This window comes from Salmo salar, chromosome 13 (assembly GCF_965601325.2).
Source record: "Salmo salar chromosome 13, fSalSal1, whole genome shotgun sequence".
In the NCBI taxonomy this organism is placed as follows: domain Eukaryota; kingdom Metazoa; phylum Chordata; class Actinopteri; order Salmoniformes; family Salmonidae; genus Salmo; species Salmo salar.
In genome coordinates, this window is record NC_138303.1 from 99,402,573 (window position 1) to 99,472,850 (window position 70,278).

General features: G+C 43.7%; 6 protein-coding genes across 11 annotated transcripts; 3 read left to right on the plus strand and 3 right to left on the minus strand.

Annotated features, from left to right (window-relative positions):
* Window positions 1–4,052: 4,052 nt before the first annotated feature.
* Window positions 4,053–6,736, minus strand: LOC106568334 (spliceosome-associated protein CWC27 homolog). The gene is made up of 6 exons (XM_082960510.1): window positions 6,298–6,736; window positions 5,684–5,765; window positions 5,354–5,497; window positions 5,110–5,208; window positions 4,732–5,010; window positions 4,053–4,606 (listed from the first exon to the last, which is right to left on the minus strand). The coding sequence occupies exons 1-5, from the start codon at window positions 6,303–6,305 to the stop codon at window positions 4,966–4,968; spliced, it is 378 nt and encodes a 125-aa protein (XP_082816636.1). The 5' UTR covers window positions 6,306–6,736; the 3' UTR covers window positions 4,053–4,606; window positions 4,732–4,965.
* Window positions 6,737–6,775: 39 nt separating this feature from the next.
* LOC106568318 (protein SREK1IP1) lies at window positions 6,776–10,140 on the plus strand. Its single transcript, XM_014138551.3, has 5 exons — window positions 6,776–7,065; window positions 7,458–7,502; window positions 8,853–9,011; window positions 9,435–9,507; window positions 9,612–10,140. The coding sequence occupies exons 1-5, from the start codon at window positions 7,053–7,055 to the stop codon at window positions 9,775–9,777; spliced, it is 456 nt and encodes a 151-aa protein (XP_013994026.3). The 5' UTR covers window positions 6,776–7,052; the 3' UTR covers window positions 9,778–10,140.
* Window positions 10,141–10,308: 168 nt separating this feature from the next.
* On the plus strand, window positions 10,309–14,832 carry ppwd1 (peptidylprolyl isomerase domain and WD repeat containing 1). Its single transcript, XM_014138550.3, has 11 exons — window positions 10,309–10,508; window positions 10,716–10,818; window positions 11,226–11,329; window positions 11,454–11,574; window positions 11,726–12,173; window positions 12,374–12,564; window positions 13,112–13,301; window positions 13,743–13,924; window positions 14,080–14,161; window positions 14,266–14,448; window positions 14,609–14,832. Exons 1-11 carry the CDS (start codon window positions 10,376–10,378, stop codon window positions 14,750–14,752), a joined length of 1,881 nt encoding a protein of 626 aa, XP_013994025.1. The 5' UTR covers window positions 10,309–10,375; the 3' UTR covers window positions 14,753–14,832.
* A 578-nt stretch (window positions 14,833–15,410) lies between these two features.
* On the minus strand, window positions 15,411–22,595 carry LOC106568315 (E3 ubiquitin-protein ligase TRIM23). 4 transcript variants are annotated; one of them, XM_014138545.3, is made up of 11 exons: window positions 22,447–22,595; window positions 21,475–21,637; window positions 21,161–21,282; window positions 20,681–20,959; window positions 20,007–20,189; window positions 19,499–19,714; window positions 19,147–19,281; window positions 18,915–19,044; window positions 18,723–18,833; window positions 17,915–18,039; window positions 15,411–17,166 (listed from the first exon to the last, which is right to left on the minus strand). In XM_014138545.3, exons 1-11 carry the CDS (start codon window positions 22,591–22,593, stop codon window positions 16,987–16,989), a joined length of 1,791 nt encoding a protein of 596 aa, XP_013994020.2. In that variant the 5' UTR covers window positions 22,594–22,595; the 3' UTR covers window positions 15,411–16,986. The 4 variants fall into 4 exon arrangements, with proteins under 4 accessions (XP_013994020.2, XP_013994018.2, XP_013994019.2 ...); XM_014138543.3 differs by having other exon boundaries at window positions 18,915–19,068; XM_014138544.3 differs by having other exon boundaries at window positions 19,499–19,735.
* Window positions 22,596–22,818: 223 nt separating this feature from the next.
* On the plus strand, window positions 22,819–27,406 carry mzt2b (mitotic spindle organizing protein 2B). 3 transcript variants are annotated; one of them, XM_082960509.1, is made up of 5 exons: window positions 22,819–23,001; window positions 23,330–23,542; window positions 23,971–24,128; window positions 25,199–25,342; window positions 26,342–27,406. In XM_082960509.1, the coding sequence occupies exons 2-5, from the start codon at window positions 23,349–23,351 to the stop codon at window positions 26,497–26,499; spliced, it is 654 nt and encodes a 217-aa protein (XP_082816635.1). In that variant the 5' UTR covers window positions 22,819–23,001; window positions 23,330–23,348; the 3' UTR covers window positions 26,500–27,406. The 3 variants fall into 3 exon arrangements, with proteins under 3 accessions (XP_082816635.1, XP_013994021.1, XP_013994024.1); XM_014138546.3 differs by having other exon boundaries at window positions 22,820–23,001; window positions 25,196–25,342; XM_014138549.3 differs by lacking the exon at window positions 25,199–25,342 and having other exon boundaries at window positions 22,831–23,001.
* A 5,715-nt stretch (window positions 27,407–33,121) lies between these two features.
* LOC106568314 (LIM/homeobox protein Lhx5) lies at window positions 33,122–57,109 on the minus strand. The gene is made up of 5 exons (XM_014138540.3): window positions 56,381–57,109; window positions 52,794–53,017; window positions 50,505–50,782; window positions 38,510–38,675; window positions 33,122–34,189 (listed from the first exon to the last, which is right to left on the minus strand). The coding sequence occupies exons 1-5, from the start codon at window positions 56,551–56,553 to the stop codon at window positions 33,846–33,848; spliced, it is 1,185 nt and encodes a 394-aa protein (XP_013994015.1). The 5' UTR covers window positions 56,554–57,109; the 3' UTR covers window positions 33,122–33,845.
* Between the last annotated feature and the right edge of the window lie 13,169 nt (window positions 57,110–70,278).

Below are 70,278 nucleotides of genomic sequence, written 5' to 3' on the forward strand. Positions count from 1 at the left end.
TTTGTTGAAGCACCTTTGGCAGTGATTACAGCCTCCAGTCTTCTTGGGTATGACTCTACAAGCTTGGCACACCTGTATTTGGTGAGTTTCTCCCATTCTTCTCTGCAGATCCTCTATAGCTCTGTCCGGTTGGATGGGGAGCATTTTCAGGTCTCTCCAGAAATGTTCCATCGGGTTCAAGTCCGGCCTCTGGCTGGGCCGCTCAAGGACATTGAGATTTGTTCCGAAGCCACTCCTCCGTTGTCTTGGCCAAATACAGGTCTGCCAACCTTGTAGCGTCATACCCAAGAAAACAAGGCAATAATCACTGACAAAGATGCTTCAACAAAGTACTGAGTAAAGGGTCTGAATACTTATGTAAATGTGATATTTCCATTTTTTATTTGTAATAGATTTGCAAAAACCTGTTTTTGCTTTGTCATTATGCGGTATTGTGAGTAGATTGATGAGGGGGAAAAAATATTTTATACATTTTAGAATAAGGCTGTAACATAACAAAATGTCAGGTGGTCAATACTTTCCAAATGCACTGTATATAGCTGTATCATGAGGTTGATATACAGTTAAGCAATAAGGCAAGAGGGGGTGTGGTATATGGCCAATATACCATGGCTAAGGGCTGTTCTTATGCAGAACGCATCGCAGAGTGCCTGGACACAGCCCTTAGCCGTGGTATATTGGCCATATACCAAAAAAACCCAGGTGCCTTATAGCTATTATAAACTGGTTACCAATGCAATTAAAGCAGTAAAATGTTGTCATACTTGTGGTATACGGTCTGATATACCACAGCTGTCAGCCAATCAGCAATCAGGGCTCGAACCACCCAGTTTATAATAATGGATAATGATGTGATAAGTATATACCTGTGTTGTAAGTTTGATAAAGGCTCTTTAAGTTCACATTAAATACTGTCTGCACCCCACCAGAGTATATCTAGAGAGGTTTGCAGGTTTTTCATCTTTCCTGTAACGTACAGGACCAAATTGAGGTTTCCTCTTCAATTCCAATCCGGGCATTGGAAATATATACTGTATTATGATGACCTCTCTTGTGAAAATAGCACACACCTCAGACTGATTACGTCACTTGATGAGGTAAATGGAATGTTGTCTGGTCACTTGGCAACTATGGGAAGCAATTGCCTGGTAATATGGTAAAGACGTTTTGTGCAGATGTGAAAAATATTTTTGTTTTTCAGCGAGATTCCTAATTTTCACGCCATACACACACACACGTGCAGCACAACTGTCCTTCAGTTTTATCCCCTGCAATTGAACATAAAGGAATAACTCAGTGGACAAAACAATAAAATAAACCCTTGTGGTCTAAAACAATATCTCAGAGAAAAGAGACAGGAGAGGAGATCTGCTCTACAACAATTGCCCCTTTGTCCCAGGCCCAACACTGTACCGACCAGCCTCCTCTTTGATTCTGTGCCAACACAAACCACAGTGCTGGGGTACAGGTCTACAGTCAAACAATATACACTAGTGTTTAATATACTATAGTCTGTTAGCGTTGGCCTACCTGTCAGTCACACGCACACACACACACAGCTGACTGGCAGGGCCGAATCCTTATCCCATTGGGGTTAAGAGGCAAAACAACCCGCAGCTAGATAACAGAGTTTCTGATAAAGCTGCTGTTGTATGGCAATCAGCACAGTGGCATTGTGAGATTACGACATGGATTACAGGATTCTCTCAGTAACTGATTTTAGACAATGAACTCGAGGTCTGTGATGTATCTTTTCAATCTAGATTACAAAAACTATCCCAACGGTTCTCTACCCGACTCTCACTCCCTTCTCTCTCTCTCCTCGTCGGGGCTTCTCTCGGTCTCGTGCTCCCTTTCGGGGTCCTGTCTGCCATCCTCTCTACTACAGCAGGGTAAGTCATGTAGTGTGGGTGCCAGCATTTCTCTTCCACCTAGCAGGAACTGGCTGCAGTGGACAGGCCGGGTTCATTGATGTGGGGCCAGTGGACCGAGGTGTGTGTGTTAGCAGCAGCAGCGGGGGAGGTGGGGGTTCTGCTTGGCTGACAGGGTGTCACTAGTCCTCATCAACACCCTAGCATCAGTACCGCCAACCCTCTGATTCATTCATTCATTCAAGGTCACCAAAAAGCCACTGTCTTGAAAATGTTAGTGTGTACTTTTACAACAGATAGTGTTCAATCAATCAGATATGGTGTTTGTCATTGTAATTATCTTGAACTTTGCTACATTAGTGTAGCTAAGTGTAAAGGCTCGCACACATCGCACCAAATGTGGATCTAGAGTTTGTCTGCCGATCATTCAGCACAGTGTTTTAGGGATCACCCGCTGTAGACGTCTTACAGCCGACATTTTTCACAGATTTTCGATTTAAAAGTCGGTGCGCACTCGGTTGGCAAAATGACAGACGCACTCTGTTCAGAGGTGCTCAGTACTCTCGGCCAGCAAACGCTACTGGAGTGTCTGAGCCCTGAGACGCTCTGCATAAGAGCATCTGCTTAATGACAAAAATGTTAAATGTGGAGAGTGAAGAGTCATTGTTGAGTTATCAGTGTCGGCATGCAGCCTGTCCATCGGATTAATGATGCCCAATGCCATTACCGCAAAGCTGCTGAACCACACTGTTGTATTTCTATGAAGAGGACCTCTGGTATTTTCAGTCATAGAATGAATAGAACAGGCTTCCCCATTCAAGTCTATTATTAGTTCTATTCAATCTATTTCTGTGTGTTCAGTAATACTGCGTCATAATGTTTATCACAAGATTCCTTTGAAGGACACCTATTTTTGTTAGAAAAGAGCAAATGAAATGATCTGTCTTTCATCGCTGATTTCCTTGTGAACTGAACCAACCTGTCAGACTGGGCTCCGTTGTCTACGCCATAGGCCTACGCAGTACAACAGCACCTCTGCATGGCTAGTCTACAGAATTACAACTACCTCGTACCACTGATTTGACATCACTTTCTCTTGTACAATAGCGCCACTTGTTGGACACCTAGTCAGCTCTCTTATAAGAAATGTAGCAGTTATTGTATAAGAGTTGATGAAACTAAAACTGGAAAAGTGTGAAAAAAAATGTGATCAGTGTTATTTCCTGAGTTGCTGACCAATAACAAAAAGTTCAAAACTTTTGCCCATGACAGCTAGTTTTCCATTTTCCTTTTCCCACAGAACTCTCTCAGACAGTCCTAGCAAAATTCTTGCCTGAGAAATAGTTCTCTGCTAAAAAACTATTTTTGCCCATTTTAATGGAAATCTATTACACAACCTTTTTATATGAGCAAATTACATGTTGAGCAAAAGCTAAAAGAAATTTGTCCTCAGAAGAGGGGGGTGGTGGTGAAAGAACTAAACATTTCTTTGACAAATAAAGTACATGTTGAATATTTTTTTTTTTTAACAACAGGCCTAATAGAAACAGAAAACGTTTCGGTAAACTTTCCAAATGTCGACAAAACACGCTAGAGAAGGTGGGATCTTTTTTAGTCTAAAATTAATATGCGAGAAATGTCGGTTGAAACGCTTTTATGTGCAAATATTGATATAATAACCATTGTATCGAAGTAAACTTGGAGTCACGCAATGACGTGAGGTCCTCCCACAACGACTCAGGAAAGCCTGCAGTTTATTCGGCTACAGATGAAGTCAGTAATGAACTTCACAGGGTGGTGAAAGTGCATGGTGATGAGCTTGATGCTCCTTTCCAATAAATATTGAGGGTTTTATTCTGGTGACATGACCATCGATGCTTGGCTGCCGTTTGACCAATAAAAATAATCTTGCTCCTTCGTCCATAATAATATCATACAGGCTATACAGGTAGAGTATTTGTGAGCTGTTGGCTAGAGTGCACATGCCAATACCAGAGTGGGCATACTCACTCTATAACACAGCATATTCTGAGAAAATCCATCAGTAGCGTTGAAAATGCAATAGAAATTTTATTTTTTTCCGGGTAAATGGAAATTTAACCGCAAAGGGTATTTTTATGTGCACTACATCATCACGCTCAGCCTTTTATCTGCAACAAGTCAATTTGACGGAAACACATCTCTGGTGGGAAAATATTGTTTTTATGCAACAAAAATAATAGAATATTTGCATAAAAATCTGTCGACAATTGGATGGACACCTAGCTAGTAAGGTACTTAACTGTTATCCAGAAATTATTTTATAATAAATATAAAAACAGCTGCATTGGGCGTTTAAGAAAAAGTGGCATAAACTCTGAACACTGATGAACAAGTAACGTAAACAACGCTATTATAGCGTAACATGTGAGAAAACATTCCCCAAATTAAAAAAAGGTGTGTAAACGGCATTTAGGCTATGCTGTGGATGGTATATCATTTTTGTGTAATCTACCTGCGGTTGGCCCTCTTCCCTCTGTCCTCATCGCTGGGGTCTGTACTCTTCTTCTCCTCCTCCATCTTCTTCAGCTTAACTCATGAATTTAATTCATTGTCAAAACAATATAAGTTGAGGCAGCAGAAAATGCTGTCTGTACTACGTCTTAGTGTACTGACTTGTTGACTGTGGGGACAGAGCTAAGCAGTGGATCATCCTTTAGCAGGTCATGACTGCTTTTGCTTTTCCTCTTCAGTGTCTGGATGAAAAGAAACAAGGTGGGTGTATATATCTGACAGACACAGATGGGGTGACACAATACATAAGACGGCGAGCTTGATTTGAAGTGCAGAATAAGAATAACACAGGTCATGTTCTAATTACCTGGTTGACTTGAGTTACCATTTCCTCTTCAGCTTCCTCTCCGAATGACAACAGACTAAAGTTCCTGACAAAACAAGTATGGTCGACCGTTCATAACTACAGTGCCACGCTTCCAAGTCAGCAACAGATTGAGAGTGAGGAGCAGAGAAAGTGTGTATAATAGTAAATTAAACACTTTGTTGCTTTGGACTGAGATTTCTTGCCCTATTTTTGTCTTCATCCTTTTGGGATGTTTTATGTTTCACGTGGAATGATGTCATCGAAAGGAGAATGTAACACCTGCAGAGAAGATTTAAGGAAACAGAGTCTGGCGGAATTGGAACAAATGAATGGTCAAAGTGCTAAAATACTATTGTGTGATGTAAACCCAACCCATACCTCAGTGGTTCGTAACTTGTGTGGATTTAAAGGTCTTTTCTCCTGATCACATTTCACTTCTGCTAACCTGAGCATGTTGTACATTGTATCACCCGTCACCTGCATTGAGGAAAGGAAGATTCATTTACAGGAAAAGATGGCTTCTAGAATCTGTTTGCTGCAATTACAACTGAGTTGGCTCAGATTACAAATGCTGCATACTAAAAGATTTACAACATGCATGGATCTTCTTTTGGCGTTTTACCTTTCCAAAGATGGTGTGTTTGTTGTTGAGCTCATCTGCCCGGCCCAGGGTGAAGAAGAACTGGCTGCCATTGTCATGGGGCCCTGCGTTGGCCATGGCAACCAGGCCTCGTCTGTTGAAGTGCAGTCTGGAGTGGAACTCATCCTGAGAACATGGGAAAGAACCAACAGAAAAACAAGAATCAGCCCCACTGTTTCATCATTAGTAGCAGTAGTATGGGTGCGTTGGCAAAGGTTCCAAGTAGATGAGTTCCGTTTATGTCTAGTCTATCTTTTGGGGGGATTGAACATGATCTGAGATAATGAGGTGATGGAGACAGTGAAAGTTAACCTTGAACTGCTGTCCATAGATGGGCTCTCCACCGTCCAGGTGCCTGTGGGATCTCCTCCTTGGACAATGAACTCTGGCACCACTATATGGAATAATATTTTAACTTACTTAACCTGTTGTCCATACGGTTGGTCCTTTTGGTAGTGATGTGAGACATCACAGGAAAGTATAATTACATCAACTTTTCAAAGTGCTAGTTCAGATTTCTAGCAGAACCATGTAAACAGGTGCACGAGTTAGGCAAGTACGCATGCATCTCGTGCATTTTATATTGTGCATATAATTCAGATGATAGAAATCTGAACGTACTACCAGCGCTTTGAACATTTGATGTAATTATACCTTCCTGTGATATATTGTCTCAAATCCCTACCGCCAAAAGGCCGAACCGCACCGACAACGGGTATTTAACAACCTGGCTTGTAGAGGTCGTAAGAGTAAACTTTCCTGATACAAACGCTCATTTCTGCCCCACGTAGAATTCAATGCAATTCAATGTCGGGTTTCTAGACAAAGATAAACTATGATCATACAGAACAAATTATCATGCAAGCCATTGTAGTGACAGTGAGATATTATTAAGGGTCGTCAGGGGAACAAATGCTTGCGCTCACCTTTCCATTTGATGGAGGCTCTTGAATGTAGATGTTGCTCATTCTGTCGTTGAGATTAACGAACAACTAGAAACCGGAAATCCGTTGTATTTTTTCAGCAGTAGAATAGATAGCTAATTTACTTTTTTTCGAGAATTCAGCACTCAGTGGTTTGCAAAGATGTAGAGATAAATGTCTACATTTGTTGCTAACCCAGATTACTGTCAACCGCCATGTTGTTTAAACATGGGTGTTTTATTTACCCCAAATCAATGGGAGGTGAAGGGTATTTGCCAAGTCAATGCTTGGAAGCATTTTCCCCAAATATTAGTTCGAGGGTGATATTTTTCAAATAGTAACGAACTATTATTACATATTTGTAGGAAAATGACGTAATTACACAAATCTGTTAAAATATAGATGAATCATTATGTTCATATTCATCTCAAAAATTGGTCCGTGTGTTACATTGTAAACAATCCCACTAAAACATCGCACAGAACATAAGTTAGCTTGAAGGAGGCTTGCACATTTATATCAAGAAAACCCTCATTATGAAAGATGTATGAAAAAGAAGAGAGTCAAAAATACTAGTAAATTAGAATTATTTCTCAAGTTGTGAGTGAAATCCGCTCAAAATGCGGTTTTACCAAAGACGGTAGAGGGAACGAACCAGTTGATATTTCCTACCGGAGCTATTTTGTAGAGGACCCACTGGGAACTTTGTGGTTTGAAATTTATGAACGCAACAAGGTTTTTGTCGATAAAGTGTGATAATGGCTGCATCAGGTATGTTTGATCCAACTTAAAACTAATCGGATGTCATATTATAATGGCAATTGGAGTTAGCTAGCTATAGCCTAACTGTCGAATACTTGCCTTTTTTTATGGACTGCTAGGTTAGCTTGCCTTGCACCTCCGATTAGCTAGCATGATTGTGCTCAATGTTTAGATAGCTAGCTAAAGTTATTTCGACAATAGTTTGTGTATGGTAGTTTAGCTTCCCTATTCATTTGATAATAGTTGTGTTATGTTATAGCTAGTCTCAATGTGATTCATAGAAGTAATCCAATTATTTTAGGCGTGGAATATAACGTTACAGGCCTACGTTTTTGCTACACATCAACAAAGCAAGAAGTTGTGACATTTCTAAATGATTTGATTTCTCACTTAATTTGTAGGTCCCAATAAGGACATCAGAGCTGGGTGTAAGAAATGTGGTTATCGTAAGTAATCTTTATTGCTTATGTCATGTCTCTAACTCTACATATTCAAGCCTTGTGAATACAGTTACACCATATTCTTTGCTGTCCCCTGACCCCTGAGTGTGTCAAATCAAATTTTATTGGTCACATACACATGGTTATCAGATGTTATTGCGAGTGAAGCGAAATGCTTGTGTTCTATTTCCGACAGTGCGCTAATATCTAACAATTCCACAACTACCTAATACACACAAATCTAAGTAAAGGGATGGAATAAAAATATATACATATACATTTATGGATGAGCGATGACCGAGCGGCATAGACAAGATGCAATAGATGGTATAAAATACAGTATATACATATGAGATGAGTAATACAATATATGTAAACATTATTAAAGTGACTAGTGATCCATTTATTAAAGTGGCCAATGATTTCAAGTCTGTATGTAGGCAGCAGCCTCTCTGTGTTAGTGATGGCTCTTTAACAGTCTGATGGCCTTGAGATAGAAGCTGTTTTTCAGTCTCGCGGTCTCAGCTTTGTTGCACCTGTACTGACTTCGCCTTCTGGACGGTAGCGGGGTGAACAGGCAGTGGCTCGGTTGGTTGTTGTCCTTGATGATCCTTTTGGCCTTCCTGTAACATCGGGTGCTGTAGGTGTCCAGGAGGGCAGGTAGTTTGCCCCCAGCGATGCGTTGTGCAGACCACTCTACCCTCTGGAGAGCCTTGCTGTTGTGGGTGGTGCAATTGCCGTACAGGTGGTGATACAGCCCAACAGGATGCTCTCAATTGTGCATCTGTAAAAGTTTGAGGGTTTTATGTGACAAGACAAATTTCTTCAGCCTCCTGGGGTTGAAGAGGTGCTGTTGTGCCTTCTTCACCACACTGTCTGTGTGTGTGGACCATTTCAGTTTGTCCATGATGTGTACGCCAAGGAACTTAAAACTTTCCACATTCTCCACTGCTGTCTCGTCGATGTGGATAGGGGGGTGCTCCCTCTGCTGTTTCCTGAAGTCCACAATCATCTCCATTGTTTTGTTGATGTTGAGTGAGAGGTTGTTTTCCTGACACCATACTCCGAGTGCCCTCACCTCCTCCCTGTAGGCTGTCTCGTCGTTGTTGGTAATCAAGCCCACTACTGTTGTGTCGTCTGCAAACTTGATGATTGAGTTGGAGGCGTGCATGGCCACGCAGTCATGGGTGAGCAGGGAGTACAGGCGGGGGCTGAGCACGCACCCTTGTGGGGCCCCAGTGTTGAGGATCAGTGAAGTGGAGATGTTGTTTGTCACAATCATACTGTGCTAGATACAGCTGCTCTCTAAAGTACTTCCCTTCATTACTCTCTTCTGTACCCTTGTCATTTCATCAGCGGGCCACCTGACGTTCGAGTGCCGTAACTTTGTGCGTGTGGACCCCCGGAAAGACATTGTCCTGGACGTGAGCAGTACAAGCAGCGAAGAGAGTACTGAGGACGAGCAGGAGGATCTGCCTAACGACAAGCTGGGCCGGGGAGGAAAAGACTCAAAAGGTCAATACAGTACAACAGACAATTTTTTATTTTATTTTTATTTAACCTTTATTTTCTCAGGGAGTCGTACTGAGACCACGGTCTCTTTTGCAGATGAGCCCTGAATTACAGAAAATACACACATCAAAATGCAAGCAGAAGGAAAAACACGGTCATAAACAATAAACACATTCATCAGTAATAAGATTTCTGAATTGTCTTAGAGGCACCAAAACATCACATTTAAGAACATTTTGAAGCTTGTTCCACAAATAACAGAACAATAGTTATGTTATAACAGACTTAGCACTGCTGTATTACTCTGTTATAACATACACAGTTATATGACCTAGTCTTGGCTTCATCACCTGTGTTGCGCTCACTTTTATTCAAGTGTTTTTTTTTTGTCTGAATGGTTTTGTGTATTTGTCCTGGTTGCTGTAGGTTCCCTGGAGGACGCCAGGAAAATTAAACACAAGAGGAGGAAAAGTAAAGTCAGAAAGTCTGAAAGGAAGAGGTACGTCACATTGTCTTCTTATTCCAGTATCTATGAGAAATAATTATGTCTAGTCTCAGTGGTGTTGTATGTTTAATAACTGTGGATGTTGTAATTTTTTGCAGGTCCTTTTCATCAAGTGACGAAGAGGAGAGCAAGAAGAGAAAGAAGCACAAAAGCCACAAGAAAAATGGCAAGAAGGAAAAGAAGGAACGTCACAAGAAGAAGCAGAAGAAGAAACATGATTCTTCCTCATCTGACAGCTCCAGCAGGTCCTCTGACACTGATTGAGAAGATGGAACATTTAGGGACAGATTTACTGAGTATTTGCACCTGTCATTTAACAGAGGAATCAAACTAAGACATGAAAATGTATTTAGACACACTTTACCATAAAATATTATAGTTTTTTGAAACTTTAATTTGATATTTTGTTCTATGATTTATGTCCTATGGAAAATAATAGGTGCAGACACTGAGTGTATCTGGCCCTCGTGTTTCACAGATTCAAGGTCTGGTCAATATAGCCTCTGCTACAATTGAAATAATGGACCCACATTTACTGTTACTTGTTTGACTTTGGTGAATGCTGAAAGTATTTTATTTTTTGTTATTGATGGAATTTGTATATTAAAGGTTTTCTATACATAGAAAGCTTGTAGATTATCTGATTTATTAGCAAACCGTTTGAACTTTTTATTTTCAAGTATTGATCTTTCAAGTAAGTTACCAGAATGGAAAAGGCAGATGAAAGAAAGGATAGATGCAGAGCCATGTACTTTAATTCCACGTCAGTACTGCAGGGAGCGGTATTAAGCTATTGAGTTTTTCTCCAAGCCCGCGGTGAACGGATACGGAAACCGAGGGGAAAACAGTGAATTCGGCAGCTATGGCGGCCACCACAGAGAACGCAGATCTGAAACGAAAACTAGACGATAATCAGGATGAAGGAGAAGCCGGAGAAGAGGAGGAATGGGTTGGACCCATGCCAAGCGAGGCGACACAGACCAAGAAGAGAAAAGGTTTATGATGGAAAAGCTAACCAGCGAGTTAAAACAACTTGAGCTAGCGAGCTATGTTGCATTGCTGGATGTGTGCTAACTTCTGTGCTCCTCGCTATTAAGCTAGCTAGAGTGCCTATTGTTAAAACAATGTCCCAGAACAAAGCTGAAAATCGTGTTGCTCTCATTGTGCTTGCTTTTAACAATAGTGTTTTTGTTTTTGTACAGTGCTGGAGTATGAACGTGTGTATTTGGACAACTTGCCATCGGCAGCCATGTACGAGAGGAGCTACATGCATAGGGATGTTATAACGCACATTGTCTGTTCCAAGTAAGTATTGTAACATTAGATAACTAGCTATTGCAGTTTTCTAGCTACAGGTATATGGCTCTTTGTCGATCATCACTAGTTATCACAGCCATAGTCATAAACCCTGCCTATATCTACAATTTATCTTCTTAACATCGGATTTTGAACCTAACCTTAACAGTAACCTTAACCACACAGGTAATCTTATGCTTAACCTTTAAATTAGGGTTTTCATGAATATTTACGATATTGCCAATTTTGACTGAGGCTGTGGTTCCGTCTTGGTCCTGCATGAGACACTTTCACGTGCTGATTTGTTTACTTCCTGGTACATTGATTTGTGTTTTCCTGGATGCCAAATGTTACACACACACACACCAATGTTGATCAGTCTGCCTCATAAACTCTTGTATTATTTTCATTTCCAGGACAGATTTCATCATCACAGCCAGTCAGGACGGCCATGTGAAGTTCTGGAAAAAGAAAGAAGATGAGGGGGTAGAGTTTGTCAAACACTTCCGCAGTCATCTGGGTACGAATAATGCCTCTGTATGAATTAACATGTATCTTTATGCAACCTCAGATTGGGCTTTAGACTGACTGAAATGTAATTTCAGGGCTATAATTCACTGTTCTTCTTGTTCTATGTGTTACAGGAGTTATAGAGTGTATTTCTGTCAGTGCCGATGGAGCTCTCTTCTGTTCTGTTGGGGACGACCAGGCCATGAAAGTCTTTGATGTGGTCAACTTTGACATGATCAACATGCTGAAGCTGGGGTGAGTTTGCATCTTTTGCTTATTGTTTTTTCAGGTGAAACGTTTAGCAATTTAGCTTGTTTCCTTAAAGCCAAAAGATATCCCTTCTCCCACTTCAAAAACACCATACGAGTTTATGATCTGCCATTCCTCTGCTCTGTGTGTTGTGTAGTTTCCACCCTGGCCAGTGTGAGTGGATCTACAACCCAGGCGATGCCATCTGCTGCGTGGCCTGCTCAGAGAAATCCACTGGGAAGATCTTCGTCTATGATGGACGGGGAAGCAACGAGAAGCTCCACACCTTTGACAAGATGCACTCCTCTCCACTGTCCCAGATCCGCCTCAACCCTAGATACAGGGTTATCGTCTCCGCAGACAAGGCTGGAATGCTGGAGTATTGGACCGGCCTCCCCAGCGAGTTCAAATTCCCCAGGCACGTGGACTGGCAGTATAAGACTGACACAGACCTTTATGAGTTTGCCAAAAACAAAACCTACCCCACCAGCCTGGCCTTCTCCCACGACGGGAAGAAGATGGCTACCATCGCAACCGACAGGAAAGTCAGGATCTTCCGCTTCCTGACGGGAAAACTGATGAGGGTGTTTGATGAGTCGTTATCGGTAAGTGTCCAACTTTCAGAATCGGGACTTTACTTTATTTCATATTGCTATTAATAAACTGTGCTACATCTTGTTATAATTTATCACAAGATACTGACATTGGTAGCGTAGTATTCACCGTTTCCCACATTTCCCCAGTGCATTTATCTGAACTGTGCTCATTTCTCTCATCATGACCCATCTCTGACCTGATCCTGTAGAAGTTCACAGAGCTGCAGCAAATGAAGCAACAGCTGCCAGACATGGAGTTTGGCCGGAGGATGGCGGTGGAGAGGGAACTGGAGAAAGTGGATGGCATCAGGCTGACCAACATCATCTTTGATGAGACGGGTCACTTTGTCCTCTACGGAACCATGCTGGGCATCAAGGTCATCAATGTGGAGACCAACAGGTAGCGTTTAAATGGTCAAAATGGACTTCAGACAGTAATATCCTCTAAAAACACAGTGGTTGTCAGCCACGGAGAGCTACAGGGAGAGCAGGCTTTTTGCACCAAAAAAACACAAATTCAACTTATCAAGTTCTTACATTTACATTTACATTTGTCATTTAGCAGACGCTCTTATCCAGAGCGACTTACAGTAGTGATTTCATACATTTCATTTCATGCATTTAAAAAAAAAATGTTGTACTGACCCCCGTGGGAATCGAACCCACAACCCTGGCGTTGCACACACCATGCTGGCGTTGCAAACACCATGGTCTACCAACTGAGCCACAGGGAAGACCTGTGGCTTCTTGATGATAAATTAAATTAATCAGATGTTTTAAGTCTGGATGGAAACATTTTGCACACACTGTTGCTCTCTAGGGCCAGGGTTGTGGACTGCCTCTAACCCTTGCACCAACAATGTTTTCATGAAACCCCTTTATTGTCTTGTGAAAGTGACAAGAGCATTAGTCTAACATGTTTTTATTTCCCACCCGTGTGTGTTCAGGTGTGTACGTATCCTGGGGAAGCTGGAGAACATTCGTGTGGTGAAGCTGAGCCTGTTCCAGGGGGTTGCCAAGGCATGCAACACAGCTCCCACCATCGAGATGAAGGCATCAGACAACCCGGCCCTGCAGAGCACAATGCCAGACCCCACCATCTTCTGTACTGCTTTCAAGAAGAACCGCTTCTACATGGTAATCAACTTTATTTGTCCCTGCAGTGCAATTGTAGCCCGTCCAAAAGAGAAATGGTCTATTACTGTTGTTCCCTTGCAGTGCTATTTATTTGCTATTATCAACTGGGTGGTTCAAGCCCTGAATGCTGATTGGTTGAAAGCCGTGGTATATCGTATACCACGGGTATGACAAAACATTTCTTTTTACTGCTCTAATTACGTTGGTAACTGGTTTATAATAGCAATACGGCTCCTCGTGGGTTTGTGGTATATGGCCAATATACCATGGCTAAGGGCTGTGTCCAGGCACTCCGCGATGCGTCGTGCATAAGTACAGCCCTTATACCAGCCATATACCACACCCCCTCGTGCCTTATCGCTTCATTCTTTGCCATATTTTCACCCGCATTACATAATTTCCTCAGCATTTTTGTCACGATCCCTTCTTTTGTCTTGGTAGTTCTCCAAGAGGGAGCCGGAGGACACTAAAAGTGCCGAGTCAGACAGAGACGTGTTCAACGAGAAGCCGTCTAAGGAGGAGGTGATGGCTGCTACCCAGGCAGAGGGGCCCAAGAGAGTGTCAGACAGCGCTATCATCCACACCACCATGGGAGACATCCACATCAAACTGTTCCCTGTCGAGTAGGTCACCCTCTGTTGTTTTAGAGGGCTTCCTTTCCATTTGCAATGCCATGGGTTCTGTCTGTTAACTTTCCTCAGAACCTATACAGTTTTGCAATTATGATATTTTATTGGACAATTTTACTTATGTTTATAGACTACTTTGTGTATCTCAGGTGTCCCAAAACAGTGGAGAACTTCTGTGTTCACAGCAGGAATGGTTATTTCAATGGCCACATATTCCACCGCGTCATCAAGGTAGGACATTTTAATCACTGCTCATTGTTTTGACTTTGTAGTAGTCCGTCACATCTTGTGATTAAGTTCCTATGTTTTGACTGTTGTCTTTCCTCTCCACCCAGGGCTTCATGATCCAGACAGGGGACCCTACAGGGACGGGCATGGGAGGGGAGAGTATCTGGGGAGGGGAGTTTGAGGATGAGTTCCATGCCACGCTGAGACACGACCGGCCCTACACACTCAGTATGGCCAACGGAGGCCCCGGCACCAACGGATCACAGTTCTTCATCACCGTCGTGCCAACGGTAACTAAGGGGCTCATTTTCTGTGAAGTCTGATATTTTACTTTCTCTGCATTCCTTCAGTTGAAGTAATATCTTTATCCTTGTTTCATCAAGTATTGTACATTTCTGCATTATGTACAAAGAAACCTAAGTGAACACCTCTCCCTACTTGTCTTTAAAGCCCTGGCTAGACAACAAACACACCGTGTTTGGAAGGAGTGCCAAAGGAATGGAGGTGGTTCAGCGGATCTCCAACCTCAAAGTCAACCCTAAAACAGACAAACCTTACGAAGACATCAGCATCATTAACATCACCATCAAGTAATCATGTTTCCATCTCACCAGTATGTTGTGTACTATTACGTTCCATTTTTAAAGTAAAGTGTTGGATTATTCAAGAATGCATCTTGCCGCCTGTTGCATTTTTTTCTCTTGGATGTGAGAAATTAAGAATTTGTTGGTTGCTTAGTAACATAGTTGTCAACAGAGCTGTACTTTGAATAAACCAGTGTCTTATTAACATTCATTACAGAACGTTCAGATAGAAATGTCCATGTTACTGGCAATGGAGTCTGACAGGATATAGAATCATTTTAGTTATCTAGCTGCAACTTTTCTGAATGGGTTGGACCATATAAGCTCCCAAATGGCACAGCATCTCAGTGCAAGAGGCTTCACTACAGTCCCTGGTTCGAATCCAGGCTGTATCACATGCGGCCGTGATTGGGAGTCCCATAGGGTGGCACACAATTGGCCCAGCGTCATCCTGGTTTAGCCGTCCATTGTAAATAAGAATTTGTTCTTAACTGACTTGCCTAGTTAAATTTAAAAAAGCAACATCCAGACAGTTTATTTAATAGCATCACATTAATTATGATTTACAAAAGCCTTTATCAAATCCACGAGTAACGTGTGGATTTGCACTGCGCTTCTAAATGTTTCAAAAACTAATGTCAGAATCTGAGAGATCCTTTAACAGAGGGAAGGTTCTTCACACATGCATTTTATTTTTACATAGAAGTAGTAACAACATAGCAATGAGGAAAGTGAATTCAAACCAAAGGATAGTTCCTCCATACAATAACAGGAGTTGAAAGGTGTTTGGTTAATGTTTTGACTAAGTTTCACATCTACATGTGGGTAACGTTAATGTAGAATGTAACAATCAGCACTCCAGACAGATGGGCTAAAACAGAAGACCATCACAGGTTGTGATGAAAAAATTTAAACCAGGAGTCCTGGTTTCAAAAGAAGCCAGTATCACATTCTGTAGGGCACAACATTCTGGAACATTCAGAAATATAGTGTGTAGATCATCCTCTGTCAATTAGATGAAGGAATCATGTCTAGTCTATACATCTGCAACATGAGTCAAACATTGCACCCTCATGAGCACAACCCAGATGTATTAAAGCGGCAGAAAAGTGCATCCAATGAATTCTGCATGCAAGACACTCCACAAAACAGGTGGGAGAAAGGTTTCATATAACACTTTAGACGTTTCCCACCACAGCTACTACAATGTCCCCTACCTACCCAACATAAATAGATTTTTCACTCAACTGCACTATTTAACCAACGTCAATAATAGCTGAACTCAGCTCACTACCGGTGTCATTTCAAGACCTGATGCTGAATTACATGAAATCATCACAAGTCAAGTACATTGGTACCAACGGAAAAAAATCTACAACATGGAGTTTCGCCATGAAATTAATCTCATCTGCATTGAGGCAATATGGGAATGTGTAGTCTTATAAGCAGGTTAGTTTAGTAAGCTTGAGGGAATCCCTGTTAGCATACCCACGGCAGAGCAGAGTACAAAGCATTACGACTAATGATGGATTCACTGGCTGTGGGTTAGGGGTGAGAAGGGTAGAACGGCTATAGAATATAGGGCTAAGGCCTTAGTATGGGGTGAAAGGTATGGGATTTAGGGTTTGGTAGGACTGGGTATACCATAAGCCAATCATCAGGTAAAAGGTTTAGGTAGATGTGACTGGTGCAGGTCTATGGTGGACAGGTCTTTATGGTGTGGATGGTTTAAGAAGATCGTTCTGGGATCTATGGTAAGAGGGTTTTACTTGGTAACAGAAGTCAGTCATCAGGGGAGGTCTAGGCCACGTCCAGCCCCCCTGCAGCATGGGGAGGTCTAGGCCACGTCCAGCCCCCCTGCAGCAAGGGGAGGTCTAGGCCACGTCCAGCCCCCCTGCAGCAAGGGGAGGTCTAGGCCACGTCCAGCCCCCCTGCAGCAAGGGGAGGTCTAGGCCACATCCAGCCCCCCTGCAACATGGGGAGGTCTAGGCCACGTCCAGCCCCCCTGCAGCATGGGGAGGTCTAGGCCACGTCCAGCCCCCCTGCAGCAAGGGGAGGTCTAGGTCACGTCCAGCCCCCCTGCAGCAAGGGGAGGTCTAGGTCACGTCCAGCCCCCCTGCAGCAAGGGGAGGTCTAGGTCACGTCCAGCCCCCCTGCAGCAAGGGGAGGTCTAGGTCACGTCCAGCCCCCCTGCAGCAAGGGGAGGTCTAGGCCACGTCCAGCCCCCCTGCTGCAAGGGGAGGTCTAGGCCACATCCAGTACACCTGCAGCCACCAGCTGTCGGGACAGCCAGTCCAGGCCCTCGTGGAGCCCCATGCCACTGCGGGCGTCACATCCCTGGATGTGCCAGCTCCTCCCACAGCACAACTTGTGGAGACTCAGCAGCTCCGTCATCTCCTCCACCGACACAGCCCCAGGGACGTCCTGCAGGTGATAGACGAATCAATGAGCTAATCAGTCAATCAACATTTGAGTCATTTAGCAGACACTCTTATCCAGAGCTACTTACAGGAGCAGTTAGGGTTAAGTACCAGCTCGGATACTTACCCCCTGGGCTAATTAATCAATGTGCGCGCGTACCTGTTTGTTGGACCAAGGGGTTGTGTGCGCGTACCTGTTTGTTGGACCAAGGGGTTGTGTGCGCGTACCTGTTTGTTGGACCAAGGGGTTGTGTGCGCGCGTACCTGTTTGTTGGACCAAGGGGTTGTGTGCGCGTACCTGTTTGTTGGACCAAGGGGTTGTGTGCGCGCGTACCTGTTTGTTGGACCAAGGGGTTGTGTGCGCGCGTACCTGTTTGTTGGACCAAGGGGTTGTGTGTGCGTACCTGTTTGTTGGACCAAGGGGTTGTGTGCGCGTACCTGTTTGTTGGACCAAGGGATTGTGTGCGCGTACCTGTTTGTTGGACCAAGGGGTTGTGTGCGCGTACCTGTTTGTTGGACCAAGGGGTTGTGTGCGTGCGTACCTGTTTGTTGGACCAAGGGGTTGTGCGCGCGTACCTGTTTGTTGGACCAAGGGGTTGTGTGTGCGCGTACCTGTTTGTTGGACCAAGGGGTTGTGTGCGCGCGTACCTGTTTGTTGGACCAAGGGGTTGTGTGCGCGTACCTGTTTGTTGGACCAAGGGATTGTGTGCGCGCGTACCTGTTTGTTGGACCAAGGGGTTGTGTGCGCGTACCTGTTTGTTGGCGAAGATGAGGAGCAGGGCGTCTCTCAGCTCCTTCTCTGTCAGAAGCTTGGCCAGTTCACTGTGGGCCTCCATCAGCCTATCCCTGTGACAGCTGTCAATCACAAACACCACCGCTGGAGAGCGAAAGGAGACAGAAAAAAACAAGTCAGGGCCCTCTTCACTCAAATCATCCTTACAATTCTCTTTTCAAAATCAGTACATTTGTCATAGTTATTGATATACGAGTGTATAAAACATTAGGAACACCTGCTCTTTCCATGAGAGACTAACCAGGTGAATCCAGGGGGAAAGCTATGATCCCTTATTGATGTCACTTGTTAAATCCAATAAATTCAGTGTAGATAAAGGGGAGGAGACAGGTTAAAGAAGGATTTTTAAGCCTTGAGAGAGTTGAGACATGGATTGTTTGTGTGTGTCATTCAGAGGGTGAATGGGCAAGACAAAAAAAAAAAAGTAAAGCGCCTTTGAACGGGGTATGGTAGTACGTGCCAGGCGCTCCGGTTTGTGTCAAGAACTGCAACGCTGCTGGGTTTTTCACACTCAACAGTTTCCCATGTGTATCAACAATGGTCCACCACCCAAAGGACATCCAGCCAACTTGAAACACCTGTGGGAAGCATTGGAGTCAACATGGGCCAGCATCCCTGTGGAACACTGTCGACACCTTGTAGTCCAATCCCCTTATGAATTGAGGCTGTTCTGAGGGCAATTCAATAGTAGGAAGGTGTTCCTAACGTTTAGTATACAGTACATGTTAGGGAACCATGTAATATGAAAGAAAGAGGTAAACAGATACCTTGTGTGTTCAGGTAATAGTGCTTCCAGAGAGGCCGTAGCTTATGTTTCCCACCAACGTCCCAGATGGTGAACTTGAGATTCTTATACTCCACTGTCTCCACATTAAAACCTACAGATGACAAGGACGAGGAGTGGCTAGTGGCAATACAATTAAGGTACATTTTAATGACAGACACTGTTGTGGGTTTACCTATGGTAGGGATGGGCTGCATAAATTCGTCCTGTTTCAGCTTGAAAAGGATGGTGGTTTTCCCGGCACTATCCAATCCCAGGGTCACCACCCGGATCTCCATCTTAGGGCCGATGTGGACCCGGTTGTCCTGGAACAGAGAAAACAATGTAGTCTAAATGAAGTTACTAATTATTTTTCAATGGAGTGTATGACATTTTGTATTCCTACAGAGTAGAGCAGAGTGCTGTACCTTGGTGAATGTGACGGGGATACCAGCGTCTAGCTGGATGTGGTCAGCCAGCTCAGTGAACTGCTGCTGCTGTTTCTGTAGAGTCTCCAACAGTCTGTTGATCTCCTGCTTGGCCAGGACCACTCTGCAGTCATCCTACAGAGAGACACAGGGAAGACATCAGTCATGACTTAGGAAAATCACATTTGCAAATGTGATTTTCATATCTGATTTCAGACCATAAAAAGGTCCTTAGGAAGACCTTGGTGGTTCTTATTGAAAATGAGGGCACCATCCAGTGCAAGCAGAGATTGCATTCCTACAGTGTGCTCTAGAGATGTTATGCCCACCAGTGGCCCATTTTGGCTCCTACCTGCTGCAGTGTCTTCTCGCAGTGCAGGCAGGCTGTGGAGACCTGGGACAGTAGGATGGTCATGTCTTCCTGCTGTTGCCGGAGCCAAATGAGCCTTTCCCTGACATGTGCGTCCACTACACTGAGCGCCATCTCCTCCTGTCTGCACAGCGTTTCGTGGAGGTCGGCGAAGTAGGCCCGTACGCAGGACCGGGCGCTCTCTGCCGTGCCTGGGACCTGGGGAACACCCACAGACGACTGAGTCCATCAGGAATACACAGATTACACACCGCATCATGAAATATACACTATGATAAACCATAAGCAATGTTATGACTTTTTGGAAGGAAATACAATGATGTTTCCCAGGACTTTGAGATGTAGCTACCATAATTTGTAAATACAGTAACAGCTTTACAGCGATTATACCTCAATTACATTTGAATAGCCTATCTATCCACTTTGAAATCTAAAGTTAATCTGTTGTTTAGTATGCAAAAAGTTGTTATCCACAGCCAGCTGTTTTTACATGTTCAGTGTGTGCCATGCCGATGCCATCCTCCACTATCCGTTCTCCTCCCTCAATCTGCTGTACGATCCCAACCAGCTTCCTGGAATATTCCGACACCTCCTCTGTGAACGTCCGGATACAGTGGGCCATGTCCAGGATAGACGCACGGATCTGATTGGCTTCTGCCTCCAGAACTGCATGCTACAGGAAAGAAGCAATCAGCAAGGAGAAATGAACACAATCATAGTAGGGCCAGGACAATCCTCATTAGTATCGTGGCAAGGAAACAAAACACGAAGCGGATTCAACTTCTTTAGGAAAACATTCCTAATGTTGAAAACAAACATAATTATGTTGTCATCCAGAGTCACATTTATTTATTTAGCTACAGTATATCACACAATATTTTACATACAGCAGGTTTTTAAAGCACCAAAGAGTTTGGTCTGCTTTGTACTATCATTTTCGCCATGGACAAAATATTGCGATACTGGGATCGTCACAGCCCTAAATCACACCACCTGAACTACCAACCAGTACAACGACAAGTGACCATTCATTTAGCTATTCTGATTTGCTTGTTGTCTCTAGTGTTGCTAGGAACGTTGCTTCAGAGATTGACCTGTCAGTCAATAAATACAACAACCAGTGAGGCTACTCCCAGCTGACTCGTCCTCCTCCACCTTCCGTACCTTGTGTCCCTGGTGCTTGCCGTACTCTTTGCACACGCAGCACATGAGCGGCCCAGGCTGGCAGAGCTCCTCCTGACAGACGAACTCGATGGCGTGGACCTGGTGCTGCGGGCATAGTGTCTTCTCGTGGGGCTTGTCTGCCAGGGGTACCTGCCGGTGCTTGGCCAGGGTGCGGGTGGAGTGGGTGAGCTGGGAGCAGTCGGCACACAGGTGGGTGGCACACACCGTGCAGTACATAGACGCCGTGTGGCTCTCGTCCTCGTCACAGCGGATTATAGACTGGAGGGGAGGACATACGATAGTGTTACATTTCATGTGTCGTTGTCATTAAGTAAGTGTCCTTGAGAATTGGATGGATGGATGTGAAAGAACTAGGCAGATCAAAGCCAATTCCCATATAGCTTTCACCTATCATTTCTGTGTTTTCAGATAATTGCAGATGAAAGATGGGAACCCAGGGTGGGGCTAACTACTGCCTACCTCTCCCATGCCTGTTAGTGCATCCTCTGCCATGCTCAACTGGCTGGATGCTCCATTCTGCAGCCTCTCCAGAAGCTCCAGCAGGGCAAAGTTCTTCTTCAGACCCCACACACCAGAGTCCCCTGAGAGAGACAGTCAATAAAACGCATTCATTCATCATCAAATCATTCACACATTTCCCAGAGGCGATGGACTAAAAGCTTTCAAGTAAACAAGTGAGACGTTAGACCTTATATTGTGATGGATGTTACATCACGCTCACTGACACAGGAACACAAAAGGCCTGTATAGAAACTAAACCCTACGGAACTCACCCAGCTCTGTAACCTGTCTGTCGAAGGGGCAGCGGATGGCTCTACCATGCAGGGGCAGCCGGGTCAGACAGTCATGACAGACTGTGTGACCACAGAGCAACAGCCGGGGGACCTTGTCCCCCTGGAGAGAGAAGACATCTTCACACACCCCACACTCCAACACCTGGGGACAACAACACACATGCAGGTCGCGTCAACCGCACACATAGGTTGAGTTTACTTAGATGGACCCCTTGTCATTGCATATCAATTCAAAATTGACTTATTTCTGCATAGACTGAGATGGTGTCTGTGTCATGTTTCCCGTTGGTAAATTCATCTGGCTTCTCATGGAACTCATTTGGTTAGTGTAGTGTTGACGAAAAGACACACAGCTAACTACACAATGGTGGTTTGTTATTAAAGTGCGTAGCTAGCTAGTGCGACAACACTAGCCTGCCTGCGAAATCTCCATTTCATTGAAGTTGTCATGCAAAACCGCACAATTTTATGAAGGTGTTAAATGTTATTTTGAGGGTGATTCCTGAATCAACTGCACCCAGCTAGTGACTTTTCAGATGGCACACAATGTTCTACACAAAGAAGTAGCAAGTTAACAAAATGTTAGACTGGGTATCAGCAGTAGTTAGCTATAGCTAGCGGCTTAGCGCCTTAACGTTAGCATGCTATGCTGCTAATGAGAGGTGAAGTTAGCTGATGCAGTTGCATGGTTGATACAAAAAGCTGTGATCATGGCACTTAACCCAGATGGTGATTCTGTCTGTAATCTTGTGGATTGCATGTCTATTGTCTACGCATACACACAAAAAAATCCAGGCCGATCGTTTGACAATGCGTTTACGGCCCGGCCGCAAAACAGCAGAATTGAAAGTTCCCCCGATCCGAGCGCCCTTGTCGGTAATTTGAGCAAACGACGTATCGCCTTCAAACGTTGTTTATATGCTTATTTAGACGTGCAAGTATTCAACCAACCTTCACCGTGCTGCTTGTGGCCCCCCTGACGTGCCGAACACAGACGTCCATCGTTGCTGCGGTCCCCTGCTTGTTTACACCCACAGCAGCGGCCATCCTAGACCTAGGACTAAACCATTTACAGTTAGTGTGGATTCGAAAATGCATATACGGAATATCTGTAGGCCACAAAGTTAATTTGACAAAATGGAACTATAAAATGTAACTTTGGTGCTTATTTTGTGTTGGATCGATAAGAATTAGAAAATACGTTTCGGTTATATATATATATTTTAAAGGTACAATGAAACTGGCGACTATCCATAACCCCTTATATGGACATGGAAGAGTCCGTTATCTGTTCGCGTCGGTTCCAGGGTTTTTAGATTTTAACGTCCTCTTGCGTTTTTTCTGCAACACTTACGCACTTTCCTTTTTTCTATAACCGTGACGTGATTATTCCGCGCCTATGTTTTGAACAATACGAATGACAACCGTCAACGCAAACAGGCTGATCATTCCCCCTAAATAAGTACTACACTAATTCAATAACGTCTACCCCCACTTAGCGCTGAGGTAAGAAGCTTTTCATTGCAATAATGTTATCAGAGTTGAGGTATTGGCAAGCGGACGCCGCGCCGAATAGGGCCAAGTTAGTTAGATAGCGACTTTAGCTACGTTTCGTAGCCATATTCACAATTCTTGCCAAACAAACATAGATTGCTAGCTAGCTGACGAAGTTGCTAAAATTACATTTAAATGTTGTATGATACTAGAGGCGTGCCCCCGAGGGGCTCTCAAAAAAAATGAACAATGGAGCAAATGCATGACATTCTTTTGTTGTTGATTGAATTGCTAATGAGATTCCTTCATACTGATCTCTTCCCGCTCTCTTGGCCCCCAGGTAACTGAGGTGACCTGTCATGTCTCACTCTCAGCAGCAGACCGCCCCCGGGCCCCTCCCCACGGCCCCAGACTCCCCTGCCATGGGCGTGACGGTCAGCGGCAACGTCACCAAGTATGCCATGAAGAAGAAGAAGATCCTCAACGCCGAGGAGAGTGAGCTATTTGAGCTGACGCAGGCCGCAGGCATCGCCATGGACCAGGAGGTCTTCAAGTACGTCTGAGATGGGGCATCTCAATAGTCTAACTTGGCTTCCTTTCCTCATCAATCCTCTCCTTTTCCTCTGATCTGAATACACAATCCCCTGTCTTTCTGTCTGGCCAATAACATTATTCTGAGCTATTTTTAACCCATCTTATACTACAGACCTAGACTCTGACTAATGCATTGATCAGGCCAGTACACTGACTGATTTTTGTGTGTGTGTGTGCGAGTGTGTGTGTGTGAGCGAGTGTGTGTGTGTGTGAGCGAGTGTGTGTGTGTGTGGCGAGGGTGGGCGGTGTGTGAGAGCGAGTGTGTGTGAGAGCGAGTGTGTGTGAGAGCGAGGGGGGGGGGGGGGGGTGTGTGTGTGTGTGTGTGTGTGTGTGTGAGAGCGAGTCTGTACACTGTATTCTTAGTTTAATCCTTGTCCTCTCCTGTAGGATCATTGTGGACCTGTTGAAGATGAACGTGGCTCCACTGGCTGTGTTCCAGACACTGAAGGCCATGTGTGCTGGCCAGAGGATAGCTGAAACCTCCATGGGAGACTCCTCCACCACCTCCTACCCCAACACCACCACAGCCCCTACAGAACCCAGAGGTCAGTAGGGTCTGGATCAGGTGGTGAGAGAGCTAAAGCGGGGTTGTGGTTTCCCGTTCTGCAACAATACTGCTTTCTCACTGGTAGTCCAGCCAGAGTATATAGCTCATTGTTTCCTCTACATAACAGTACATGTCTGTCGGGTAGGGACAGACAGGGAAGAGCGTTAATGTTTCTATAGCCTCAGAAGTTATGTTAGAAAGCCTTGGGAATTTCCCTTTATGAAGATGATAAAAAAGGGTGGAATGTGGTGGAGTCAAGATAGAAACTAGTGTCGCGTTTTCCTGTTATCAAACCAATTAAATATTTAGCGTGGATGGTGCTCCAAACAGAAGTTGTGTTTCTGAAACATTTTCAGACTTGCAACCTACATGCATAAGATTGAAAACTAACGTCGTATAGCTTACTAAAACGTTGGCTGACGAAGTAGGAAAACCGAGACACAACGAAATACCTCTCCTGAGGGGAAATGTAATTTCTACTCAAAGCCAATCAAATGTGAGCGTTGAATGCTAGCACTCCCATTGTAATGCAAAAACCAATACTAAAGTTCTCCAGACTTCCACAAGTTTAGTCAACAAGATTTGGAAGGAGAGCCACGGGAGACTCTACCATACCATAACGGTACCTGTATGTCTGTCTGTCGGATAGTTATTGTTTTTATTATTTAGGTGGAATAGAAAATATAGATCTCTTTCTGTTGCTTTGCAGCTTTCTGCTTAAACCCTTGTATCCTGCTCAGACAAGATATACCCCCCTTTCACTTCCCCAGCTGAGTCTCTACACCTAATCTTCCAATGTCTCCTATTCCCCTCACTAACTAATACATTGCTGCTATTCTCTTCTCCACTTCACTCCACTGTGGTCTTGGCCAGCCAGCTGAATAGAAATGAATGGAGAAGAGAATAGGATACATTGGTCTCCAGTCAAACAGTAACTTTACAATGTTACCTGTATATTTCAGTTTGCACTCTAACTCCTCTCCAATTCTTCTCTATGTGTGTTTCTGTGTACTTGTGGTGTGTATGCACAAACACTCTGTGTGCGTATCTATCTCGCTGCTGAAGAAGAGGACTCTGTTGTGTCTGGCCCTAAAAGCTTTAAGCCCCCTGCACCTCCCCCCACCACCTCCTCCACCACCTCCTCTGCTGGCCCCAGGCCCACCAGGGTCAACTCTAAGATGGTCTACGACACCTCCTCTCCTCATTCTCAAGGTCCCCTTTTCACTCACTCTCCTTTTCTTCCCTCTATCCCTCCATCTCTCTCCAGAAACTCTTCAACCTCTCAGTTTCTTTTGCCCGTCTGGCTCCAGTACTTCAATGTCTTCACCTTGTGCACTGAGTTTACTTGTAGAGTGTGTAGGAGCTTCACAGTGTGTGTGCGCGTGTGGACTCAGGTATACTCAGTGTATTAGGTACACCACCCTGTTCATGAAAATGGGTTGCTCTTACAGACAGTGAGTCACATGGCTGTGGCTTGCTATATAAAGCAGGCAGACAGGCATCGAGACATTCAGTTACTGTTCGATTGAATGTTAAAGTGGAAAAGCATTGCCTGGTCCGACGAATCCTGGCTCCTGTTGCGTCATGCTGATGGCAGAGTCAGGATTTGGTGTAAACAGCATGAGTCCATGGCCTCATCCAGCCTGGTGTCAAGGATACATGCTGGTGGTGGTGGTGTAATGGTGTGGGGAATGTTTTCCTGGCACACGTTAGGTCCCCTGATACCAATTGAGCAACATTTCCATGCTCCAAAGAATTCCGGCTGTTCTGGAGGCAAAGGGGGGTCCGACCCGGTACTAAATAGGTGTACCTAATAAACTGGACTCTGAGTGTATGTGCGTTTGTTCGTTAACCTCATCTTGCTGTTTTTGTGTTTTCTCTACTCATGTCGACTGCAGCCCTATATTTGACAAAAAGTTTTTGACTGCATGGTTTTGAATTTGATTCACCTGCCTGAGGGGGAGGCATTTTCCCCATAGGGCGATTTAGGAAGAGTCGAGACTGAATAAAGTGTTCCATCTTCATTGCTGTCTGTCATGCTCTCATAAGTGTCTCATTGGTCTCTCATCTGAACATGCTCATCTGCATGTTCTTATTGCACCCCAAACACAGCCATTTTGGCTTGCATGACAGCTCACACACACACACACACACACACACACACACACACAACGCTAACCATCCCTCTTGCCCTTCTCTTTGTTTTTGCAGTGCGTAGTAAAGCGGGTGCGGGCCACGGGGAGAAGAGCAGAGAGGGCTCCAGCCAGAGGGTGCCACGCCAGCCCAGCGCCACCAGGGGGCAGAAGACCACCAAGAGCTCTGGAAGCAGCAGCTCCTCCTCACAGATCACCCCAACTACCACCAACTAGACCCCATAGGAAGGAGGGATGACTGATGGGGCACCTCACAAGTCTTAAGTTGCTTCCTCTCCTCATCTTCTTTCCTTCATCTACGTTAACGGCTAATTAATCTCCTCTCCTCCGTGGTTGAATTAAGATAAATGAATATAAGACAGTTTTTTTTAGTGAAGGTATGAACCTAGTCCACCATGTTGCTTTCACCTTTCATATGCTTCCACGTCAGATGAGTAGAGGAGGAACCTTGTTTCAGATACAGTATTGAAAGTCAGAATCCGTTTGACCTCTAATGCTTACCTCTTGATCACCAGTGCTGATTTTCGACCTGCCAAAAGGCTGGGAGAAGTGCCTCTTTGGGTCCAGAGTCCATTGGGATATGTTGGCGTATAATGGTTGGGTTGAGGATATGGGTTGACAGAAACGTTTTCTGGTACAGTACCATGGGCTCATACTTTAGATAGGATATAAACCGTTCTGTCTTATAAGAGGGGTGCCATCTGAAAATACTGTTTTATAATGATATGTTTTGTGATTGTTGTTGTTTTTATACCATTAACATACATAGAAGAGTTGTCTAAATTGCTCACCGTTACAGCACTTGTGGAACCAAACATTTTCATACCATCTTGTCACAATAAAAAAAAGAACACTTTTGGGGACCTCTATACAAGGTGTGTTGGTTGTCTTTGTCTACCATGCTGAAATCCAACACAATACTGGGGCTCTTGTTGTAATTTCCATTCGCTTAGCGAGAGTTACTAGAGTACAGCCAATTCTGTTGCCTCTCTTGTCCAACACAACAGACTGCTGTTGTATTCTGCCTGATACCCACCAGGAGAAGGTGAGTGAAGAGGCAGCAGTTAATGCTGCACATGCTGGTCCCAAAATGTTGTCAAAATAAAAAAGAAACCTTTTACGAGCTACTGCGTGTTCTTTTCTCTGTCCACCATAATGAAACCCATCACAATACAGTCTACTGTATCATGTGTGTACCTAGGAGATGGTGAGTAAAATGTGGTGGGCTTTGTAATGTTCGGTCTCTTGTGATGCTACAGCTGGGAAGAGACAGAACAAAGCACTGCACAGATCACCTCTCTAGGACTTAACAATGCCTCATCGTATAGCATTGGTTCAATTCAATAATGTTCTTATTCATACCACTGATATTCTAAAGGTGTCCTCTTCCTTTATCTCTCCCTGTCTGTAAATACTGAATAGATAAGTTATATGCACTATATCTATTCAGGTTCATGGTTCTGACATCCTCCAGTGAATCTTGTATACAGGACAACGATTATTACTGTTTGAAATGTGTACTGTTCATCGTCTATTTGACTCTAATAAAGACTTTTCGCCAGTGCAACATTGTCTGTTGAATGAGTTGGGCCTGTAAGGTATGTGGTGACCTTATGGTCTCTCCCTAAACGGCTGGTGTGATGTGGCAATGGAAGACACTGTATTGTCTTCACTCAGGGACAGACTCAAACATTTACTGAGATGTGTCTCTGGTTTCTTTGGCCTCTAGGGGGAACTGAAGGCACATGGGGTGTGCCTGCCAGGAATCTCACACCAAATCCCGAGTGGCACAGCGGTTTACGGCACAGCATCTCAGTGCTAGAGGCGTCACTACAGACCCTGGTTTGATCCTAGGCTGATTCACAACCGGCAGTGATTGGAAGTCCCATAGGGCGATGCACAATTGGCCCAGTGTCGTCTGGGTTAGGGTTTGGCTGGGTTAGGCCATCATTGTAATAAGAATTTGTTCTTAATTGACTTGCCTAATTAAATAAAGGTTTAAAAAAATATAATCCAAAATGTAAACCCCCACACACACACCCTAAGCATATTATGTAGCTCTAGGTTGTATTCAATGAGATGAAACATTCATAACATTGCAGATGTGGTGGCCCAATGTGTGGCCAACACGATTCCATATTTTACATGACAATTATATTCTACGTTCTGTAGCATTTGCCTTTTATCTGACTTTACAGTGACCATTACTTTGAATCTACATTTTGTCTGTGTATAAGGAAGTAGTGTTTGTTTGTTTGTTTAGACATATTTGTGTTTCAGGGACACTTGTGTGCACATTCGTAAAAGTGTGTGTGTGTGTGTGTGTGTGTGTGTGTGTGTGTGTGTGTGTGTGTGTGTGTGTGTGTGTGTGTGTGTGTGTGTGTGTGTGTGTGTGTGTGTGTGTGTGTGTGTGTGTGTGTGTGTGTGTAAGACCCCTAGAGTCGATGTTTGCGCACCTGCGGAAATCTAAATATCATAATAAAAAATCCCCATAAAAATCTGTTTGTTTAAACTAGAGATAGATATCTGGTGTTAATCCACCGCATACAGCCATAAAACCTAGAGATCAAACAGGGAAATGGTTCCAATCTTTTTTCCACCATACATTTTACCCCATAGGGGATTTAAGAAACATTTAAAATAAGGGCAGTGTTTCGTGTAGGCTTACCCTGTTTTGAATACTGTGTAAATCTCTTTAGGACAAGGTGACTTTTATCAATATATTCGCATACTAATTAGCTGCTAATGTGGCTATCATAAAGAACTACAAATGCCATGATGATCTGGCCCAGACTGACGAATTGAGGCAAAGGTAAGAACCTCTGGATTAACTCTCTAATGTTAGCTAAATGTAGAAATTAAAAGATAGGCTACATTCGGTGAACTGTCTTGTGCAAGTTTTAAATTGCCACAATACCTGTTAGCAAAGGTATCAGCTAGAGATGACGTGCAGGAGCTTGCAGGGATTTGTAGTTTTGCATGATGTCTACTTTGATGCTAATTAGCATTTTCGAATCTGAGAGTAAATAGAGACGAATATATTGATAAAAGTCCCTTTGTCTGAGAGAGATTTACATGGTTATCAAAATGCCATGCCAGGCTGAGCCTATACGAAACACAGACATTATTTTAAGTGTCTCTAAAAATCCCCTCTCGGAAAAATTAATTGTGGAAAAACTATTGGAACCATTTCCTTGTTTGACCGCTAGGTTTTATGGGTATTATGGCACCTCCACTGTGGGGCTCTTTGGCATGTCTCAGATTTATGCTACGTACAGAATAATACAAAATGCTCTGAGACCATGTTGCAGCATCTGAAGGTAGCAGGTACCAGTTAAAACGTTTTATTGAAGTGTATATGGAAGTAGTTTAGCGCCGCAAAAAAGTGTTTTTCCATGTATGAATCTGTTATTCAATGTGTTTCTATGGGCTAATAGCAGTAAGGGCTAATTCAATGTTTTATCAAATAATTGTTTTTTGTCTATTTTTTTTTTATATACCTAAAATGGGTCTTAAAATTCAAAATAAAATACCCCCCCCCCCCCCCCCCCCACCAGGATTAGACTCTTAATGTGTCTTCTTCATAGGGTGAAACGATTTCCCCGCCCAGCCGGCAATGACGAGGGGGAGTAGGATAGGGGTACATCCATCAGTATGTGATGAAGAGAGGGGGGTTTAGGGCCTGGGAACCAAGAAGAGGCTGGCGCAGAGGAGGCTTGTGGGAGGAGCTGTAGGAGGAGGGGCTCATTGTAATGGCTGGAATGGAATATTTGGAAAGTTATCAAACACATCAGACATATGGAAACCACATGTTTGACTCATTTCCATCCATTCCATTCCAGCCATTACAATGAGCCTGTCCTCATGTAGCTCCTCCCACCAGCCGCCACTGGAATGGGGATGGGTTGGATGGAAAGTTGGGGGGGAACAAGCAGGTGATTTATTGCAGTTCCACGAGGGCTCCTCCTCTACTCTGCTCTCTCCCACAACAGCAAAGAAATAAATTAAAAAGGACCAGTGTTCTTTTTTTTTTGCACAGCGCACATGGTAAACAAGGAATGTTTGGTGAAAAGAAGGTGGAAGTTATTCGAGGTGTTTGTTGCCACGCTGCAGCAGGTCAGTCGCTGAGCCCCCGGCCTGTGTGTGTGTGTGTTTATATACAGCACTGTTTGTGTTGGTGCTCCTATAGAATCAGCTGCTTCCTTCTCTTCTTGCTCCCTCTCTCTCTCTCTCTCTCTCTCTCTCTCTCTCTCTCTCTCTCTCTCTCTCTCTCTCTCTCTCTCTCTCTCTCTCTCTCTCTCTCTCTCTCTCTCTCTTGCTCTCTCACACTTTCTCTCCCTCACTCTCTCTGAGAGATGGAGTGATACAGGCCTCTGTTCTGGGTGGAGGAGAGGAGAGGCTCAGGGGAGTAAACAGGAGTGAAGGAGGAATAAATAAAGGGGATGGAGGGACGCTGGTAATGACCCAGCGGTGGGTGAGGACCATGTCCACTGCTGTGGTGTGTGTGTGTGTGTGTGTGTGTGTGTGTGTGTGTGTGTGTGTGTGTGTGTGTGTGTGTGTGCAGACCGCGGCTTGCTCCAGACTCCTGCAGGGGGGAGGTGTGCGTCTGCGTGTGTGCGGAGCCTGTCTCCTCTCACATTACCCCTTACATTAAAACCAGTCGGGGGGAAAATTACTGCAGACCTAAGCCACCGTGAGTCCACCTGGGCCCACGGAGAGAAGGATGCAGCCGGAGGAGGGGATAAAGGGGTGAAAGAGAGGGAGGAGGATAAGGCTGGTGCCCCACTACGAGTGGGATGAAATAGCCTCTAGATGCTGATCTAAAGTCAAGTTTGTGGTTTTCCTCGTAATGGTTCAGGTTAGGGTAAGCTGATCCAAGACCTGTACCTTAGGGACAAATTCTACCCTGAGCAGGTGGAAGAGAAGTATGCCCCGTCCACAAACTACCCCCTAGCCCCTACCCCCTAGGCACTAGTGTTGATCTGAAATGATTGGCTAGGTGTTAGTAATAAAGGAAAAGGTTGAGCTTTTATTATTGCTTGCCCAAATAGCATAGAATCCTCTCCTACCAGCAAGTAAGTGTTGGGTGACTCCATTCCTTGTATCAAACAGAGGCTTGAGAAAGCCAGAGCCAATGTAGTGCAAGAGGAGATGTTTTATAATCAGTACTATTTACACTGAAACAATACCCCCCCACCCATTTTCCTTCAGCCGCTCGAACGCACACACACACTCTCACACACACACACTCTCTCTCTCTCACACACACTCTCTCTCTCACACACAGACACATGCACATGCACACGCACACGCACACGCACACACACACACACACACACACACACACACACACACACACACACACACACACACACACACACACACACACACACACACACTCTCTCTCTCTTGTTCTCTCTCATTTACATTGTGGAGATATACCTCAATAAATGTTCGTTTTGATCCCATACAGAGACCAACTAAGTTATTATTTCAATAATAGGATAGATATAATAACTCATAGGGAACAGATAGTATGCATTACATTGCTTGAAATCCAAACGCTGTGTATGCGGTTGGTATTTTCTTTGTCACTTGCCCAGACAGAGTACTTGTCATTTTGTGGCTAATTTGTCGTCCTTCAGTTTGGATGTGTGTGTGTGTCTGTGTGTGTCCCTGCATGCCTAAATATGCGTCCCTGAAGCCTAGTCCTAAGGCACACATACATCACACACACACACAGTCACGCACACATCACAAACACTCCTCGACTAACTTGTACCCCCGCACATTGACTCAATACCGGTACCCCCTGTATATAACCTCATTATTGTTATGTTATTGTGTTACTTTTACATTTTTTATGTTTTACTTTAGTTTATTTCAAAAATATTTTGTTAACTCTCTTTTCTTAAAACTGCATTGTTAGTTAAGGGCTTGTAAATAAGCATTTCACTGTAAGGGCTACACCTGTTGTATTCGGCGCATGTGACAAATACAATTTGATTTGATTTGACACACGGCTGATGGAAAGCCTTCTCTTTAGTTGTCTTATCTGACCACTAGGTGGCGATGGTTGCCAGGCTGCTAGGCAGACAGATGGGTAGCAAGTCACAGATGTTGTCTGGCTCCTCCTTTAGTTTTCTGTCTATTGAAGAAGGAGACCTCAGCTGCTGAAGGACGTTCTCCATTATGGCTTCAATGTTCTTTTGAAAATCATTTCCATTAAAACATGCTTTTTTTTAAAGGGACACTAACAAAGGGAAGATCAGGAGAAGTGGAGAAGGAGAGGAGGAGAGGAAAAGAGAGGGACTGACAGGGGTGCCTGGATGGGCGTGAGGGATATGTGTGTGGAGGGGGCCTTGATTAGAGAGGGGTGGGTGTGGGTGTGTGTGTATGCGCGGCTTATGCATGTGTGTGTTCTGAATAACCATATAGAGATCCTATACGAGAACAGTGAGACCATCTATCAGGAACACCTCACTAGAATTGATGGTCAACATGGTGAGGAATGTATGTGCATGTATATTGTATAGAATTCCAGAAGAATTCATGTATGTCACTATGAGCCTTTATGAAAGCTGCAGTAGAGTTGTTCAAAGGCTATCAAAGGGATCACATAAATGTTGTCAATGAGAATGTCTTTGGTATCTAACATGTTTATCTGGCTACCGCAAATGACTCTCCTGCCTTCACACTAAACTGACTGTTGTCATCTCTGTCATCAAGCAGATATCTGCTCTGCACTATAGCCCCCTGAAGGGTTTATCTTGTTGGTGTTGAAGCTAAAATCAAAGGTGGTTGTGCTTAGAAACAGTTAAAACACCGAACAAGTGTATTTGTCTGTATTTGAGCTTTGTATTGGAAGCAATATTACAATAGGAGACTGGTGTACCAGTAAAACATCTGTTATGCAGAAGAGGAACTGACCAGTTAGGCCTACAACACTGTGCCTTTAAGAAACAGTAGGCTAGAATAAAAAACCAAGACAGTTTTGAAACCAAAAAATTAAATACATAAATCGTCCCTTTTGGCTTGTATTCTTTCTTTATCTCTCTCTGCAATATCAAGTGTTCTTATCAAGTGTCCTTAGTCTCCATCATTGGATACCTCGATCGCTTCTCAGGGTGTGGGGTGATACGGGGGCAAGAGCAACCGCTGAAGCGTCTTTCTTTCTCCAATCCCAGTTCATTTTTCCCAGAGGTGGTGGGAGTGTATTTCTACTAACGGGGCTGAACAGGGCAGCGAATAGCACAACAAAGTTCAGATATGTCCAGCGAAGCCACCACATCTTCCATCCTCAGTCCTTCACGTGAAGGATAAGAGTCAGGGGGAACAATTCCATTTCAACTCCATCAATTCAGCAAGTCAATTCAAAAATAGCAATCCGTGAATAGAAAAATCCCCATTAACAAATACATAAACGCCATTTTTAATTCATAACTACTTATTCATAATGTCTTCAAATTCATCTCCCGTGTTGATTGAATCGAAAATGGGAAGTTCACCCTCCCCCCAACGAAACCCTCATCCCTTTCGCAGACCCAGACCCAGGCTCTAGTCTACCAGACGGTGGTCTCTCCCATCTCCTGTCCAGGGTGGGACATGGGGGTGCTGTAGCTGGAGTTACTAGCCAGGGAGAATGGTGGGCTGGGCCCCCCTCCATATGCCTCACCAGGGACAGGATGCAGGGAGCTGGGCAGGCCGGGCTCTGGGCTGGGAGTGTCTGCGTGGGAGATCATGTCCGTGAACCTCTGGTCGTCAGAGGGGTGGTGGGCTGACACAGAGCCCTCCATGGCCCCTCCATGGATGTAGGGGGATTCTGCTGGAGACTGAGCCTGAGAGGAGGGAGGGCCGTGGGGGAAGAATTCGTAGTTTCCCCCTCCGTAGTAGTCACCCTGGTACTCTGTAAGGGGAGAGACGATTTGATTAGAAAACAAATCATCTAATGAGGAAATTCATTGTGCAGCACACAGATGAAGCAATTGATATAGCAACATTCAAAATCACTGACATTGAATCTCACCGTCTTTTTAAAAATGGACCTGCATCTAGGTTCAAGATTTTGTAAATAATTGCATTATTTAGTAGCCTAAGGTACATTATAACATTTCAAGGAGGGGAAGGGAGCGGTTTAGTTCACTGGTATAGCTGAAAAGTAAAAGTGCAAAACACGCCTATACTTCTTAAATTCACCCTGGTACTAGGTGAAGGGACGAAATGGGTTAGGGAATGGTTTGGTTCACTCTTTCTGTTAAAGTGAAAACGCGCTTAAAAAAAATGTATTTTTTTCTCCTATATTTCCAAGATTTTGAGTGCTCCACTCATCCTTTTGTGAGTTGACTTTAGAGTTGTTCTTATTTTATTATTAAAAGCGACTACACTTTAAAAAGGAATTTAAAATCACATGCTCTACATTTCTGTTAGGCACCATACTCTTTTTCTTTTAGTGGATATTCTTTATGTCAGTATTACAGAGGGAAAGAGCTCAAATAATTAACCAAAACACATGAAATATATGAACGTCTTGTTTAATGTACTGTATAGTATATGATGTTGTTTTTACTACCTAATCCAACTTAAATCATCAATCTGGCACACACACACACACACACACACACACACGTTGTGTCAAGATCAGTTAAATGTAGTCAGCATTTTATCAAGCTTTGTTTCTAACAAGACAGAGAAATGTTTCTCCTTTACATTACGACATCAGCAGCACGCCAACCTTATGTTACAAACTGTGATAATGAGGGGAAGAATAAATCCACTAGCAATGGAATGATGACCCTGTTTTTTTTCTCCAAACTGAATAAACAAGCTAATTATTGAGTCCCACAAACAGAACCCTGCTAGCTACGTCAGACCTTGAGAATCAACCTGAACCTGAAGCAGCCCTGGGAAGAAAGGGGGGAGGGGCAGAGAGAGAGAGGTGTTAGAATAACACACACATATGGACGCACGCACGCACGCACGCACGCACACACGCACACACACACACACACACACACACACACACACACACACACACACACACACACACACACAGCAGGAGCAGTAGAAGACCAGAGGGATGGAGGGAGTAGTGGTGCTAATACAGGTGCCACTGCTCCACCAAGGCACAAAAGGGCGTGAAAAGAGGAATGCTGAAAAGAGGAATGCTGAGAACGGAGGGAGCTAGGAGCGAGGGATAAAGGTTTTGTCCTCTTCCCTCCCTCCCTCCCTCCCTCCCTCCCTCCCTCCCTCCCTCCCTCCCTCCCTCCCTCCCTCCCTGTTCCATCCTTCAAGGCTCCCTTGTAATTACAGTGGACAGACGCTGCTCTGTTCCTGTATAGCAGTGGTTCCCAAACACGTTGGGGGAGTGAGGGGTCGGCGGGGGATTGTGGGTTCCCCCCCAATTATTATTATTATTATTATTATATACGGTATATATATATATATATATATATATATATATATATATATATATATATATATATATATATATATATATATATACTGCTCAAAAAAAAATAAAGGGAACACTTAAACAACACAATGTAACTCCAAGTCAATCACACTTCTGTGAAATCAAACTGTCCACTTAGGAAGCAACACTGATTGACAATAAATTCCACATGGTGTTGTGCAAATGGAATAGACAACAGGTGGAAATTATAGGCAATTAGCAAGACACCCCCAATAAAGGACTGGTTCTGCAGGTGTTTGGCAATGTTTGGCATTTGCCAGAGAACACCAAGATTGGCAAATTCGCCACTAGCGCCCTGTGCTCTTCACAGATGAAAGCAGGTTCACACTGAGCACATGTGACAGACGTGACAGAGTCTGGAGACGCCGTGGAGAACGTTCTGCTGCCTGCAACATCCTCCAGCATGACGGGTTTGGCGGTGGGTCAGTCATGGTGTGGGGTGGCATTTCTTTGGGGGGCCGCACAGCCCTCCATGTGCTCGCCAGAGGTAGCCTGACTGCCATTAGGTACCGAGATTAGATCCTCAGACCCCTTGTGAGACCATATGCTGGTGCGGTTGGCCCTGGGTTCCTCCTAATGCAAGACAATGCTAGACCTCATGTGGCTGGAGTGTGTCAGCAGTTCCTGCAAGAGGAAGGCATTGATGGACTGGCCCGCCCGTTCCCCAGACCTGAATCCAATTGAGCACATCTGGGACATCATGTCTCGCTCCATCCACCAACGCCACGTTGCACCACAGACTGTCCAGGAGTTGGCGGATGCTTTAGTCCAGGTCTGGCAGGAGATCCCTCAGGAGACCATCCGCCACCTCATCAGGAGCATGCCCAGGCATTGTAGGGAGGTCATACAGGCACGTGGAGGCCACACACACTACTGAGCCTCATTTTGACTTGTTTTAAGGACATTACATCAAAGTTGGATCAGCCTGTAGTGTGGTTTTCCACTTTAATTTTGAGTGTGACTCCAAATCCAGACCTCCATGGGTTGATAAATTTGATTTCCATTGATCATTTTTGTGTGATTTTGTTGTCAGCACATTCAACTATGTAAAGAAAAAAGTATTTAATAAGATTATTTCTTTCATTCAGATCTAGGATGTGTTGTTTAAGTGTTCCCTTTATTTTTTTGAGCAGTGTATATATATATATATACTGTATATAATACATTTTTTAAGGAACTCTTTTTACAAGGTGTAATTTGTAAATTGGGAAGTGCATCATCAGTTCCTCTTGTCATGTTAGTCATTGTGTACCTTAGAGAGAGCTATTTATAACTTGTCAGCCATGTCAGCTAACGTTGTTTAGCTAGGTTTTTTTAACCCATAGATGTTGTTGTAATGTTTGAGCCACTCAAATGTCACATGAATACCCATTAGACATGGCAAAATGTATTGAATTGCATGAAAATTTGCTATAAAACTGAAACCATGTATCTGCACCCCATGACAAGATTTGTAGAATTACAGGAAATAAGTTTAAACCTGCAACATTTTCTCTCCGCCAAGAAGAGGGATGTGAACAGTTTGTGTCATGAACAGTGCTTGTGCCCAGAGAAATATACATGGTGCTCTCGGGCGCAGGAGGGGTGCAGGATGTTCCCCAATGCTGGAAGGGGGGCCTGAGTGAAAAGGTTTGGGAACCCCTGCAGTATAGGACTCATTCCTCAGACACATCTCTCTTCAGCAGGCAGGTAGCCTAGTGGTTACAGCATTGGACCAGTAACTGAAAGGTTGCTGGATTGAATCCCAGAGCTGACAAGGTAAAAATCTGTCGTTCTGAACTAGGCAGTTAACCCACTGTGCCCCAGTAGGCTATCATTTTAAATAATAATTTGTTCTTAACTGACTTGTCTAGTTAAATAATGGTTAAATAAAAAAATCTAATAATTCGGCTTTGTACTGACAATTAACTAACAAATGCTCTTGTTTTTATCATTCTATGGTTGTTCACTTCAGCCCATTCCAGAATGCTCTGCCTTAATTTTAACATTCTTTTTCCCTTCTAGATTTCAGAATTGTCACGGCTGTCGTCGTAGAGATGAGACCAAGGCGCAGCGGGTTGCGTGTTCATCATGATAATTTATTAACTAAACGTGAACACGGAAAAACAATAAACAAAAGAGAACGACAGACCGACAGTTTTACAGACTAGGTACTCACATATAGCAGTGCAAAATCAACTACCCACAACTGAACAAACAAAACACACACCTACTTATAGGACTCCCAATCAGAGGCAACTAGAAACACCTGCCTCCAATTGAGAGTCCAGCACCCAACCTACACATAGAAAACTAACCTAGAACCTACCCATAGAAATACAAACATAAACCAGTGACCAAAAAACCCCGTAATACATAAATAAACTACCCTCTGCCACGTCCTGACAAAACTACAATAACCAAATATACTCTATACTGGTCAGGACGTGACAAGAATCCTCTACATTGTTCCAGTAGGTCACTTGATGAGCATTCGACACCCTTGTCTCCCCACAGTTTAGACAGAGCTGGACAGCACAGAGGTGGGCAATGGCATTCCTGACGAAAACCATGTCGGGGGTAATGTGTGTTGTGTATCACTAAAATCTTCACCAAGATTTTAGTGATACTTGTAAGCTAACAGTGAGCATTGTCTTCCAACAGGTGGTGTCATTCTTACTCAACGCGCAGACCAAACCGACAGATTCATAATGTCTGATGTAATACAATGAACAGTGAGTGTATTTTACCACTCAAACAGGGAGTGTATTTTACCTGTGTAGTATCCGTAGGCCCCAGGGCCCAGTATGTCTGGGTCCTCCAGTCGTCCCCCCATGGACCTCATCCTCCGGGGCCCTCTGAAGAAGGCGTGCCGCCGGGCCCCCAGAGCACTCAGCTGCTTCATCCTCCGCTCCTTAGACCGACGGTTCTGGAACCACACCTAGAGTATGGAGTGGAAGAGACAGTGAGTTATCAAATGACATCACAACTATGAGAACGGAGAGGAAGAGACAGTGAGTCCTCCCCACCAACATAACAACCACAACTATGAGAACGGAGAGGAAGAGACAGTGAGTTACCAAATAACACCACAACTCACAGAGCGCCCCCACGGCAGAGGAAGAGACAGTGAGTTATCAAATTACATCACAACTATGAGGACAGAGGAAAAGACAGTGAGCTATCAAATGACATCACAACTAAGAGGACGGAGAGGAAGAGATTGTGAGTTATCAAATGACATCACAACTAAGAGGACGGAGAGGAAAGAGTTACACAACTAGGACCAAGAAAAAGATCAAAGATTGTTATCAGATCAAATTAAGTGAAACTATTTTTCTTTGAGTTTAGATCATTTTCATTTTCACGGAATGAACCAACTTTATTTATACTGCATTTTAGACAAGCGTGTCAAGCACACAGAATGTCGTAATCAAAGTTGAATCAAATGTAACTTTATTTCTAGTCCATTACTTGTCTACAATGGACAGTAATCCTCACCAGATGTATTCATAATCCATTTCACATTAGCGTTACAACACACTTTGCAGAGAATTAAAAACAAATTAAAAACTACATACAAGGAAGTTAAAATGACAAGGTAGTTAAATGACAAGGAAGTTAAAAGGCCCACTCCTATCATCATCAAATCAAATCACCATCAAATTAAATCCACCTTCATTTCAGACCTTCATTGTTTTGTCCCTTCCACAGACTTGGAGTGCTATTTAACTATGCTTTTTATTCTCATACAGGAATTCTAATTCTGTAGCATTGCTCATTTTATGTACGTTCTGCAATGATAGTTTTTTGTTTTGTTTGCTGTCTTGATACCGGTGTCAACACAGCAAATAGATTAAAATCCAGAAAATAGCTTTACTCAGGCACATCACCTATAGAAATAAAGGGCTCCACTTAGATATAATTTAGATTACTGGAGAAATGGGAGGAATAGGGACAAAGTGGGATGGAGGCGGTGGAGGTAAACTAACAAACATGGACACTGTCCAACCCAGACACATCATGAAAATGTGTGGCCTCCAACACTCCTTGTTGCTGAGTTGTGTTGTTGTATTGAGGCCCTGCTGAGTTGTGTTGTTGTATTGAGGCCTGCTGAGTTGTGTTGCTGTATTGAGGCCTACTGAGTTGTGTTGTTGTATTAAGTTGTATTGATGCATTGAGGCCTGCTGAGTTGTGTTGTTGTATTGAGGCCTGCTGAGTTGTGTTGTTGTATTTAGGCCTGCTGAATACAGCAACACAACTCAGCAGGCCTCAATACAACAACACAACTCAGCAGGCCTCAATACAACAACACAATTTAGCAGGCTTCAATATAACACAACTCAGTAGGCCTCAATAAACACAACTCAGCAGGCCTCAATACAACAACACAACTCAGCAGGCCTCAATAAAACACCACAACTCAGCAGGCCTCAATACAACAACACAACTCAGCAGGCCTCAATAAAACACCACAACTCAGCAGGCCTCAATACAACAACATAACTGAGCAGGCCTCAATAAAACAACACAACTCTACCGGCTTCAATGCAACAACACAACTGAGCAGGCCTCAATACAACAACACAACTGAGCAGGCCTCAATGCAGCATCACAACTCAGCAGGCCTCAAGACAACAACTCAGCAGGCCTCAATACAACAACACAACTCAACAGGCCTCATTACAACAACACAATTGAGCAGGCCTCCCTCAATGCAACAACACAACTCAGCAGGCCTAAATACAACAACACAACTCAGCATGCCTAAATACAACAACACAACTCAGCAAGCCTAAATACAACAACACAACTCAGCAGGCCTCAATGCATCAACACCAACTCAGCAGGCCTCAATGCATTAACACAACTCAGCAGGCCTCAATACAACAACACAACTCAGCAGGCCTCAATGCAACACAACGCAGCAGGCCTCAATCAAACAACACAACTCAGCAGGCCTCAATACAACAACACAACTCAGCAGGCCTCAATACAACACAACTCAGTAGGCCTCAATACAACAACACAACTTAGCAGGCCTAAATACAACAACACAACTCAGCAGGCCTAAATACAACAACACAACTCAGCATGCCTAAATACAACAACACAACTCAGCAAGCCTAAATACAACAACACAACTCAGCAGGCCTCAATAAAACACCACAACTCAGCAGGCCTCAATACAACAACACAACTCAGCAGGCCTAAATACAACAACAAAACTCAGCAGGCCTCAATGCAACAACACAACTCAGCAGGCCTAAATACAACAACACAATTCAGCAGGCCTCAATACAACAACACAACTCAGCAGGCCTCAATACAACACAACTCAGTAGGCCTCAATACAACAACACAACTCAGCAGGGCTAAATACAACAACACAACTCAGCAGGCCTCAATACAACAACACAACTCAGCAGGCCTCAATGCATCAATACAACTTAATACAACAACACAACTCAGTAGGCCTCAATACAACAACACAACTCAGTAGGCCTCAATACAACAACACAACTCAGCAGCCCTAAATACAACAACACAACTCAGCAGGCCTAAATACAACAACACAACTCAGCAGGCCTCAATCAAACAACACAACTAAGCAGGCCTCAATACAACATAACTCAGTAGGCTTCAATACAACAACACAACTCAGCAGGCCTAAATACAACAACACAACTCAGCAGGCCTCAATCAAACAACACAACTCAGCAGGCCTCAATACAACAACACAACTCAGCAGGCCTCAATACAACAACACAACTCAGCAGGCCTCAATACAGCAACACAACTCAGCAGGCCTTAATACAACAACACAACTCAGCAGGCCTCAATACAACAACACAATTTAGCAGGCTTCAATATAACACAACTCAGTAGGCCTCAATAAACACAACTCAGCAGGCCTCAATACAACAACACAACTCAGCAGGCCTCAATAAAACACCACAACTCAGCAGGCCTCAATACAACAACACAACTCAGCAGGCCTCAATACAACAACATAACTGAGCAGGCCTCAATAAAACAACACAACTCTACCGGCTTCAATGCAACAACACAACTGAGCAGGCCTCAATACAACAACACAACTGAGCAGGCCTCAATGCAGCATCACAACTCAGCAGGCCTCAAGACAACAACTCAGCAGGCCTCAATACAACAACACAACTCAACAGGCCTCATTACAACAACACAATTGAGCAGGCCTCCCTCAATGCAACAACACAACTCAGCAGGCCTAAATACAACAACACAACTCAGCATGCCTAAATACAACAACACAACTCAGCAAGCCTAAATACAACAACACAACTCAGCAGGCCTCAATGCATCAACACCAACTCAGCAGGCCTCAATGCATTAACACAACTCAGCAGGCCTCAATACAACAACACAACTCAGCAGGCCTCAATGCAACACAACGCAGCAGGCCTCAATCAAACAACACAACTCAGCAGGCCTCAATACAACAACACAACTCAGCAGGCCTCAATACAACACAACTCAGTAGGCCTCAATACAACAACACAACTTAGCAGGCCTAAATACAACAACACAACTCAGCAGGCCTAAATACAACAACACAACTCAGCATGCCTAAATACAACAACACAACTCATGAAGCCTAAATACAACAACACAACTCAGCAGGCCTCAATAAAACACCACAACTCAGCAGGCCTCAATACAACAACACAACTCAGCAGGCCTAAATACAACAACAAAACTCAGCAGGCCTCAATGCAACAACACAACTCAGCAGGCCTCAATAGAACAACACAATTCAGCAGGCCTCAATACAACAACACAACTCAGCAGGCCTCAATACAACACAACTCAGTAGGCCTCAATACAACAACACAACTCAGCAGGGCTAAATACAACAACACAACTCAGCAGGCCTCAATACAACAACACAACTCAGCAGGCCTCAATGCATCAATACAACTTAATACAACAACACAACTCAGTAGGCCTCAATACAACAACACAACTCAGTAGGCCTCAATACAACAACACAACTCAGCAGCCCTAAATACAACAACACAACTCAGCAGGCCTAAATACAACAACACAACTCAGCAGGCCTCAATCAAACAACACAACTAAGCAGGCCTCAATACAACATAACTCAGTAGGCCTCAATACAACAACACAACTCAGCAGGCCTAAATACAACAACACAACTCAGCAGGCCTCAATCAAACAACACAACTCAGCAGGCCTCAATACAACAACACAACTCAGCAGGCCTCAATACAACAACACAACTCAGCTGGCCTCAATACAGCAACACAACTCAGCAGGCCTCAATACAACAACACAACTCAGCAGGCCTCAATACAACAACACAATTTAGCAGGCTTCAATATAACACAACTCAGTAGGCCTCAATAAACACAACTCAGCAGGCCTCAATACAATAACACAACTCAGCAGGCCTCAATAAAACACCACAACTCAGCAGGCCTCAATACAACAACACAACTCAGCAGGCCTCAATAAAACACCACAACTCAGCAGGCCTCAATACAACAACATAACTGAGCAGGCCTCAATAAAACAACACAACTCTACCGGCTTCAATGCAACAACACAACTGAGCAGGCCTCAATACAACAACACAACTCCACCGGCTTCAATACAACAACACAACTGAGCAGGCCTCAATGCAGCATCACAACTCAGCAGGCCTCAAGACAACAACTCAGCAGGACTCAATACAACAACACAACTCAACAGGCCTCATTACAACAACACAATTGAGCAGCCCTCCCTCAATGCAACAACACAACTCAGCAGGCCTAAATACAACAACACAACTCAGCATGCCTAAATACAACAACACAACTCAGCAAGCCTAAATACAACAACACAACTCAGCAGGCCTCAATGCATCAACACCAACTCAGCAGGCCTCAATGCATTAACACAACTCAGCAGGCCTCAATACAACAACACAACTCAGCAGGCCTCAATGCAACACAACGCAGCAGGCCTCAATCAAACAACACAACTCAGCAGGCCTCAATACAGCAACACAACTCAGCAGGCCTCAATACAGCAACACAACACAGCAGGCCTCAATACAGCAACACAACTCAGCAGGCCTCAAAACAACAACCCAACTCAACAGGCCTCAATGCAACAACACAACTCAGCAGGCCTCAATACAACAACACAATTCAGCAGGCCTCAATACAACAACACAACTCAGCAGGCCTCAATACAACACAACTCAGTAGGCCTCAATACAACAACACAACTCAGCAGGCCTAAATACAACAACACAACTCAGCAGGCCTCAATACAACAACACAACTCAGCAGGCCTCAATACAACAACACAACTCAGCAGGCCTCAATGCATCAATACAACTTAATACAACAACACAACTCAGTAGGCCTCAATACAACAACACAACTCAGTAGGCCTCAATACAACAACACAACTCAGCAGCCCTAAATACAACAACACAACTCAGCAGGCCTAAATACAACAACACAACTCAGCAGGCCTCAATCAAACAACACAACTAAGCAGGCCTCAATACAACATAACTCAGTAGGCCTCAATACAACAACACAACTCAGCAGGCCTAAATACAACAACACAACTCAGCAGGCCTCAATCAAACAACACAACTCAGCAGGCCTCAATACAACAACACAACTCAGCAGGCCTCAATACAACAACACAACTCAGCAGGCCTCAATACAGCAACACAACTCAGCAGGCCTCAATACAACAACACAACTCAACAGGCCACAATACAACAACACAACATAGCAGGCTTCAATATAACACAACTCAGTAGGCCTCAATAAACACAACTCAGCAGGCCTCAATACAACAACACAACTCAGCAGGCCTCAATAAAACACCACAACTCAGCAGGCCTCAATACAACAACACAACTCAGCAGGCCTCAATAAAACACCACAACTCAGCAGGCCTCAATACAACAACATAACTGAGCAGGCCTCAATAAAACAACACAACTCTACCGGCTTCAATGCAACAACACAACTGAGCAGGCCTCAATACAACAACACAACTCCACCGGCTTCAATACAACAACACAACTGAGCAGGCCTCAATGCAGCATCACAACTCAGCAGGCCTCAAGACAACAACTCAGCAGGCCTCAATACAACAACACAACTCAACAGGCCTCATTACAACAACACAATTGAGCAGGCCTCCCTCAATGCAACAACACAACTCAGCAGGCCTAAATACAACAACACAACTCAGCATGCCTAAATACAACAACACAACTCAGCAAGCCTAAATACAACAACACAACTCAGCAGGCCTCAATGCATCAACACCAACTCAGCAGGCCTCAATGCATTAACACAACTCAGCAGGCCTCAATACAACAACACAACTCAGCAGGCCTCAATGCAACACAACGCAGCAGGCCTTGATCAAACAACACAACTCAGCAGGCATCAATACAGCAACACAACTCAGCAGGCCTCAATACAGCAACACAACACAGCAGGCCTCAATACAGCAACACAACTCAGCAGGCCTCAAAACAACAACCCAACTCAACAGGCCTCAATACAACAACACAACTCAGCAGGCATCAATACAACAACACACGTCAGCAGGCCTTATTACAACAATACAACTCAGCAGGCCTAAATACAACACAACTCAGCAGGCCTTATTACAACAACACAACTTAGCATGCCTCAATACAACAACACAACTCAGCAGGCCTAAATACAACAACACAACTCAGCAGGCCTAAATACAACAACACAACTCAGCAGGCCTCAATGAAACACAACTCAGCAGGCCTCAATCAAACAACACAACTCAGCAGGCCTCAATACATCAACACAACTCAGCAGGCCTCAATACAGCAACACAACTCAGCAGGCCTCAATACAACAACACGACTCAGCAGGCCTCAATACAACAACACAACTTAGCAGGCTTCAATAAAACACAACTCAGTAGGCCTCAATACAACACAACTCAGCAGGCCTCAATTCAACAACACAACTCAGCAGGACTCATTACAACAACACAATTGAGCAGGCCTCCCTCAATGCAACAACACAACTCAGCAGGCCTAAATACAACAACACAACTCAGCATGCCTCAATACAACAACACAACTCAGCAGACCTAAATACAACAACACAACTCAGCAGGCCTGAATGCAACAACACAACTCAGCAGGCCTCAATACAACAACACAACTCAGCAGGCCTCAATACAACAACACAACTCAGCAGGCCTCAATACAACACAACTCAGTAGGCCTCAATACAACAACACAACTCAGCAGGCCTAAATACAACACAACTCAGCAGGCCTAAATACAACAACACAACTCAGCATGCCTAAATACAACAACACAACTCAGCAGGCCTAAATACAACAACACAACTCAGCAGGCCTCAATGCAACAACACAACTCAGCAGGCCTCAATACAACAACACAATTCAGCAGGCCTCAATACAACAACACACCTCAGCAGGCCTCAATACAACACAACTCAGTAGGCCTCAATACAACAACACAACTCAGCAGGCCTAAATACAACAACACAACTCAGCAGGCCTCAATACAACAACACAACTCAGCAGGCCTCAATACAACAACACAACTCAGCAGGCCTCAATGCAACACAACTCAGCAGGCCTCAATCAAACAACACAACTCAGCAGGCCTAAATACAACAACACAACTCAGCATGCCTAAATACAACAACACAACTCAGCAAGCCTAAATACAACAACACAACTCAGCAGGCCTCAATGCATCAACACCAACTCAGCAGGCCTCAATGCATCAACACAACTCAGCAGGCCTCAATACAACAGCAGAACTCAGCAGGCCTCAATGCAACAACACAACTCAGCAGGCCTCAATACAACAACACAACTTAGCAGGCTTCAATAAAACACAACTCAGTAGGCCTCAATACAACACAACTCAGCAGGTCTCAATGCAACAACCCAACTCAGCAGGCCTCAATACAACAACACAACTCAGCAGGCCTCAATCAAACACAACTCAGTAGGCCTCAATACAACACAACTCAGCAGGCCTCAATACAACAACATAACTGAGCAGGCCTCAATACAACAACACAACTCTACCTGCTTCAATACAACAACACAACTGAGCAGGCCTCAATACAACAACACAACTCCACCGGCTTCAATACAACAACACAACTGAGCAGGCCTCAATGCAGCATCACAACTCAGCAGGCCTCAATACAACAACTCAGCAGGCCTCATTACAACAATACAATTGAGCAGGCCTCAATCAAACAATACAACTTAGCAGGCCTCAATACAACAACACAACTCTACTGGCTTGAATACAACAACACAATTGAGCAGGCCTCCCTCAATGCAACAACACAACTCAGCAGGTCTCAATCAAACAACACAACTTAGCAGGCCTCAATACAATAACTCAGCAGGCCTCAATACACCAATACAACTCAGCAGGCCTCAATACAACACAACTCAGCAGGCCTTATTACAACAATACAACTCAGCAGGCCTTATTACAACAACACAGCTTAGCAGGCCGCAATACAACAACACAACTCTACCGGCTTCAATAAAACAACACAACTGAACAGGCCTCAATACAACAACACAACTGAGCAGGCCTCAATACAACAACACAACTCAGCAGGCTTCAATACAACAACACAACTGAGCAGGCCTCAATGCAACATCACAACTCAGCAGGCCTCAATACAACAACACAACTCAGCAGGACTCATTACAACAACACAATTGAGCAGGCCTCCCTCAATGCAAAAACACAACTCAGCAGGCCTCTATCAAACAACACAACTTAGCAGACCTCAATCAAACAACACAACTTAGCAGGCCTCAATACAACAACACAACTCTACCGGCTTCAATACAACAACACAATTGAGCAGGCCTCCCTCAATGCAACAACACAACTCAGCAGGCCTCAATCAAACAACACAACTTAGCAGGCCTCAATACAATAACTCAGCAGGCCTCAATACAACAATACAACTCAGCAGGCCTCAATACAACACAACTAAGCAGGCCTTATTACAACAATACAACTCAGCGGGCCTTATTACAACAACACAACTCAGCAGGCCTCAACTCAACACAACTTAGTAAGCAGAGAAATGAAACACATTCATCACTGGAGTCAAATAAAGTATTTGAACGGGAACAAAAGAGAAGAGAAACATGTAAAAATGTCCAACATATGGAGCTTCGCATTCTAAAAACATAACCCATTTCTTGTTGTGCCTCTGCATCGGCACTGCATAATAATGCATGTTAACACCAGCTAGGCTACACCAAAGGCACAATCCCACTGCGTTGGAGATTAACATTTTTTTTAATCTTTTTTAATTATTTTTTTTAGTCATTTAGCAGACGCTCTTATCCAGAGCGACTAACAGTAGTGAATGCATACATTTCATACATTTTTTTTCTTTTTTCTGTGCTGGCCCCCCGTGGGAATCGAACCCACAACCCTGGCGTTGCAAACACCATGCTCTACCAACTGAGCTACAGGGAAGGCTAACAAACAAAACACACACATTCCTCTCCATGTTTTTCCCATCAAAGACGACACCTGCCTATTGAGAACAATTGTCTAACTGTTGGGTACATTTTTATGGAAATGCTTTCACTCCCCTTGAGAGAGCATTTCTTAGGGATTACCACACACACACACACCAGAGGGCTCCCTGCTCAGGGTGCATCGGCAGTTACTACACAGCAAATGAGGGGGGAGATGATGGCCATGAAACTGGCCACCATCTTGGTTTTATATATCACAGTGCATTATGATGTTGCTAATCAGAGATGAATGGGATCGATTCAGTGTTGTGGAGACATGAAACTGGGAAGGTGCTATGCTACACTACGCATGGCCTGGTCTAAGAGGAGAGGAGAAGAGAGGAGACTGTCTGGCAGTAAATGAGTGAGGACAGAGAGGAGCGAGGGGGGTGTACGATATGTAAATCTGGGAAATCAGTGATAATTACTGTAAGCGCACAAAAAGCCACATCTCAGCTGGCAGAGACGGTGCTAATCACCCTAACACAGTCTGAACCCAGACACCGAGAGAGAGAGAGAGAGAGAGAGAGAGAGAGAGAGAGAGAGAGTGTGTGTGAGTGTGCGTGCGTGCGTGCGTGCGTGCGTGCTTGAGAGTGTGTCTGTGCATGAGTTTGTTCATGCGTGTGCGTATGTGTGTGACAAAGATCAGAGAATTATAGAGGTTAAGACTAAAAGCCTGGAGACCTGAGTGTGTTGGGCAGCAGTGATGATAAATTCCACATTTCCACTTCTAGGACGTAAACAGTAATGTTATGTCCCTCTCACTCACAGTGATCATGATCTCACATCAGCTCTCCCTAACAGAGGTCAATTCAGTTTTCATTTCAGTCAATTCAGGAAGTGAGAAATCCTTATTGAAAATAAAGGAGTATTTTCACTTCCTTGACTGAACTGAACTACTGCTCCCTAAAACATCTCCATTGTCTTGGTTGGGATGTTAATAAACTGTTTTACTATATCTCTATAACACCTTCCTGTATCACCTGTTCACAGTATTTCTGTGCAGTGCTGTGGGCTTTTTTTGTAATGTCACTTGTTAAATTATTGGCTGTTAAAACCATTAACAGTGCATGATATTTCCAACATTTAAATGACTATGGCTACAGATACATATTTAAATATGTACATACTGGAATGCCTATGCCTTTTATACAAAGCCTCTTGTCCCACTTTTGACAGTGCATGCCATCTGGTCATTATACTTTCTTTAAGAATAAATAAGAAATCAACAGAAAATATAATATTCCTGTCATATTATTAAAAAAACAAACGTCTTCCATCTTTCATTCATATTATTCAAATCATCATTTCTGTGTTGTTTTAAAGAACAATAACTATCAAACAGAAGTCAATATACAATAGAAGATAAATAGCCTAGCCAATTGCCAATGTGTGATTACTAAAAATGTATTTTAAAGAAATAGCAATCTCAATTATGCTATTTTATCGCATGATAGTGTAGCAAAATATTACAAAAATATCCCAAACGCTATAAACATCTCGAATTAATATTGTGGTTTCTAGACCCCATTCCTATTTCCCAGGGAGGGATGTTCAATAACTCTCGAGTTGATCTTATGACGATCCTATGGATTTGTCAATCAACATTTCATATGAATGTGTCTTGTTTTCAACGTTTTCATTAAAAGGTATTTTTCTCATATTTTATTCAAAATATGTTTTTCCCTCCATAGAAAGGTAGATCAGTTATAGGCCTATTTCAATGTACACATAGTTTTAGGGATCTGGACTAGATAATAACCTCATAGTAACCTGTTGTGACATTTCTTCTTCTCACTCTCACTTTGTCAATTAAGTCTTCAATTAAATCTCGCTCTAATTTCAGGGAAAATTAAAATCCAATCTATTCTAATTCATCAAGAATGTCGAAGACAGCAGACAGGCCCACGTTGCTTACAACACCAGTAGTCTATCAAAACCTAGCGGTGCTCATCAAACACAAATAGAAAAAACCCATACCGTTTTCTCCACTGGACCTGGGAAATCAACAGATCCACCCAGCTTCTATTCTATTCAATTGTATTCTATTCCATATGGGAGTAGAAATTCTAACTTGGCCAAATAAAAACCAGGCTCTTTATCAACCAAAAACGTATAGTCTCAAGTAAAGTATATAATACTATTCTACCTGTATAACCCGCATGTTGAGTCCCGTCTCCTGGGCCAACTGTTCCCGGATGTGTCGGGTGGGTTTCGGCGTGGCCACGAAGGCAGCCTTCAGCGTCTCCAGCTGCTTGGCTTTGATGGTGGTTCGCGGACCTCGCCGCTTCGTACCCGAACTCTGCTCCTCATTCTCGTTATTGTTCGTGTCCTTATCTGAGCATGTGGAATTGTCCGTCTCTTTTGTGTCATCCTGCATCGGGTCCTGGAGATCCGGCGATAAACTTCTGTCTGTGCATGATGACACTGGGGAACGAGAGAGAATGGAAAGGTCTCAATCGGAGATATCATGAGGCCTTCTGTGTGCCGCTAGATTAATTCTGTAGTCTGTCTAATCAGAAATAAACCAGAATACGTGGAACAATGATGCCTCACAAAATACAAATAGCCTATGGAAGCCCTTTGAGTGTCATTTACATTAAAAAAATACACTTTACCAAGTCCATATGAAACAGTCTAAATGCCTGGATTTACCCATTTAAATCTAGTCGCAAATAAAACAGGTGTAACCAACTTAACTCAACCCTGCCCGCGTGTGACCTGAAGCGGATCGACATATGGAAATAGAAATTATGCATGTGACGTGAAACAAAAAAAGGGAGCTAGGCTCAAGGGAGCTAGGATCCCCAAGGACCCGCTGCGTCGCACGATAACAGCATGCCATTGTCCGAGGGGATGGCTGTTTGAGAAATGTACCAAACAGGATATTATAGCATTGATAAGCCTTAACTATATGGTCAGATGCATTCAGCGACGCGGAGATGCTTTGTTCTGGAACATCATCAAACACTAGGCTACACATGCTCTATATGCGGTCCATTGAGCCGGCAAGAATGTCAGTAGTCATATGTTGTTCATATTTGAAGCAACAGACACGCAACGAGGGGTTAAAATCAATGTCACGTCTTTCGATGATACACATGTTATCCGTCACCTTGTTGATCTAAAGACAAAATCGAGTGCCAGTGATGGGAGCCTGACAACTCCTCGAACACAATACGCTTTTCCGACAGTTGTTGTTGTTGACTTAGGCCTATCAATTTTGGTTCCAAACACCCAATATATAGGCGTAATCTCTTATCAATATCAACTTCTTTAAATAATTACATTTTTGAGATATTTGTTTTGAGATAAATAGAGGAGAAGTCACTTGCAGACGAATTCTCCATATAGGCCTACACATGTTTGACCATGTGACGTTAGGTGCTATACGACACAGAATAGAATAAAAAATTATGTATCCATATATAAGACTACTTCAACAGCGGTGAGATTGGACGCAGGCGACAGCCTACCCCAAATCATGCAGAGCCAGAGCTAACGCTCAGACACCAACCCTGTCCATGGTTCTGAATTTCCTGACCGAGGTGTGTAGACTCAACACGGCTACGGCGGCCGGTGGCTATATAGCTTATGCCTCTGGATACTTCTTTTTTTTTTTTTTAAAGGTGAGTAACATAGTTTTTCGAATTCATACATCTTAGTTTGCCGTGGGATTTGTAAATATGTGATATAGGCCTATCCCATTTCAGGATGCCAACAAATACATCCAAGCAGTAGTGGCGTTTCATATCATGAACAAGTCATTTCATTCTCCACCATAAGCAGTCTATGGTTTTGGTTTGATTGGATGTATACCAGTGTATGGTAACGAGATCCCACGTTGAAACAATCAGAAAATCAACAAAGAAAAACGGTCCCTTATTTTCAGACATCAGCGGGCCTATAGACATTTTCCAAGACCAACAGAACATTGATATGTTTGTATCCATGTAGTAATATAAGAAGACTCACTATTGAAACCCTTAAAGGTCAAATGCAGCCGTTTTTTTTTTAAATCTCAAAATCAAATCATCTCTGGGTAACAATTAGGTACCTTACTGTGATTGTTTTAAATTAAAATGGTAAAAAAAAAGAAACAAAAATAGCTTCTTAGCTATTCTTCTCAAGCAAGAATTTTGCTAGGACTGTCTGGGAGTGGTCTGAGTGAGGAGGAGACAATTGAAAAATAGCTGTTATTGGCAGAGAGGTTTGGAACTCTCTTTCTTATTTGTCTATTAAGTCATTTACCACCTGGTGATGTTACCAGGCAGTCCAAAACTCCATCCCACCAAAACAGGCTGAAATGTATTTTCAAACAGCTCTTCCACTAAATGGGCATTATAATCTTTTTCACAAGTTCATAGTATTCCAACTTCATAGTGTGGAACACAGGAAATCACGTTTTTGACTGCACTGGCCCTTTAAGAATAATTACCTGAATTCAAGTTGACTTCCTTGATCGCCCCTGAGCTCAGGTAGTCTTCTTTACAAACAAATTTATTTTCGTCGATGACATAGAGTTCCTCGCCCGTGGACAGCTGCTTGTTGCACACCATGCACGTGAAGCAGTTGAGATGGAACACCTTGCTGCGCGCCTTGCGCACCAGATCACTGGGAGAGATGCCTTGGAGGCATCCTGCGCACTTCGTCCCAAACCTCCTGAAAAGAAAGCGAGAGGACAGAGACAACAAGCATGTTGATGTAAAATCACTCTGAGACTAAAATACTAATCAACATCCTGAATTTGAGCAGGAAATTGTACAGTTTTTACTTATGGAAATAAGTAGACGGCGTTCAACCAGCGTGAGTCTTAATAAAGAAAGGAAAATTACAGGCCTATATGTTTTTGTGAGTAGCCTGAATTTAAAATTGCAACCACGAAATCTAACTAAATCTGTCGTAAAGAGATTTTACATAACAAGATAAAATGCCTGTTTCAACAATGACAACAGATAGATAGATAGCCTTTAATAATAATATGCCTAATAATAACAATAGTAGTAACAATAACCATCATCTTAATAAATAATCAATAACATACTAAATATATTTTTTTATTGCAGGCTATTACATCTTTGCCATAATTGAAGAAAGGGTAGCCTATTTCGAAATACTTTTCGTTCAAATCTAACATTCTACTTGATACGAAATAGCCTACAATGTGCGCTAGACAGATTTTCAACATTGAATAGAAAACCATACATTTTCACATTCTTTATGGAGTTGTTATATTAATAAACCCACGCTAACGCATTAGTGACAGTCAGCACAATGTGACCACGGAGATATCCGAGGATTAAACCGAATAGGACGTTTTTACCGTGAAAATCTCCTGTTAATCCACATTCACCCTCTTCACATGCAAAAACCTTGGTGGATAGATTTTTGTTATTTAGATAGACAGACGAATACAATAGCGTAATTCAACGTCTCAACATTTCCAGGGATAACTCGACAAGGTAAATGGTTGAAAATGCCTGTGTTGCATTGGAAGAAAATGTATGCTAATGTAGGCCTACATAAAGTGATGGAGAATGGGAAGCCTTATTTTGGTGTTTCTCTCTCGGATGTGAAATAAATAGGCCTAATCCACCTCATCACGAGCCAGAAACCTCGTCATGCGCCTCATGCTGATTTGGTAATCTCTCTCTCATCAATATGGAGTCGCCTCCAGGACGAAAAAAATGCAGGAATTGAAAATATTTCAATTATAATACGAGTGTTGGAGATAGTGTGTGTTTGAGGGTGCGAGTGTTGGAGATAGTGTGTGTTTGAGGGTGCGAGTATTGGAGATAGTGTGTGTTTGAGGGTGAGAGTGTTGGAGATAGTGTGTGTTTGAGGGTGCGAGTGTTGGAGATAGTTTGTGTTTGAGGGTGCGAGTGTTGGAGATAGTGTGTGTTTGAGGGTGCGAGTATTGGAGATAGTGTGTGTTTGAGGGTGAGAGTGTTGGAGATAGTGTGTGTTTGAGGGTGCGAGTGTTGGAGATAGTTTGTGTTTGAGGGTGCGAGTGTTGGAGATAGTGTGTGTTTGAGGGTGCGAGTGTTGGAGATAGTGTGTGTTTGAGGGTGCGAGTGTTGGAGATAGTTTGTGTTTGAGGGTGACGAGTGTTGGAGATAGTGTGTGTTTGCGGGTGCGAGTGTTGGAGATAGTTTGTGTTTGAGGGTGCGAGTGTTGGAGATAGTTTGTGTTTGAGGGTGCGAGTGTTGGAGATAGTGTGTGTTTGAGGGTGCGAGTGTTGGAGATAGTGTGTGTTTGAGGGTGCGAGTGTTGGAGATAGTGTGTGTTTGAGGGTGTGAGTGTTGGAGATAGCTGTGTTTGAGGGTGTGAGTGTTGGAGATAGCGTGTGTTTGAGGGTGTGAGAGGGGGGCTGTTGTTTTGGATTTTGGGAAGCGGTTGCACGAGGGCACTACTGAACGAGCGGTTCAGGCAAGCCCCTTTATTTGAACACTAATGTAGTCTACGGAATCTCTCTCTCGATCCATTTGCAATAGTATCGCTCCACTGTAGCCTTTTACATGGACGGCCCGGGCCCAGCCTCCTCCGGTGCGGCGAGTGCAGGCCACCGCTCTACTTACACAGCAAATGGCCACATTAGGGTGATTACTGTTTCTCCTGGCTAATGGTTGGGCCATTTAAATCCACTGCTTGATGGGAGCTGGCTAATATGATGGTCAAGGTCGTTTGGGGGCAACAATGCCATCACAAAGGCTTAAACACTGGGCCTTACATGTCATTAAACAATTTGTTTGGGGAGACGGGAAAAAGCTGACACAATAAATAATTGCTATGATGCTACAAACAAGGGCCTGTACTTATCACTGAATTACATGGAACACTTTGAAGAACTGAGCGGATGGTGTAGGTCTAATGGAGAGGTTTTAAAATATATACGGAACAAACAAAAGTGGAAACAGAGTACGGGTTTGAGGAAAGTGGAGCTGATTTAGAAATAGATTTAAACTGTCATGTCTGCATGAATGGATTAAGAGAAGTTTGAATATTCAAGCCCACATAATGTTTAGAATATTCCCATAATATGAATTTATAAATACAAGTGATATTATTGGTGTCATAATAACAATTATTAACATTTTACATTTTACATTTTAGTCATTTAGTAGACGCTCTTATCCAGAGCAACTTACATTTACATTTACATTTTAGTCATTTAGCAGACGCTCTTATCCAGAGCGACTTACAGTAGTGAATGCATACATTTCATTTCATACATTTTTTTCCCCCCTAATAAATAGGCCTAATCCACCTCATCACGAGCCAGAAACCTCGTCATGCGCCTCATGCTGATTTGGTAATCTCTCTCTCATCAATATGGAGTCGCCTCCAGAACGAAAAAAATGCAGGAATTGAAAATATTTCAATTATAAGTTAATGCTTCGTATTGTCAGAACACACACTTTGTTTCTTTAAAAACACACATCATGCGGACAAAGAGTGATAACGTGGCCATATTAGGCAATTATTATATGGTTCTGTCAAAATGCTAAATATTGTTGTGGTATTCAAAGTGAACCTATAACTATGATTTATTTATTAGCCTAATAATTATATGATTTTTGTTGCAAAACCAATGTGACACTAATTGCCAAGATGCCAATGTGCCATGGCTGCAATATTACTTATTTTGGCTATAAATATTATTATTTTGAAGTGACATTCTTAAACATTTCAAGTAACTTATATGTATGCTATGTCGCTTATAGGGGAAATACATCCTGTGAAATAGGCCTTGGTAAACCATATCCATTTCCACAAAACAATGTGTAGGCCTACATAATAATATCTGGTTAATTATGTGATTGACGCTTAAACGAGAGCTATTTTGAGCATTGTGACATGAAATCCCATTTCAGCATTTGATTTGAAACAAATACACTGACGAACAAAAAACAAGAAAACAAAATCCAGAATGACAACCTTCAGAAGCAGGATGTTTATAATTCTCCTTACTGAGTTTTTGGCAAGCCCTGCTTTTACGCCTGAATCCCCATTCTGAATCCTTACCTGAAAAAGTCAATTTTACAATAGAGCTTCCCATCCCGGGAGAAGCACTTCTCTGTCAGATTACAGTTGCACTCGCAGCACTGGACGCATTTGGCGTGCCAGGCTTGGTCCAACACGTTAAGTAGGAACCGGTCCAGGATGGGCCTGTCGCACCCGGCGCAGTGGACCATCATCCCGCCTGTCTGGAGGACACCGAGGGCCGACCTTCCCACGCGGGCTCCGGTGCTGGGTCTGGGGCCACACGGCTCTCTGCGCAGCAACGTCTTGGCTCCGGGGTTTGGGACAAAGCAGACGCGAATGTTCCGTCAGGTGGGTGGGCGGTGAGAAGACCCTATCCCCTACCGTTTAAAGGCAGGCTATAGGTGAACACTCCCCGAAGTTCCTCTTCTGTACTTCTGGTTCTGGACGCCCCTGTCCTGTTCTGGCACTTGTCACAATCCGGAATCCAGAAGATAGAAAGGTGAATTTAAAAAGCACCTAGTCCTCTTCATTGACGGGCTGCGTAAAAATGGTCACCTGAAAAGCCTGTTCATCCCCGCTGTAGAGAATACGTTGCATGGGCTGTAGCAAAGTTATTATTTTGTTGCTGTTGTAAACAGCCCTTTCTTTTATTATTCTGTCATCTTTTGTTTTTAGGTTCCACTTCTTCGCCTCCGCTCACCTCACGTGGACACTTTTCGCATCACTGTGCCCGGCTGTGCTGGCGCGAGGCACGTCCGTATTCAGATTGGGTGACGCTCTCCTTTAATTCCTGTGCCTGGGTGGCCAATCAGGACTCAGTTGTCATGGTTATCAATTTAAATAATGGTCGGTAGCCTACCTTCAGGTCGACCTAAACCTTGAACATACTAGCATAAATAGGCTAATAAACTTTAATTCTGCTAAGAGGGACACGATTTTTTTTAAAGACATTGGCAAATGATGGTCACTCTCGTTTTGTTACTGCCTCGTTACAGAATGGACCTAAACGGCGTAAACAGGTCTATAATCTTACATTTTCTATTTTCCTGCTGTAGCTCCCATCAAACTCGTGGGGTGAATGGATTTTAGGGACTATCCCCATGGAACGCTTCAAGAACTAGGGCACCAACCGACGAATTATAATGGCTAAGCTTACTGCCTCGGCTGGGCCCTATACGAAACCAAACATGCTTTTTGGCTAATATCACCAATCAACAAGATCTTTCTCTGATACAATTATGCCAATTAGACATGTTATTTAGGTGAAATTAAAGCTTTGATTGTTTCAATTTAATCTAAATTAAACTTCTGATGACACCAAGGCACAGAACAAAAACCTGCGGATCATCTTCCATTTTAATTCTTATTTTCAGCTCTTCTTCGTCCTCTGTCTGTGACAAGATGACTTAGTGGAGTTGATGCCAACAGCCATCACCTTAAAGCGGCCTACAAAGTGAGGGGGCCGTCTTACATGACATGTACCCGCCTTAAATGACCCTGAATGGGATGCAATGGGAGACGGGAGTAGCTGAACAAGAGTTAAGGCTACAAAACCCTTCCTGCATTAGGCTGTCATTTGGCTCTCTACAGTATGCGTGTGTGTGTGTGTGGAGTGGAGGGAACGAGAGGGGAGGGGGACCCAGGCATGCCCTTTCTCATACAGAAAGCTATTTACAGGGAAATGCAAAGGATTAAGATAGCGGGCCTCATCAATAGGGAGAGCCTGGTCGCCCGCCGCTTTAACAGAGTATAGCCACCAATCGAGGGGAATTTCAATATTTACCCTGATCATCATTTAAGTTAGTCGAGGCAGTGCAAACATCATGCATACACTAATGGTTGTTAGTGGAGAGGCGAGGCTGGTTTAAAACTAAGTTTGAGCAATTGTTTTGTATAATGAGTTGGTTAAGTAGCCCAATAGGTGTTCATTTTGACCCACTGCAAATTTTCATTTAAGATAACTTTTAAAATCAGTACAAGAACAACATTAACAATTACAACAACATTGGCAACTTTATGCATTCATAATAATATCAATTGAATCGCACATTGTTGCTGTACATAAATAACTCGTCTAAGAATTCGTCTGAAGAAATTAGTGAATTATTAAGGTCAATTCAACAATTATTCAAAGAAAAGTAGCCTTTTGTTTAAGAAGAATGTGTAAATAGTCTGATTTATGGCAAGAAGCTACCAATATTTATGTTTTTACGCAAAATAAAGGACCATCATCATATTTGTGTGAGTTTGTATGAGTTTTATTATTATTATTATTACATCCTCATCCTCACAATTTTTCAACATCACCACCACTATCATCATCATTATCATCCCCACCACCACCATCATCCTCATCATCATCATCATCAGTACATTTTTTCAACCAAAACCATATCACAGTGATAAAAGCAGGTCCATAGCATACTGTCATGTTATTACCGAACCTAAACTTGAGCCAACAAAACAACATGATAGCCACAGTGAAGTTGTAGCGCGTGCATGCATGATTATCCATCCATCCATCTGAAGATTGTAGAATGTGAAATGTTTTCCGTGGTGCTGGTTAGTATTAACTGGTGACTCTACATGATAATAAAGCAGTAATTTCTGTAGTCGGGGGGAGGCCGTTTAGCTTGTTGGGAGAGAAAGGGAGAGCCCGGGCCGCCCGAGGGGACCCCCGCCGCTCTTGGCAGGCGACAGTGGCAGCAAAGCTTGGCCCCGCTCACGGTCTTAATCCCAAAGCTTTTGGGGCTTGCTATTTATTTTTCTCACCGAGTCTTGTTTTCTTGACTCTCCGTTTAAAAACTCCTTAACATTTTGTTCGAATGTTACCAACCTATAGGCCAACTCTCCAGTGCCCTGTCAACAACAAACAAATAAGGTGCAAATTGTAGACTTCACAGGCACCTCATTTCACACTTCTGAAAGGGTTAAATTTCTCGTTCAACCTGCCAACTGTTGAGGAGTCAACATGGGTTTGTATCTACCTCATATTTCCCTTTATGCCTTTGATGATAGCCTATTAATCCAACCAGGTATTCACGTATATGATAAGGTGTGTGAAGATAGTCGTATGCTATAGGCCTATCCAAATAATAATACAAACGGTGATTTTAGATAAAAAATAATTTATTTTGGGGACAAACAAAGCGTTATCACCCTGTACGTGGGAAAAAGAACATATTGGGTAAAGAGAACTCTTGCCACAGCTTCTCTTTCGCCTCTTGTTTGCGTCACACAGGTCATTGTATAGGGACCCATTTTATTGTGTAGAGAGCTGTGTTCTCTCCTTTATCCCACCACGTACTGTTCTGTCGCTCTCCTTCTCTCTCTCCTGCAAGCCAAACAGTGCCGCGCCATACCTATCCGAGCCATCGCGCTAGGTTTAGGAACTCCTGGAGAGAGAGGAAGCGTCCAAGGTGCAGAAGCTAGACAACACGCCAATTTCTTGTTTAGCATTTCTAAAAGTAGTGAGCATTGATTCTGAATAGGTCTGTATAGTGACCTATATGAATCTATGAATTAGTTGTTTGTTTTCTCCATCAATCAAACGCGTTGGGATGCATGATATGATTTTATGACAATATGCAGATTATCAACAAGGGATTAGGTGTTGTAATGTATTGACAGAAGTAAACAATTTACACTGGCGTGCTCTGTTATTATGCTATTCTATTATGATTGTCCAGGTGTGGTATGATGATTCATGGGTTGTACATCTTCTGCAACAGCAGAAAACATTCTTACAACTCTGAATCGGGTGAGGCTTTCAACATTTGAATCTGTTGAGGCGTCATGCACAGCCAGGTCGTTCAAGATAAACATCGAAGTCGGAATCTATCCATGTCCTGAGGACGTCGGGAAATGCTTTCAAAACCGGCCACTAGGGACAACAGTGAGCGCTATTTCCATCATGTCGCCTTGGGTTTTGCTAGGGTGTTGTCGAGCGTAATCCCATGACTCTGGCTCAGACGATTGTGTGTTGAATCCCAGTCATGGACACTGGTTTTTTATATATTTGGTTTTAACCCTATCCCAAACCTTAACCCTTAATTTAACCATTCAGAATGAGTGCCTAAACTTAACCATTAAATTAGAAATTTGATGTTTGGAAAAATGGAATGATACAGTGCAGCAGGAGCAACAAAAACACTTCGAAATTGGACTTTTGGAGAACGTGGATGAAAGACTAATTCTGAAGTGATTTTGTGAGAACTTGTTGGTCATGCATGCATCAACATTTCTTGAAGACGCACTGATTCCCAAATGCAATATCTTTCAATGATACATTCTGTTTAAAATAAACTGTATCTTTATAAAACAATTGTATACAACTGGGCAGGATGTCATACGCCAAAAAAAAGCCTTGGATGTGAGAGAGGAACTAGTCTACTCACGTGACCACACAATGGGAATAAAGCTCTAGAAACATTTTACAATGTGTCCTTAATACCACTGTCTTTCCAGTAAAGGTGGTACACGTTGTTACACAGCACAATAAGCAAAATACTGCACATAAGCAAGTGTGGAATTGGAAGAACACACACGCAGGCACGCACGCACGCACATACACACACACACACCATTTTCAAGGACTTTCTTCCTCCAGCTGCAGCCTCCCATCCAGGGCAGGTTGAGCAGCCGTCCCCTTTGTCCACGGTGGCCTTGGTCATATACAACACACAACCCAAGCTCTGCTCTGTCTGTGTGTGTCTGTGTTTGTCTGTGAGTGTCTGTCTGTGTCTGTGTGTGTGTGCGAGTGTGTCTGTGTGTGTCTGTGTGTGTGTCTGTGTGACAAAGGAGATGATTGTGGACTACAGGAAAGGAGGACCGAGCACGCCCCCATTCTCATCGACTGGGCTGCCGTGGAGCAGGTTGAGAGCTTCAAGTTCTTTGGCGTCCACATCATCAACAAATTAACATGGTCCAAGCACACCAAGACAGTCGTGAAGAGGGCACGACAAAATCTACTCCCCATCAGGAGACTAAAAAGATTTGGCATGGATCCTCAGATCCTCAAAAGGTTCTACAGCTGCACCATCGAGAGCATCCTGACAGGTTGCATCACTGCCTGGTATGGCAACTGCTTGGCCTCTGACCGCAAGGCACTACAGAGGGTAGTGAGTACAGCCCAGTACATCACTGGGGCCAAGCTTCCTGCCATCCAGGACCTCTATACCAGGCGGTGTCAGAGGAAGGCCCTAAAAATTGTCAAACACTCCAGACACCCTAGTCATAGCAAGCGGTACCAGACTGCCACGTCTAGGTCCAAGAGGCTCCTAAACAGCTTCTACCCCCAAGCCACAAGACTCCTGAACATCTAATCAAATGGCTACCCAGACTATTTGCATTGCCCTCCCCCCTTTTACGCTGCTGCCACTCTCTGTTATTATCTATGCATAGTCACTTTAATAACTCTACCTACATGTACATATTATCTCAGTTACCTCGACTAACCGGTGCCCCTGCACATTTACTCTGTACTGGTACCTCCTGTATATAGCCCCGCTATTGTTATTTACCGCTGCTCTTTAGTTATTTGTTACTTTTATTTATTTAAATTTTTAGGTATTTTTCTTAAAACTGGTTAAGGGTTTGTAAGTAAGCATGTGACAAATACAATTTGATTAGATTTGATTTGATTTGTGTGTCTGTGTGTGCGTGTGTGTGTCAGTGTGTCTGTGTTTGTCTGTGTGTGTATGTCGGTCTTTGTGCGTGTGTGTGTCTGTGTGTCTATCTGAGTCTGCTCTCCTCAGTTCTGTTGTGTTGTGGGAGCTGGAGGGAAAATGGCATCTCTTTCAGAAACACTCTGCTCCTCCTGACTTCTTTAACTTTCCTCTTTCAGCCCTCCTCCTGCAGCTTAGTACAAGCATTTACAGATGGTAAACAGAGAGAGAGAGAGAGAGAGAAGAGAGGAGGATGAGTGTTTAAACTGTTTATATTCACTGAACAAAAACATAAAAGCAACATGCAACAATTTTAAAGATTTTATTGAGTTACAGTTCATAAGGAAATCAGTCAATTGAAATAAATTCATTAGGCCCTAATCTATGGATTTCACTTGACTGGGAATACAGATATGCATCTGTTGGTCACAGATACCTTTAAAAAAAAGGTAGGGGTGTGGATCAGAAAACCAGTCAGTATCTGGTGTGACCTCCATTTGCCCATTCAGCACGACACATCTCCTTTGCATAGAGTTGATCAGGCTGTTGATTGTGGCCTGTGGAATGTTGTTCCACTCCTCTTCAATGACTGTGCGAAGTTGGTGCATATTGTCGGGAACTGGAACGCACGTCGTACATGGTCATCCAGAGCATCCCAAACATGCTCAATGAGTGACATGTCTGGTGTGTATGCAGGCCATGGAAGAACTGGGACATTTTCAGCTTCCAGGAATTGTGTACAGATTCTTGCGACATGGGTCCGTGCATTATCATGCTGAAACATGAGGTGATGGCAGCGGATGAATGCCACAACAATGGGCCTCAGGATCTCGTCACGGTATCTCTCTCCATTGAAATTGACATTGATAAAATGCAATTGTTTTCATCGTCCGTAGCTTATGCCTGCCCATACCATAACCCCACCACCAACGTGGAGGCACTCTGTTCACAACGTTGACATTAGCAAACCATTTGCCCACATGATGCCATCTGCCTGGTACATTTGAAACTGGGATTTATCTGTGAAAAGCACACTTCTTCAGTGTGCCAGTGGCCATCAAAGGTGAGCATTTTCCCACTGAAGTCAGTTACAACGCCGAACTGCAGTCAGGTCAAGACCCTGGTGAGGATGACGAGCACGCAGATGAGCTTCCCTGAGACGGTTTCTGACAGTTTATGAAGAAATTCTTTGGTTGTGCAAACCCACAGTTTCATCAGCTGTCCGGGTGTTTGGTCTCATACGATCCCGCAAGTGAAGAAGCCAGATGTGGAGGTCCTAGGCTGACGTGGTTACACGTGGTCTGTGGTTGTGAGGCCGATTGGACATACTGCCAAATTCTCTAAAACGACGTTGGAGGCAACCTATAGTAGAGAAATTCACTTTAGATTCTCTGGCAACCACTCTGATGGACATTCCTGGGGTGAGCATGCCAATTGCATGCTCCCTCAAATCTTGAGACATCTGTGGCATTATCTTGTGTGACAAAACTGCACATTTGTGTGACTTTTTATTGTCCCTAGCACAAGGTGCACCTGTGTAATGATCATACTGTCTAATCAGCTTCTTGATATGCCAAACCTGTCAGGTGGATGGATTCTCTTGGGAAAGGAGAAATTCTCACAAACAGGGATGTAAACAAATTTGTGCACAACATTTGAGAGAAATAAGCTTTTTGTGTGTATGGAACATTTCTGGGATCTTTACATGTTGCGTTTATATTTTTGTTCAGTGTTGTATAAAAATAAAAGAAAGTCACACATCTTAATAACCAACGTTTCAGCAACACAGTGTCTTCTTCAGGATTTAGGTTTTTACTAAAATAGTTCAACTTAACAAAACACACAATCTGACCATGTCCTTGCAAGATGTTTGAGTCATGAGACAAGAGGAAATTGTGTCTCAAATACATATTGATAGCAACAACTGAGGTAGAATAGTAGAATGCATGTGTGAATAGTTGTTCAACTACTGTGGTTTAATGTCATTCACTGATCAAAACATCAAATGGAAAACACTTTTTGTTCACAGGGCCAAGCAGAGGTGAACGTCACTACATACATTTTCAATAAATATTCGTACCTTGCTGACTTGTCTATTGAGACTGTTGCAGAAAGAAAACTTTTGATTCAAAATGTAGGCAATAGGGAGCGTAAGTAATAGGATGGAGGAATGGAGATGGAGGTAGAGAGAGAAAGCGGGGGAGGGAGAGATGAAGATGGAGGGAGCGAGAGAATAACACTTGGAGGTGAAGGAAGGCCCGATTCAGACGTCTCTCTGTGTCCCGGGGTTCAATACTAAGCAGAGCACCTTCACTCTTTCATTTCCCTCTCTCCATCCCTCCCCCTTCCCTCTGCTCCCTATACCTCACAGAGGGACAGCTGAGACACCTGAGGGGGAACACACCTCCCCTCCACCCCCAAAGTTCTTACACACGCTGTCACACACACCTAATACACACAGCCCCATACACGCACCCCACCATACACCCTCTCAGCATCCCTCCAGCCCCTGACCCCAGGCAGATTCCCTCTCTGGCAAATATATGCATGCCCCCAACTCCCCCTCCCCATACACCCCACATCTCCCCTGCTCCCCTCCATCCCACCTCTCCAGCCCCCCATGTCCCCTTTCCGTCAGGGCGGCTCCCAGGGGAGAGGTTAGTGTGATTGATGTGTGATTGGTAGGCCTCCCTTAGGGCCTCCCTCTCCGTCACCTCTCCACCTCTCCCTCCACATCTCCACGCTCTGAATTAAAAGGCTGTTTGTCACCTGCGAGTCCTCAGCTGCACAGACCAGGCCTGCAATTTCACAGCACTCAGAGAGAGAGAGAGAGAGGCCATTACTGGGGAGGCTGTCAGGGGAGCCATCACTGCCCGGACATGCCTGGGGGGCTGTCTCTCTCTCTCTCTCTCTCTCTCTGTCTCTCTCTCTCTCACTCTCTCTCTCTCTGTTTCTCTCTCTGTCTCTCTCTCTCTCTCTCTCTCTCTCTCTCTAAATTCAATTTCAATTCAATTCTCTCTCTCTGTCTCTCTCTCGCAATCTCTGTCTCTCTCTCTACCTTCCCTTTCCTTCCATTCCATTCCCTTACCTCTCGCTCTTCATTCCTTCACTATCTCTCCCTCACTGAGCCTTGTTTTGAATTGCTGAACCCACCACTGGAGCTCTGCAGAGAGGGAGAGAGAGATAAATAAAAAGAGAGAGAATGAGTGAGTAGATAGACTGTCAAACATTATGTACACAAACATAAACATGCTATCTCTGTAGATATGGACAGCATTGTAAATACATATAAACACACCCGCCCACCATAAAAAACAAAACATGCTTTTCTTAACATATTTACACACAAATACTGTATAGGACAACAGACTTGCCATCTTCATAAACATACACACAAATGTAGAATACAACAGGTGTAAACCTTACCGTGAAATGCTTACTTACAAGCCCTTAACAGAGATAAGAAAATATTAACTAAACAAACGAAAGTAAAAAATAAATAAGTAACACAATAAAATTACATAACATTAACGAGGCTATATACAGGGGGTACCGGTACCAAGTACCCCCTGTATATAATTTGTACATGTAGGTAGGGGTAAAGTGACTATGCATAGATAATAAACAGCAAGTAGCAGCAGTGTAAAAACAAAGGGGGTGTCAATGTAAATAGTCCAGGTGGACTTTTGATTAATTGTTCAGCAGTCTTATAGCTTGGGGGTAGAATCTGTTAAGGAGCTTTTTGGACCTAGACTTGGTGCTCCGGTACCGCTTGCTGTGCAGTAGCAGAGAGAACAGTCTATGACCCTCTGTAGTGCTTACAGTTAGATGCCGAGCAGTTGCCATACCAGGCGGTGATGCAACTGGTCAGGATGCTCTCGATGGTGCAGCTGTAGAACTTTCTGAGGATCTGAGGACCCATGCCAAATCTTTTCAGTCTCCTGAGGGGGAAAAGGTGTGGTCGTGCCCTCTTCACGACTGTCTTGGTGTGTTTGGACCATGACAGTTTGTTGGTGATTTGGACACCAAGGAACTTGAAACTCTCGACCCACACTGCCAGGTCTCTCACCTCCTCCCTATAGGCTGTCTCAACGTTGTCGGTGATCAGGCCAACCACTGTTGTGTCGTCAGCAAACTTAATGATGGTGTTGGAGTCGTGCTTGGCCACGCAGTCATGGGTGAACAGGGAGTACAGGAGGTGACTAAGCACGCACCCCTGAGGGGCCCCAGTGTTGAGGATCAGCGTGACAGCTGTGTTGTTGCCTACCCTTACCACCTGGGGGGCGGCACATCAAGAAGTCCAGGATCCAGTTGCAGAGGGAAGTGTTTCGTCCCAGGGTCCTTAGCTTAGTGATGAGCTTTGTGGGCACTATGGTGTTGAATGCTTAGCTGTAGTCTATGAACAGCATTCTCACATCGGTGTTCATTTTGTCCAGGTGGGAAAGGGCAGTGCGATTGAGATTGCGTCATCTGTGGATCTATTGTGGCGGTATGCAAGTTGGAGTAGGCCTAGGGTTTCCGGGATGATGGTGTTAATGTGAGCCACGACCAGCCTTTCATTGCACTTCATGGCTACCGATGTGAGTGCTACAGGGCGGTAGTCATTTAGGCAGGTTACCTTCTCGTTCTTGGGCACAGGGACTATGGTGGTCTGCTTGGAACTTGTAGGTATTACAGACTCGGTCAGGGAGAGGTTGAAACACTTGCCAGTCGGTCTGCGCATGCTCTGACTACACGTCCTGGTAATCCGTCAGCCCCGCTGCCTTGTGAATGTTGACCTGTTTAAAGGTTTGCTCACATCTGCTACGGAGAGTGTGATCACACAGTCGTCCGGAACAGCTGGTGCTCTCATGCATGCTTCAGTGTTGCTTGCCTCTGTCACGCCTGCTCCCGCTCCCCTTCTCTGGCGCTCGAGGGCGCCAGGAGACCCTTTATTATACACACCTGTCACCATCATTATGCGCATCAGCGGTCCTTGGACTTACCTGGACTCCTTCACGTTTTGATTGCCTTCCCTATGTCTGTCTGTTTTCTCTGTTTCATCCCCGTGTCAGCATTATAGTTATTTCCGTTTCTCCTGTCCAGACGCTGTCCGTATTCTGTTCCTGTCCGTGGTTATTAAATATTCACTCCCTGTACCTGATTCTCGTCACTAGCGTAGATCCTTACAGCCTCGAAGTGAGCATAAAAGGCATTTAGCTCATCTGATAGGCTCGCGTCACTGGGCAGCTCGTGGCTGTGTTTCCCTTTGTACTCTGTAATAGTTTTCAAGCCCTGCGACATCCGATGAGCGTCAGAGCCGGTGTGGTATGATTCAAGCTTAGTCCTGTATTGACGCTTTGCATGTTTGATGGTTCATCTGAGGGCATAGTGGGATTTCCTATAATTGTCTGGATTAGTGTCCCGCTCCTTGAACGCGGCAGCTCTAGCCTTTAGCTTGGTGTGGATGTTACCTGTAATCCAAGACTTCTTGTTGAGATTTGTACATATGCTCACTGTGGCGACGATGTCGTCGATTAACTTATTGATGAAGCTGGTGACTGAGGTGGTATACTCCTCAATGCCATTGGATGAATCACAGAACATATTCCAGTCTATGAGTAGAATTCTGATCATTTCCATATTGAGCGAGTCACTGGTACTTCCTGCTTTAGTTTTTGCTTGTAAGCAGGAATCAGGAGGATAGAATTATGGTCAGATTTTCCAAATGGGGGGTGAGGGAGAGCTTTGTATGCGTCTCTGTGTGTGGAGTAAAGGTAATGTTGAGTTTTTTGTCTCTGGTTGCAAATGTGACATGCTAGTAGAAATGAGGTAAAACATTAGGAGCTCCGCTTCTGGATGAGCATTTTCTTGTTTTCTTATGGTCTTATACAGCTCGTTGAGTGCGGTCTTAGTGCCAGCATCGGTTTGTGGTGGTAAATAGACGGCTACGAATAATATAGATGAGAACTCTCTTGGTAGATAGTGTGGTCTACAGCTTATCATGAGGTACTCTACCTCAGGCGAGCAATACCTCGAGAATTCTTTAATATATCCTCACAAGGCACCCCGACCTTCTCCCTGTGTATCTCTGTCTTCTCTTCATGTGAATTAATGGGCATTTGGGCTTGGAAAGCAGTATATCCTTCGCGTTGGACTCATTAAAGAAGGAATATTTGTCCAGTTCGAGGTGAGTAATTGTTTTTCTGATGTCTAGAAGCTCTTTTCGGTCATTAGAGACAGTAGCAGCAACTTTATATACAAAATAAGTTACAAACATTGCGAAAAAACATACAAAATAGCACAGGAGCTCGTAAAATGCAGCCATCCCCTCCAGCGCCATTATTTTAATACACCCACTCTCTCCATTGATGTACTCACAAATCCTGCCAGGTTAAAAGATACAATGTGAAATTGTGTATACACTCCACTGTCTCTATGTAACACATCCCCTGCTATGTATTGTGTCTACAGTGTTTCACAATGTCCTGCATTTTCATGTTTTATATTATGCTGCAAAGTGAATTGGCCTTTGGGGACAATAAAGATATATTGAATAAAAATGTAAACGACATACAGTCGTGGCCAAAACTTTTGAGAATGACACAAATATTCATTTTCACAAAGTTTGCAGCTTCAGTGTCTTTAGATATTTTTGTCAGATGTTACTATGGAATACTGAAGTATAATTACAAGCATTTCGTAAGTGTCAAAGGCTTTTATTGATAATTACATGAAGTTGAATCAAAGAGTCAATATTTGCAGTGTTGACCCTTATTTTTCAAGATGTCTGCAATCCGCCCTGGCATGCTGTAATTTAACTTCTGGGCCACATCCTGACTGATGGCAGCCCATTCTTGCATTATCAATGCTTGGAGTTTGTCAGAATTTGTGGGTTTTTGTTTGTCCACCCGCCTCTTGAGGATTGACCACAAGTTCTCAATGGGATTAAGGTCTGGGGAGTTTCCTGGCCATGGACCCAAAATATCGATGTTTTGTTCCCCGAGCCACTTAGTTATCACTTTTGCCTTATGGCAAGGTGCTCCATCATGGTGGAAAAGGCATTGTTCGTCACCAAACTGTTCCTGGATGGTTGGGAAAAGTTGCTCTCGGAGGATGTGTTGGTACCATTCTTTATTCATGGCTGTGTTCTTAGGCAAAATTGTGAGTGAGCCCACTCTCTTGGCTGAGAAGCAACCCCACACATGAATGGTCTCAGGATGCTTTACTGTTGGCATGACACAGAACTGATGGTAGCACTCACCTTGTCTTCTCCGGACAAGCTTTTTTCGGATGCCCCAAACAATCAGAAAGGGGATTCGTCAGAGAAAATGACTTTACCCCAGTCCTCAGTCCAATCCCTGTACCTTTTGCAGAATATCAGTCTGTCCCTGATGTTTTTCTTGGAGAGACGTGGCTTCTTTTCTGCCTTTCTTGACACCAGGTCATCCTCCAAAAGTCTTTGCCTCACTGTGCATGCAGATGCACTCACACCTGCCTGCTGCCATTCCTGAGCAAGCACTGTACTGGTGGTGCCCCGATCCCGCAGCTGAATCAACTTTAGGAGACAGTCCTGGCGCTTGCTGGACTTTCTTGGGCGCCCTGAAGCCTTCTTCACAACAATTGAACCGCTCTCCTTGAAGTTCTTGATGCTCCGATAAATGGTTGATTTAGGTGCAATCTTACTGGCAGCTACATCCTTTCCTGTGAAGCCCTTTTGTGCAAAGCAATGATGACGGCACGTGTTTCCTTGCAGGTAACCATGATTGACAGAGGAAGAACAATGATTCCAAGCACCACCCTCCTTTTGAAGCTTCCAGTCTGTTATTCGAACTCAATCAGCATGACAGAGGGTTCTCCAGCCTTGTCCTCGTCAACACTCACTCCTGTATTAACGAGAGAGTCACTGACATGTCAGCAGGTCCTTTTGTGGCAGGGCTGAAATGCAGTGGAAATGTTTTTTGGGATTCAGTTAATTTGCATGGTAAAGAGGGACTTTCATCTGATCACTCTTCATAACATTCTGGAGTATATGCAAATTGTCATCATACAAACTGAAGCAGCAGACTTTGTGAAAATTAATATTTGTGTCATTCTCAAAACTTTTGGCCACGACTGTAGATAAAAATATATCTACATAAAGAGAGCACATTATGTTACCTGCTGAAATAGACTGTCCATAATACCAAGTAGACAAAAAGATAATGTAGTATAGGCTTTTCTAAAGCTTGAATGAAAGTCTGAAAACCTTGCTTTCCAAATTCGTTCTTTGACCGTAGTGAGTTCCAGCCT

Excerpts from the sequence above, each read along its gene's own strand:
- mzt2b (XM_014138546.3), top strand. The coding sequence starts at position 23,349 with ATGTCTCACTCTCAGCAGCAGACCGCCCCCGGGCCCCTCCCCACGGCC. Across the intron at positions 23,543-23,970 it reads ATGGACCAGGAGGTCTTCAA|GATCATTGTGGACCTGTTGA; the intron begins GTACGTCTGAGA and ends CCTCTCCTGTAG. Across the intron at positions 25,343-26,341 it reads CTCCTCTCCTCATTCTCAAG|TGCGTAGTAAAGCGGGTGCG; the intron begins GTCCCCTTTTCA and ends TTGTTTTTGCAG.
- LOC106568318 (XM_014138551.3), top strand. Across the intron at positions 9,012-9,434 it reads GGGAGGAAAAGACTCAAAAG|GTTCCCTGGAGGACGCCAGG; the intron begins GTCAATACAGTA and ends TGGTTGCTGTAG. Across the intron at positions 9,508-9,611 it reads AGAAAGTCTGAAAGGAAGAG|GTCCTTTTCATCAAGTGACG; the intron begins GTACGTCACATT and ends AATTTTTTGCAG.
- LOC106568314 (XM_014138540.3), bottom strand. The coding sequence starts at position 56,553 with ATGATGGTCCACTGCGCCGGGTGCGACAGGCCCATCCTGGACCGGTTC. Across the intron at positions 53,018-56,380 it reads TGTAAAATTGACTTTTTCAG|GAGGTTTGGGACGAAGTGCG; the intron begins GTAAGGATTCAG and ends CTTTCTTTTCAG. Across the intron at positions 38,676-50,504 it reads TCAACATGCGGGTTATACAG|GTGTGGTTCCAGAACCGTCG; the intron begins GTAGAATAGTAT and ends TCCATACTCTAG.
- ppwd1 (XM_014138550.3), top strand. The coding sequence starts at position 10,376 with ATGGCGGCCACCACAGAGAACGCAGATCTGAAACGAAAACTAGACGAT. Across the intron at positions 10,509-10,715 it reads ACAGACCAAGAAGAGAAAAG|TGCTGGAGTATGAACGTGTG; the intron begins GTTTATGATGGA and ends GTTTTTGTACAG. Across the intron at positions 13,925-14,079 it reads ATCAAACTGTTCCCTGTCGA|GTGTCCCAAAACAGTGGAGA; the intron begins GTAGGTCACCCT and ends TGTGTATCTCAG.
- LOC106568315 (XM_014138542.3), bottom strand. The coding sequence starts at position 22,593 with ATGCATTTTCGAATCCACACTAACTGTAAATGGTTTAGTCCTAGGTCT. Across the intron at positions 20,190-20,680 it reads GCAAGCACCAGGGACACAAG|CATGCAGTTCTGGAGGCAGA; the intron begins GTACGGAAGGTG and ends TCTTTCCTGTAG. Across the intron at positions 17,167-17,914 it reads TCATCTTCGCCAACAAACAG|GACGTCCCTGGGGCTGTGTC; the intron begins GTACGCGCACAC and ends TATCACCTGCAG.
- LOC106568334 (XM_082960510.1), bottom strand. Across the intron at positions 5,498-5,683 it reads TCTATGGACAGCAGTTCAAG|GATGAGTTCCACTCCAGACT; the intron begins GTTAACTTTCAC and ends CCATGTTCTCAG. Across the intron at positions 5,011-5,109 it reads ACAAGTTACGAACCACTGAG|GTGTTACATTCTCCTTTCGA; the intron begins GTATGGGTTGGG and ends TCTTCTCTGCAG.